The sequence below is a fragment of the Octopus bimaculoides genome, chromosome 15 (genome assembly GCF_046866305.1).
Source record: "Octopus bimaculoides isolate indiv1 chromosome 15, ASM4686630v1, whole genome shotgun sequence".
Taxonomy (NCBI): Eukaryota; Metazoa; Mollusca; class Cephalopoda; order Octopoda; family Octopodidae; genus Octopus; species Octopus bimaculoides.
The window spans coordinates 44,904,440-44,964,439 of record NC_142942.1 but is presented as its reverse complement, the minus strand read 5'-3'; the positions used below and the strand labels follow the sequence as shown (position 1 = coordinate 44,964,439).

Below are 60,000 nucleotides of genomic sequence, written 5' to 3'. Positions count from 1 at the left end.
CATAACTATATATATATATATAGATTTATATGACGGTATATGTCCAGTGAGACCATAACTAACTATTTAAAAAGATCAAACCTATAAAATTATGAAAGAGAAACATAAATTAGTGAAACAACGCAAACGGTTATGCGAAATATTAAATAAATAGATAAATGAATATGTAAATAAGTAAGTAAATAAACAAATAATAGGAAAATAGCTTTAAAGTATTTAATAGTCGTTGAAAATTTCCAAAAGCTGAAAGCTTATATGAGAAAGTACATTGGTTGTAACAAAATAACGGAATGATGGTTTAAATGACAAGACTCATTGGTAAAGCTTATGATACAACTGTGTGATAGTTTAAATGACTCAGCTCTGTGGTTTATCTGATACTGGTCAGTGGGTGGTGGTATAAATCACTCAACTCAGTGGTTGTGTAAATGACACATGATGTGAATGACACATTTTCGTGATGACTTACATCATACTGGTCAATAGTGGTTTAAATGACATAACTCAGTGATGGCTTAAAGGATACATCTCAGTGGTGCATTACATGACACTGCCCAGTGATTATTTAAATGACACTCCTCAGTAGTTGTTTAAACGTCATATGGTGGTTTACGCGACATTGCTCAGTGGTAGCTTGTAATGATCATGCTCAGTGGTATTTGCAATGTTATCTCAGAGATTACTATTATGACTCAGTGAACGGTACATATAACAAAGCTGGCTCAATGTTTGGTGTATCGAAAAATCTAAGAAGGGATTGTAACTACACGACTATTAGTGTTTATAACGAACCTCTTCCACCGTGTTCTCAAGGATTCAGATCAGTGATAGCTGTAACGAGACATCTCTCATAACACCAACCATCTCTGAAATGAAATCTCAATGACTGCTGTTGTGGCAGCAATGAAACAGCTCAATGCTGATCGTTATGAGGTCTGACAATTCTTGGTAATGACATGACTCCGTGATGGTTTTAATGACATGCATCAGTGGTGATTGAAAATATAAAGTCTAGTGGGTGGTTGTAAGGACAAGTCTGTGACTCACCGCGGTCAACTTTGCCTTTCGTTCTTTAGGTATCGATAAAATAAGTTCCAGATGAGTATTAGGGTCGATGTAAGACATTTGCCCAACGCACAACGTGCCGCGTTGTGGAACTTAACACAAGATCAAATGGTTGAGAAGCAAACTTCATTATGCATGAAAGCAATAACAAAAAAAAAGAAACAACTCATTAAATAGTCATTGAAGTTATCATGTGACTACTTTTCTGTGACATATTTTTCTGTACGTGAATTTGAAGTACACATCACAAAGAGTAGCAAAGATAATGGCGACGACGACGACAACAGAAAATTTTGTAAAGACGGCAGCGACCACGGCATCATGGAGTGTGCCAGTACATATCAACTGCAATGTAAAAACAGAACACTAACACAAATTTTTGTTAAGGCATCTCTACTTATAAATGTCTCAATTCTAGGAACTATTAATAACTGCCTGCGAGAGTTGCATTGACTTTCTTACATACAAAATACTTTGAAAGTGTCAATATTTAGAATGTTTTAACCGATTACGATGTTCTATGACTAATAAAACAATCACAGCTTGAGGCAAAAATCTTCCAGACTTTCTCACTAGAACTGCTTCAACTAAACAATTTAAAAGATAAGGTTTCTTTGAGTGCAATAAATCAAATTATTACATTTAATACAGCCATATTAAAGCATATCACAGAAAGACCTCAGGGCTAACCAACAAGAAGTTATTCACAAACACGCTCCAAGCTCTAATCTCATAGACGTGCTGTCTCTTCCCTCTTACTCTGTTGCTGCTACTGGAGTGGCCTATGCTCACTGGGACTGGTTGTTCTCGTACCTCCCACAATTAATCAGTTCCTACTCACTCGTCTCGCTTTATCTTGTTGGCCATATTGTGCCCCAGCTCCTGACCTCAAGCTAATCATTACGCCCAGTCCTTTGTGCCAGAATGTCTGCTTGTCATCAGGAAACCATCTAAAGAAAACATTAAATAGCTGTCTCGAAAGGATTGCCAGAGCCATGGACTCATCCTTCTACATCGGAGTGAGTCATAAAGAAATAAAGTAAAAAAAAACAAAAACGATACAAACTCGAACATGAAACTACAATAATAAATAAACTGAGAGTTATTAGAGAGTCGACAATATTTTGTGAAGGAACTATCGCTTTTCGTCAGGCTGATCATATTAGTAAGGAACTTTTCAAATCATGTATACACACTCACATACGTGTGTATATATGTATACATACGTACATACATACATACATACATACATACATATATATTTATGTATATGTATATGACGAAGGCAAGCAAGCTAAAACATTGATGTTACTGTCAACCCTAACCTTGTAAAATCTAATGAACATGAACTCAACTAAAAGGTAATGAGTTTTATGCCAAATTGCTTTTATATGAAACTTGATATAAACGCACGCGCACACATACACGTATATATATATATATATAACACATTTCTAAATCTCTCAGAGAGATTTAAGCAGTAGTGATGCGATAAAGTTGTTGTATATTGTCAACTTAATGTGGCAATCCCAATAAGGGAATATACTACTGCTGTTTAGCCCCAGGAAGCTGGACCGCTTCCTGTCGGCCTTATATATATATATATATATATATATATATATATATATATATATATATATATATATATGATTTTCCACCTTAGTCTTTTCTATGAAACTATATCGTATCTATCTTTAAATATCTATTTTATCATATTGCATAAATTTTGAATCGAATATGAAAAAAAGAAAAAGGAAAAAACAAAACAAACGAAATATATAGAACCAAGGATGAAAAAATCCTATACAAAAGAAATGGAACGAGGCGTTCCAGTTAGAATGAAGTGCTTTCACCTAGGATAAATCAAAGAACGGACACAAATCCAGGATTACTCCGACAACGAAGATTACTCTGACAAGTGCCTTGCCTCAAATAAATTCTCCGGCCTACGGTCGTCAATTGTCGCCGCTCTCACTTTTCAGTTAATCCATTGGAGGGCAACCCCTCTTCTTTCAGCCTTATATTACTCTCCAACTGGAACTTAGAAAAACTGATGAGGGTTTGGCCGGAAAAGGGATTGTCTTAATCGTTTCCTTTCCATCTTGTCCACCATACCCATGAAACAAGAAAACTTTTCGATCGAAGAGAAGTGATGGGCCTATAAATTCACCTGATAGTCAGATTCGTCTTACACGTGACAGCAACTACCCAACACAATTCCACAAGCCAGCATATTGAACTGTTTCTTCGTTTAGCGTACATTTTATACAGGGCCTGTTGAGGCCCTTACTGCACCTGTAGAGCTTGAATAAACTAGAAATATCTTGGTTGCACTGACAGGATACAGATTTCTGGAAATTATCCACATCTCTGGGCTGAAAGTTCTCCAAAATAAACTAATTTGCTGATCGTTATTCAATGTCACAATACCTTGTTGTAACCCTTGTGTTTCGCTGACCCATATGTTGTGAAATGTTCCTGTGTCATGCACTAACGCAGTTTTCGGCTCGTATTATTCTCAACCTTAAAGAGAAAGCATACAGTCTAATATATCCTTCCTCAACCGACAGAAGCCCTCAAGTATTCCACGTACCAGTCAGATTTCTTTCAGCTGCTCATTTGAGGGTAAGCTGAAAAGTCCCTCCGTCTTTTTTTTATATTAGAACTTTGTTACTTTTGTCTCCCCCCACCACTTCGTTGATGAAATCGTCATTCAAGAAGGGATAACATTTTGGAACATACTTGTTCTGCATCGTTTTTTCTTGTTTGAAGTTGGGGGTGGATGAACCATCGCATTTCAGAGTTACTTTTTGGCAGGTATCATTGCCAAAATGATTTATTGTTTTTGCTAACTTTTTCTCTGTATTTTGTTGTTTGTGAAGTTGCCATTTTTGTGTTGTATAAATGTCTGCGTTCGCGTGCTGAAGTGTAATTTTCCTTTTTGTTTGTTAGATGTGTTTTATAAATTAATGTTTGTTCGTATTATCAAATATTCGAACAGCTGTTCGAAGTTCTTCAAAACTTGTCAACCAGATAACGAAGACTTGTTGTACAACCAAGCGGATATACACAAACTAAAAAAAAAAAAAAAACAAAACAAAAAAAAAACGTTTAACGACAAATCATTTTTTTCTTAAGGCAAAGTAAAAATGATGAATGTTCAACTGATTCAAACCGTAATCCTCCCCACCAAACGATGTTTTTTTAAAATTAAATACAAACGCAGTAATTAGAACACGAAGTTCCTCAAAATATAACAACAAAAGCAAGGACGACGACGACGATGATAATGATGATGTCGACAACAACAACGAGAATAATAATAATAATAATAATAATAATAATTCTTTCTAATTTTGGCGCATGGCTATTTTATGGCTATTTTATGGCTATTTTATCGGCCGATAAAAGGACCGAAAGGATTAACACTGTCACTCTCCGATTCGATTGTCTACAGATTATACATTAGTTCGGTAAATATGCATTTTTGTTTTTTAACAATCTTTTAATACCAGAGCAACAACCACTGAGAAGTTGATGCCTGTCTCTGTACATACTTTGTTTTCTTTACACCCGATTATTCCTCTGGTATTTTCGCATATTACGGAAGCTTCAATGGAAGCTCTTGTATATTTTTCTATTTTCGCAATTGTTCTCATAGATGGCAAAATGTTTTGGTGACAACCTCATGCTTCATAGACAAATGTTATTGTGATGACATTTCTGGAGAAAGGATTACAACTGTGGTATTAACTGTAACAGAGTATGTATGTATGTATGTATGTATGTATGTATGTATGTATGTATGTATGTCTGTATGTATGTATGTATGTATGTATGTATGTATGTATGTATGCATGTATGTCTGTATGTATGTCTGTATGTATGTCTGTCTGTATGTATGTATGTCTGTCTGTATGTATGTATGTATGCATGTATGTCTGTATGTATGTATGTCTGTCTGTATGTATGTATGTATGTATGTATGTATGTCTGTATGTATGTATGTATGTCTGTATGTATGTCTGTATGTATGTATTATGTATGTATGTCTGTATGTATGTATGTATGTCTGTATGTATGTATATATGTCTGTATGTATGTCTGTCTGTCTGTATGTATGTATGTATGTATGTCTGTATGTATGTATGTATGTCTGTATGCATGTATGTATGTATGTCTGTATGTATGTATGTATGTATGTCTGTATGTATGTATGTGCAGATTTATATGTTTTATGTATGTATTCTCATGCATATAGTTGTATATCTACACAAGCTCGTATATATTTAAATGATAAACTTCTGGAAACTTTTACTGAGTTTTACAGTTCCAGTGATGGATTAAATCTGTAGCCTTCGAATTAGCTTTCTCTATTCTGGTCTTGAGAAGCTTAATTTCTCGAGATGGTTTTTAGGCAGTGTGTTACATACCCCAGGGCTCCAATAATTACAGGTATAAATCCGAACTTGTAATCTAGACAGAGTAACTGCAGATTTCTCAATAGTTCGGCGTAAGTGTTCTCATCTTCACTGATCTACAACTTTATGTTAACATCCGCTGGGCAGCTAATTTCCACAACCGTGCATAGTTTCTCTTCTCAATCCCAAATCATTATATCAGGTCTGTTGTGCTTACATTTTATTGAGGTTTTCACTGTTACATTCCACCAGTATTCTTTTTTATTATGAATGGCTATGGTTTCTACCATATTGTGGGTTCTTATATATTTGTCCTCGGGATTATCCTTCCTACAGATTTCATTATAGAATGCCCTAGCAACAACGTCATGTCTCATCGGTAGATAATTCTGTGATGACATTTTTGACACCTGCTTATGATGTGGGTGATATCTTCAGTGTGAACTCCACAAAGTCTGCATCGGTTGTCATATTTTACTGCTTTTCCTGCATCTCTATCCCTTTTGTGCATCAGGTACTTGGTTGATATTCCCTGTTCCTGGATTGCAAACGCATACCCTTCAAAGTGAGAGGTAGTAATCCGGTTATTGGTCCATGATAAACTGCTTTGATGGCCGATGTTACTATCACCTCGGAGCTTTCTACTAGCATATTTTCTATACATATAGGCTCATCCTTTTATCTAATGATACCTTGCAGTAGAGTCGTGCGACTTCTTTTGGCATGTATTTTAGGTTATCAGACAAAGAGTGTTGCTCAAGGAGCTGCGTTCCAAGTGTTATGATGTTATCAGCCTCATGTATGCAAACTTGGTCAAGGGATGAACTTCGGCAAGTGGTGGTTAAAAGATGTTGTCGAAGGTATATGATGCGACATTCAAAGGCATTATGGACCAATGTTAAACCTCTGGTGCCTTGTTTTTGTTTTATGCAGTGGTAGTCTACGTCACCGTTAATGTGGAAATTATGTGTGCTTGTTAGTGTTTTACGGGTTTTCACATCAATGGCTCGGATCTCATCAAGCGTCCAATCAAACAGGCCAAATCTTTGTATGACTACTGGCACGGCAAACGTATTGTGGTCCACCGTCTTATTGAATGCAGAGAGTTCTGAAGTCCAAATTTTCTTTATTCGGCTGTAATATTCTTTAGTGACACGTACTTTGCTACAGGTGCTACTGTAAGATATATTTTCATCCACCCCTAGATACCGGTAACATTCCTCGTCAGATACAGGGGAAACAGTCAAATCCTTGATGGAGATGCTACTAGTCTGGTTTATATTTTTCTCCCCTTTAACAACCATATAACAACATTTATCCCGACCAAACTCCAACTAGGTCAAGGCTTTTTTCATCTCATGCATATTCTTTGCATAAATTTTAAAGTCATCTACAAAGAAACAGTGTGTAATTTTGGCATTTCTGTTTCTTTGTGAACCAGTGAGATATCCATGAGACGTCTTTAACATGAATGACAAGGGCTTTATAGAAAGCTTTAGCTTCGTTACAACGGCAACAGTCCGGATACTTATTGATCAGACCACATATGTATGCACGTATGTATTTATGTATGTGTATATGTATGCACGTACGTATTTATGTATGTCTGAATGTACAGTGATGAAGCGTATGCAAATAAGTATATATTTATGTTTGCATCTACGCATGTGTTTGTTTATATGTAGTATGTATGTATGTATGTATGTATGTATGGATGGATGGATGGATGACTGTGTGTGTGTCTGCCTGTCTACATACGGGTTATTTATGAATGTCGGGGGAAGTGACAAGTGCAAGTAACTCATGTGTCATGCAAACAAATTTAAAGGATTAACGCAAAACAAAATAAGACAAAGAATAAAAATGTTGGAACCTTCACTCCAAAACAAACTTAAAAAAAAAAAAAATAAAATAAAATAAAAATAAAAGAAAAGTTTGGAATGAATAAAGAAAAAAGAATGAAAATCTGGTAGAAGGAAACATATGGAACAATAAAGTTAATTAAATGGAAAAATACAAACCAAAAATACGGATCGTAAGAGATGTAAAAGCTGGTTTCCTTTCAGACATTTCACAAATGCCGTTACCATAGTTACTGTTGTAGTTGTTGTTGTTTTTGCCATCGGTGTGTTGTTGCTGGTAGTTTTGCTAGTGGTGTTGATGTGGTTGGTAACACACGCATAGATATATAAAACCAAGCAGAGTATAATGTTTTAGACACGCACATTTCCGCGCGCGCACACACACACACACACACACACACACATAAACACCTAAACGAACAAATCGACCCCAGGACTTATTCTTTGTAAGCCTAATATTCTATCGGTCTCTTTTGCCGAATTACTAAGTTACCCGGGACCATGTGGTTGGTAAGCAAGCTACTTACCACACAGCCACTCCTACGCCTATATGTGCAGATTTTCTTTTATTTTTCAGAATATGTAGTTCTAGAGCGAAATAAACATTACTGATGAGCGGGCAATGACCAGGCGAAACCATTCATTTCTTTTTAGTTTTGTTGTGTAGAGGGAGTCTCGTAGCTTACCCACATGGTCTATTATGCATGTACACCTGTAAGCTTATTTTTAATTAACCACGCACGCTGTCTCTACTGAAACCTATGAAAGAATTCAACAGATGTCGGGGCGATAATATTTTGACTGCTACAGCCGGCTTGGAATATAAAATACCCTCAACTTCCAATGATGATTACCATATTTTTGTTATAGAAACGCTAATATTTAAAGTCACGTTATTAAATGGAAGAAGAATAAAGCGTCTCAGTTATTTTCCCAATGTCTGGATGACTCGAAACTAGAAGACGAAAAAAGAAAAAAAAATGTGACAGGAAAAAAAACGTCCACAGAAGGAATTCATCTAAACTTTCGATTAACTCCAGGCTTCATGTTACACGAAAATTAATTTCCAGAAAAATCTCATAATATTATGGAATAGAAAACTCATGAAATAAAATTAAATCTGGAAAAAGAATAAAGAAAAAAAAAGGTGTATGAAATTACGCAAGAAAATGAAAGAGAAATAAAAATGGAGAGAAGTTAAGGAAATTTGGAATGCGATTGCTCATTGAAGACAGGAGTTTTTCCAACATTTCTTGTTACATATCAGGAAATAGCACACGCACACACACACACACACACACACACACACACACACACACACACACACACACACACACACACACACACACACACACACACACACACACACTTGCAAGCACATCTACATACATTTCCTCTCAATGTCCCATATATGAACGAAAGGGCGCACGAAGTAACAGACAGACATATGTGTGAGTGTGTCTATCTATCTATCTATCTATCTATCTATCTATCTATCTATCTGTCTATCTGTCTATCTATCTATCTATCTATCTATCTAAGAAGAAGAAGAAGAAGAAGAAGAAGAAGAAGAAGAAGAAGAAGAAGAAGAAGAAGAAGAAGAAATGATGGTTTTGATGGTGTGTAAATGTTGGAGTGTCCAAGAATGATATTCTGGTTTAAAATGGTGTTTTCTCAAATATAGGCGCAGGAGTGGCTGTGTGGTAAGTAACTTGCTTACCAAGTAGCTTGCTCACCAAGTAGCTTGCTCACCAAGTAGCTTGCTCACCAAGTAGCTTGCTTACCAAGTAGCTTGCTCACCAAGTAGCTTGCTTACCAAGTAGCTTGCTTACCAAGTAGCTTGCTCACCAAGTAGCTTGCTCACCAAGTAGCTTGCTCACCAAGTAGCTTGCTCACCAAGTAGCTTGCTCACCAAGTAGCTTGCTTACCAAGTAGCTTGCTCACCAAGTAGCTTGCTTACCAAGTAGCTTGCTTACCAAGTAGCTTGCTTACCAAGTAGCTTGCTTACCAAGTAGATTGCTCACCAAGTAGCTTGCTCACCAAGTAGCTTGCTTACCAAGTAGCTTGCTTACCAAGTAGATTGCTCACCAGGTAGCTTGCTCACCAAGTAGCTTGCTCACCAAGTAGCTTGCTCACCAAGTAGCTTGCTTACCAAGTAGATTGCTCACCAAATAGCTTGCTCACCAAGTAGCTTGCTCACCAAGTAGCTTGCTTACCAAGTAGCTTGCTTACCAAGTAGCTTGCTTCCGGTCTCTTTGTTAGACGCGTTTTTGTTTGTCGGTGAGTCGGACGTTTTGTTGGAGCTTTGATTGTTTTTTGTTGGATTTATTAACTGTGTACCGTTGTTAAACATTGTTGAATTGTTGAGCTTTGAACATTTTTTGTGCTGTTTTCCGGTGCCGGGAGACAGGAATTGTTTGTGTGAAGCCAGTTTGGTAGTTGTTATTTGTTGTATGTTGAAAAACTGAACTTGTCAAAGCCGTTGTAGGCTTTATTGTTGCACCGCTCCCCCCAGTAGAGAATTTTGAAGTCTTTTTTGGTAGATTTTTAACTCTTAGCGAAAAAGGAGGACAAACCATATCGTTATCTTTTTCTAGATTTAGAGTGAGTTACCCCATCCGGTTGTTTGGGCATTGAGGGAGTATGTTTATTAAAATTTCTAGTATTGGGATTATAAAATTTAATAGGGTTAATGAAAGGTCTTCTGATAGGTTTATAATTTAAAGAAAGGGTTCTTTTAATCATCTCAAAGTTACTATGAGGTGTTAAATTAGTTAATTTAGCTTTGAGTTTGGTGTCAAGGATGTAGAAAATATGAATTTTTAAAAGAAATGTCTTTCTATATCTTATTATTTTTATCTATACTTCTTACCACTTTTTGTATATAGTTGTAGTAGCAGTAATGATTTTAAAGTGATGTTTAGATTAGCAGTCATGTCTTTACAAATGCACGGATATAATATTAATCGTATTTAAAGCAAGATCAAATTAGAACTAATCTTCTCTCTCTGTATTTATTCATCTTTATAATGACTCAACACAAGCTCTAATCTTAAATTTTCATGAACAAAATAGTGAGACGAATGTATCAAATCATTTCTTACACAAGCATAAAGTCTTAGTTTTATTTACAGAGGGTGGCAGTCAGTCGACGAAATCGACTCCAATGCTTGACTGGTAATATATTTTATCTGTCCTGAAAGGATGAATGACCTCTACGCTGACCTCTATGCTGACCTCTACGGGATTTGAACCTAGAATGTAAAGATCCATAAAGTACTGCAACGTATTTACCCGTCTCTCGATCTATCCTACCGGTTCGTTAACCTTAACTGAATAGTGTCGAGTGCGAAATATCTCTACCACACCAATTATGCATCGGTTCAGACATCCGGCTCCCTTCTCTTCTAATATTTCACATTTTTGGCATTGAAAACTGACCTTGATTTTTTTCCAGGAAACCTAATTTACTTCCAAAGAAAGAGCAGGGTGGGGTCGGGAGGAATTAACATATGTTATTGCCAAGAATATGACTCAAGTGAATCGAAACAGTTTGTTGATGCCACAAGAATAATAACGGTTTCTATTAAAGAAGCGAGGTGTCACATACCGGTTTCAAATTTTGGCACAAGACCGGCAATCTTGGGTGTGGAGCTAAGTCAATTACATCGATCCTAGTTCTCAACTGGTACTTACTTTATCGAAAAGATGGAAGATAAAGTCGACTTCATCGGAATTTAAATTCAGATCGTGAAGACGGACGAAATCCCGCTAAGCATTTTACCCGACGTGCTAATTATTTTGCCAGAGGAATTTTGGTCGAACTAATCAACTTCAGGACTTATTTTATATGGCACATATTCAATCGGTCTCTTTTTTCAAACAGCTAAGTTACGAGGATATAAACATACCAACACAGGTTGTCAAGCGGTGGAGGGGGACAGATACTCTATCTCTCTCTCACACACACACGACGGGCTTCTTTCAGTTTCCGTATACGAAACCCACTCACAAAGCTTTGGTCGACCCGAGTTTATAACAGAAAAATTGCCCAAGGTAGAACGCAGTGGGACTGAACCCAGAACCATATGGTTATATAACAGCTTACCACACAGCCTGGTTGCATATTTCTAACATAAGCACAATACTTCAAATACCTGGGGAGAATTAGTCAATAAAATTAACCCCAGTACTTGACTAGCATTTCACTTTTATCAACTCCGAACGAAAGGAAAGGTAAAGTCGGCGTGATCCGAATTTAGAACTTAATGAGAGTGTAACAAAGCATTTTCCCATCGCCCTAAGATTCTGGCAAATTAAAACAAATCGATCGTATTTAATGGCAGATACAAAGAATCCAATATTTGCAATATAATGTGCAGAACGGAAATTGTAGTGAGATATTTGCTTGGTGTATAAATAGTATTCCGATAATGTGATTATTATTTTAATTGTCTTACTAATTAATCATTTTATTTTAGGTTCTTAATCAAGTCATTTACTGATAAATTCGAAATTACATTTTGAAAATATTTACTCACTCAAGTCTCCTCAGAATCCATAGATGAAACATCTAAGATTGGAGATTCAAAATATCTCACAATTTCTACAGACAGCACTGTAAATTTAATGATCAATACACAAAGAGACTTGCCACTCTGTAGCTTTGATATTAGCTACGATCTTCCTCTTTGCCATTTTCTCCATATAGTTATGTGTACGAAAGCTTATTTAAAACGCCATGTAATGCTCTCAATAAAGCTATTGATTGGGACAGCACATACGCATACACACACGGGCGTGTGTGTATGTGTATGTACATGGTTTCAGTCTCGTTAGGGGACAATGGTGATCTCAAATTAGTGCTCATAATGTTTATCATTTAGTCTATTTAAGGTTTATAACACATTCTATTTTTTATGAGATATTTCTTTTATCTTTTACGTGTTCAGTCATTTGACTGCAGTCATGCTAGAGCACTACCTTGAATTTTTTAGTCGATTGAATATACTCCAGTACTTATTTTTTGAGTTTGGTACTTATTCCGGTGATATCTTTTACCGAACCGCTAGGTTACGGGGATAAACACCAACGCCAGTTCTCAAGCGGTGGTGGGGGTACAAACACAGACGCAAAGATACAGACACACACAAATACATACATACATACATACATACATACATACATACACACACTTGACGGGCTTCTTTCAGTTTCCATCTACGAGATCTATTCACAAGGCTTTGGTCGACCCGAGGGTATAAGCAGAAAAAATTGTCCAAGGTACCATGCGGTGGGACTGAACCCGGAACCATGTACCTGGGAAACAAGCTTCTTATCACACAGTCACGCCAATGCCTATATGTATGCGTATGAATCCATAACTATATGCTTATCTCTCTCTATCTATCTATTTGTGTTTACGGTCTGTATTCCAGTTGATATCTAAATATGCGAGATATTTTATTGTGTAGTTTGTTTATTCCAAATATTTTGTTGTTCAATTTTAGAATCGGGTGTTCTTTCCGACATTATTGTGCGAAAAAGCGACTGTTTCCATAACAATGTGTGTTTATGACAAATTGAAGTTACGTTCGTCTTTGATCTGTCGATGTTAGGGGTGGTGGTGATGACTTGGCAGCTTCATTATAAATAATTTGAAAAGTTATACACACACGATTTCTCACACACAAACACACTGAAATACACACATCTATATGCACACACACTCACATCTGTATACACACACATATCTTTATTCTTTGTTTACTTGTAAATATTATAATTTGTATAAACATGTGCACAGTTCTTTGAAATAAGTTTTATTTAAAGATTTCAAGGACATAGTTTCCAATAGACATTCATTAGGATTCAAAGATGAGGAAAAGAGGACAAGGATAAATGAGAGAGAAATGGTGAAGCGTTTTTGAAACAAAAGGACAATGAAGTAACAGAAAGTGTGGGTGTTAATGAGAATGATGCAAAAAGTTTATAATATGACATCAAAATTATCAAACAACGGTCTATCATTCATTTATTTTTCCTCTCCATTGTTTTTGAAGTGTTAATTGTAATTTCTGTATAAAATATTTTCATTTTCCCTGATTTAAAGAAAAATTCTCAAAACCAACATCAACCGCTTGTTTGGTCTTTTGGTCTTTTGATGAATTAATTCTTGATATTTTATATAGTGATTGCTAACATAGTACCCTACCATCTTAATTCTTTACTCTTTTGTAAATTCTCACTGTTCTGAATTCAAAAGACTCTAGTGGTGACTGACATCTATGTTTAGTTCTTTTTTTTTATCGTAAAAATCATTATAGAACTACATTAAACTTGACTGAATCGATTGTATCCCTCCTCTGAATAACTGACTTAACGTGTTGCCAATGTTTATTATCTTCCCACGATATATATTTTTCAATCCACTAAGACAGAGAAAACTCAAGTTTCTATATTTTACATTGATGTAAGAACCGACAGTCTTGGTAGTAGAGACCATCATTTCTCAGGCAGAAAAATTATTGCTGATGATCTGTCACACCCAGAAGGAAATTTCACGATTGCCTGATCCAATCTGACAGAGTAATTGAGGTAAAACTAACGTAGATGGAATCTATGATGTTTCAAATCATTGTAATATGTAGCTTCACAAGATAAAGATGCTGTTTTGCATTTGGCAAGAATCGAGATTCTTATAGAAAGGTTGAGAATCAATGTTGGAATTTATATATCTCTTCAACCATTTATTTCCCACGAATCAATAATATACATGTGTGGGAATATTGTTTTTCAGTATAGAGGATAATGAGAGATCAAGTGGTTTATTCTTCGCTTAGATGGTCGTGGTTGGAACTCATGGGAATATACATGAAGATTAAAAATTAGATACTATGAAAGGAAACGAAACGTGTCTATGTGTCAATGTATGTATGTGCATGTATATTTATGTGCATGCATATTTATGTGCGTGTATATGTATGTGCATGTATATATATGTGCGTGTATATTCTTTCTTGTGACACAAAATTTTCCATAATGAACTCTTTTTTAAGTGCTTTGTTTTTAGTTCTGTCGGGAAAGTATTCAATTACAGCTGCAGTGTACTCAGCCGAGGTTAATACTGGAAGTTTTATAGCAGGAAACTTACTGAACAGATTTGCTGTAGAACACACGAGAATATCTCATACTAATTATTGTCGTAACCTGTTTCAACGTAGGTCGTTGTTATTCGTGCGTAACGGTACTATAACATTATTCGATCTATTAGACACATCATCATATGTCGAATTCCTGTTTTGGTTATACGGACAAATGCTTTAGAAATTGCTCTGCTGATTGCACAACAAATGCTTTAGAAAATTACATAAAAGATGCAAGATTGCAACTTCTTCAACTGCAGGCATCGTGTATGAATATTCGTAATTATTATATTGATAAAGAAATATAACGATTTAGCTTCAGGTCATACCGAAAGTTTCCATTTCTGTTCTAAGTGTTAAAAACACATGCAATGGGCTGTTTCACTTACGCCTATCAAATTTCACTCATAAAAGTTAGGTCAAGCCGAAGCTATAGTAGAAGTTACAAGGAGTTATTCATTAAAGATTTTCCCTGTTATTGCAGAAAATGGAACTTGTACAGGTATAATCATACATGTTTCTACATGTCACATTGTAAATTTCAGCTTTCCACTAGTATTTGTTTTTTCTTTTACGGCTGCTGAAGTGGACTAAGGTGTTCTAATGGAGGCAGCTGAATGCAGATCATGTTCTTATACTTGAAAGGTCGTACACCAAAAGAAACTTTCGATGAGATGAAGAAAGTTTATGGACACGATGCACCATCACACGACGTAGTTAAGCACTGGCATGGCCAGTTCAAATGTGGTCGGACATCGGTGGAAACTGCTCTCATTCCTGGACGACCACATTCCGCCATTGATGACGACACCATCCATAAAGTGGAAGCCGCCATTTTGGAAGATCACCGCATAAGTATTCGGCAACTAGCCCAAGAAATGAAGATAAGTGTAGGATCCGTGAAAAAAAAAACAAAAAAACATTCACGATCATTTTCACATGCGGAAGTTATCTGCATGATGGATTTCCCGGATGCTCACACCTTTCCAGAAGCAGAAACGATCAATTGCACCCAAGCTCTTTTGGCAATGTGCCAAGAAAATGAGGAGGACTTTTTCGGTAGACTTATCACACAGGACAAAACATGAGTCCATCACTATGGTCTTGAGACTAAAGTCCAGTCGAAGCAATGGAAGCATGTTAATTCACCACCTTCAAAGAAGGTCGCGTCCAGCCCTCAACAGGCAAGGTAATGCTCACAGTTTGTTGGAACCAGCGCGGAGTATTGACGATGGATTTTCTGGCAAAAGGCACCATAATTAACGGGGCATATTTTGCTTCTCTGCTGCAGAAAATGCGGGACGCCATCAAAGCAAAGAGGCGTGGGATGCTGATCAAAGGAGTCCGCCTCCTCCAAGACAACGCCCCAGTTCACAATGCGCATGTTGTCCAGATGGAAACACCCTCTTGCGGCTATGAAATCCTTCGTCATCCTGTTTACTATTCCGACCTCGTACCATCTGACCTCCACCTCATTCCAACCATGAAGTCTTTTTTGAAGGGGAAGCACATTTCGGATGATGAACTTATTTCTGAGGTTCCAGACGCAACCCACCGACTTCTAGAGATGAGGTCTTCACAGCTGCATAAATCGATGGGAGAAGTATGTCACCATTGGTGGTGGCAATGTAGAGAAGGACTAACAATTATGCCAAGTATAGTTTATCTCAGTCCTTGGGAAGTAGGTCAGGGGAAATCTTTAATGAACACCTTCTGTACTTGCTTAAATGTATCAAACTCGGTTAGAAAGCAAATTTCTTAATCACATGGTCATTATATCACAAAATTCTAAGTTAATGATTCTTCATTCGTTGTTCTCTTGGTTTTCCTTTGGTATTCGACAACAATATAATTTAATATTCAGTTGTTACTGTTTAGCACTAGGTATTTCTCATAAAACAGACCAATAACAAAAAGCTTTCTCCTTGTAGTTCTCACGACTATATTTTACTAATAAAAAAATAAGTGCATCTAGGATTACTTTATCAAATGTATAGTTTCTTTGTTAAGACGGTAGGGTTAGGGTTGGTTTTGACTCATTTCTGATAAGAGATCAGTAACGAAAAGCGTTCTCGTAATAATCTTCACGACTATATATTACATCACATTGTGCGTATGTGTATCTCGAACTACATTATCAGATGTGTAGTTTCTTTCTTAAGACTGTAGGGTATGGTTTGAGGGCGAATTAGCTTCTATCTCTAGCACTCAAACGGATATAAACGGATAAAAAGCAATTTTTCATTTGTTCTAATTTATAAATATTTAATTTAGTATTAAGTCACTTTCATCGTGTCTGCGTAATTGTATCTGCATGTGTGTATAAGTGTATGTTTGTATGCATGCGTGTATCTATAGATTGCCTCTATGTGCTTGAGTCTGTGAGTAAATACATTTTCTGAATGCATTTACAAGCAGTTGCGCGTGTATTTGTGTGTATATAAATGCAATGCATATATACATACCTACATACATATATACATAGTACATACATACAGATGTATGTATGTATATGTATGTATGTATGTATGTATGTATGTATCTATCTATCTATCTATCTATCTATCTATCTATCTATCTATCTAGATAGATAGATAGATAGATAGACAGATAAATAGATAGATAGATACATTTCTTTTATTAGCCACACAGGGCTCAACGAAGATGGGACTACATTGTATTTGTCCCATCTTCGTTGAGCCCTGTGTGGCTAATAAAAGAAATGTATCTATCTATCTATTTATCTGTCTATCTATAACTACATAACTACGCAATTGTGTGTATATGCCATTATGCCAATATAATTAAAACACACACACTGGTTCAATTCCACTCGTTTATTAAATATCCGTTTTTTATTGCTTTTTTGCACAGATTTTTATATATATACATATATATGTGTGTGTATGTATATCTATCAATAGATATATACGTACAATTTAGATAGATATTTATGATACAGATATGTTTGTATATATGTATATATACATACATAAGTATAATAGCGCATGCGTATGTACGTATGTTAAGATACATATATATCAAAACAGAAGCTATTTGAATTAGACGCTGCTCGCGGCATTCCATAAACTCGAAATCTCCGCCATTGCTAAATACGCTAATTCGTTAATTATAGTGTTGTGTAAATTTGTCCAAGATAATTTGACAAATATATTCTGCAGCTGATGTTGCTATGGGAAAACTCCAGCATTATGCTTGGTTTCAAGCTGTGTTGAGTTTAGGCGCCAAATAACGGTAACGACAATACGCACGATGTGTTGATGATAAGGATGATGATGCTGATAAGGATGAAGAAGATGGTGCCTATGATGATGATGATGATGATGATGAAGGTCGTGATGATGATGAAGGTCGTGATGATGAAAAGGATGATGCTGATAAGGATGAAGAAGATAGTGCCTATGATGATGATGATGATGATGAAGGTCGTGATGATGAAAAGGATGATGATGCTGATAAGGATGAAGAAGATAGTGCCTATGATGATGATGATGATGATGAAGGTCGTGATGATGGAAAGGATGATGATGCTGATAAGGATGAAGAAGATAGTGCCCATGATGATGATGATGATGAAGGTCGTGATGATGAAAAGGATGCTGATGCTGATAAGGATGAAGAAGATAGTGCCTATGATGATGATGATGATGAAGGTCGTGATGATGGAAAGGATGATGATGCTGATAAGGATGAAGAAGATAGTGCCCATGATGATGATGATGATGAAAAGGATGATGATGCTGATAAGGATGAAGAAGATAGTGCCTATGATGATGATGATGATGAAGGTCGTGATGATGAAAAGGATGATGATGCTGATAAGGATGAAGAAGATAGTGCCTATGATGATGATGATGATGATGAAGGTCGTGATGATGATGAAGGTCGTGATGATGATGAAGGTCGTGATGATGAAAAGGATGATGGTAGTGATAGTAGTACTGGTGAAATTAATGATAAATGCTGCTGCTGATGGTGGTGGTGGTGGTGATGATGGTGATGATGGTGATAGGCAAAATGATATCAGTGGAGAAATTTTAAAGGCGACGTGTTATTCTCTATATATTCGAATAAAATATTTTTATTGCGTTGAGTCAAAAGTTTTGCAATATTTCGGTGACTTATTCGCTTTATTCGTCAAGTTACAACAAAAGCAGCGTGTCATTCATTGTAGAGGCCATCGTGTTGTATCGTCTGAAGTCACGTTTTTGTCAGTTCTTTGGTCCCACGCTGATATCAGTTCCTGTCCTTCGAGCCGAAGAACTCCATCTCTGCAGCTTCCACCTGCTCTTGGGGAGGGGATAAGTCGATTATATCCATGCTGGACAAGCGAGTCTGAAGCTCTTTCCTCAACACAGGCTTTATATATCTATACCCTGGATATTAGTTTATCCAGTGTATAGACATATCTATGTGAATCTGTGTCTGCATATCAGAGAAAGAAATTGAATAATACTGAACACTATTTAACCATTTGTTGTTACATAACCCTCATATTTGAGAGACACAGTGAGTTTAAAGAATTATTTAGGATAAACTTATTAAAATTTTTCTTCTTCAAAATCGTTTTTATTTTCAGTTAGTCGTCCATCTCGATATTTTTCTTGAAATTCATAATGGTTATCATTAATCAGCATCGAATTAAACCAAATCCTTCTAGCTACTTTGTTTTACGTGAATCATATACATTAGTTATTTTGAAAATCTTAAATATTTTATTTGTGTGGCGGTTATTGTAACAATCGTAATGAATGATTTACCAGTTTTTATTTCAGCGGCTGATTAGTTATTCCAATTTCATTTTATATCTGTAGGAGTTATGACAAACTTAAAGGATTCACAGATTCTAGTTTCTGTTAACTGATTTCTACAGATAGTAGCCTGCAAATTTATCTACATATTATAGATATGATACGAAGGGGTATCAAAACGTTGACGGACTAGTTCTGATGGCAGCACACGGTTGCGTGTGCAGTGAGAGCTAGCAATGTCCTTCATGAGGCAGTGTGCCAAGTGACCTCGCTGTGTTTACTTCGCAAGTTGTGAAATTGGTGTTTTTGTGATCACATGTATGCTGTAGTCTGTGATTTTGTCAGGGACAGGAACAAAGCGCCAAGGTGAAATTTTGCGTTAAACTTGGAAGTCTGCTACAGAGATATTGAGCCTGCTTCGGCAAGCTTACGGCGACGAGACAGTGGGTCGTACGCAATGTTTCGAGTGGCACGGCGCTTCAAAAGTAGAAGAACGTCCCTGAAAGACGACGAACGACCTGGAAGACCTGCCACGAGCGTCAGTCATACCCGGAAATGTGGAATTGTGCATTGAGAATTTTATCCCCCAGGGCTAGACCGTCAATCAAGAGTTCTGCTGCAACGTTTTGAAGTGTTTGAAGGAGGACATTCGGCGAAAGCGACCGGATCTGTGGAGCGCAAAGGATTAGATTCTTCACGACAATAATGCACCTTGTCACCGAACTCTCTTCACTCATGAGTTTCTCACCAAAAACAACATGGTGTCGTTTCCGCACCAACCCTATTCGCCAGATTTAACACTTATGAACTTCCATCTTTTCCCCAAGATGAAAATGCAGCTCAAAGGTCACCGTTTTAACACCGCTGTCAAGATCCAGAGCGAATCGCAGAAAGTCCTCGACTCGCGTACATAAAACGATTTCCAAGAACGATTCCAAAATTGGCAGGAACACTGGGACCACTGTATTGTTGTGCAAGGTGACTATTTTGAAGGAGATGAAGTTAAAATTTAGGTAAATAAATTATTTACCGGGAGCAAACGGTGTAAGTTTTGTTTGGCTGAAAAGGCAAGAATCCTAAAAGACTCTCTCGATCCGGGGACCTGTTTAAACTCCAAGAAAGAAACGGTTCCTACTTCAGGCTTAGAATTCCCAATTCGTTGAATAGTCCCGCTACAGCTCCTTCGAATATCACCATGCCGGAGCCGATGTAAAGGAGATAACTTCGTCCTCGCCGCAGCGCAGACAATTATTTATTTTGTTTACAAAAGTAGCTAACCGTTATGTATTTCTTCCTCCAGTTGTAGAGAGGTTATACGCTTTCAGCCATTTGAGTCTGACGAGTCCCCAATACTGCTAAGCGCTTTATAAGTGCGAAACCAATGGTCACTCTATAATCGGCCATAACTTTTAACTTCTTAACACACACACACACACACACACACACACACACACACACACACACACACACACACACACACACACACACACACACACGCATACTTATATATCCGCATGTCTCCTCCCAGTAAATTTCTAACAATTTCTACGCCTAACTAAAATATAAGAGATGCTACTTCATTCAAAACATTTACACCACACTAAAGTGAAATATTACAGTTATATTCTTTTATTTTTCTTAAATTATTTTAAATGAACTGCAGTATATTTAATATCTTAATCTCGATTCTTTATATTAATCCTTCTTATTTACTACTTTCCTAAATATATTTCCAGGCTTATACATACATTTAGTTGCTTCGACTTAGAAATTAACGAAAATTTATCTACATAATTCAGTATATATTTATATTTATTTACTTATTTTCTAACCCATTTATGAGCGAATATATCCATTAAAAATTCATTCGCTTCAAATAGTCCTCTTGTATTCTTCAGTTTATCACCAGAAGTTAATAACCATGGACATTAACTTTTTAGCTTCAATAAGAACGAAATAAAATTGGTTTTATAGCAGCGAGCGTGGGAGCCGAAAAGACATCATCGGCTCGTGCGCTTGCAACCATAGAAATTTAGCAGCCAAAAATATCAGCTGTTAGGTGAAAACCAAGCATTTCAAAGAAAAAAATGTATATCCATTGAAAAAAAAAAACTACACTGCAGAGATAAATAAGCATGTTTTGAAAAAAAAGAAAATATGAAATATAGGCAAGCGACAACCGGTGAGTGTGTTTATAGGCTTTATTAATTATTACTCTTCCCAAATATAACAATAAATTGCTCTCCATATTCTTTTAAATCACTGTATTTAACTAAATAAAGTCATTCTACTAATGATATCTAGCGATTATATAAAACTACGTTAATGTTCACAATTTTTACATTTACTAGTTTACTAAATACACATCAATAACAAGTTAAACATTAATACCAAATTTTTTCATCTTGGATAAGAAACTTTAATGCAATTATTTTCAATGTTTTTACATCTTCATACATAAGCAAACAAAACCATTTCACTTATGAATTATATCACTTTTTCCTATCTTAGACAATTACTTTTACTTTTACACATATTTCAATTTTCAATTATGAAACCAACTGTTCACTTTATTGCTTCTCTTACACTTTTTCCATATGTAAAATTGTATATACCACGGCTTCAAAAGTCTTGAAATGTTGTCTACTATTCTAAAATTCCCAGGGTTCTCCCAACTGTAGTTTCTTATCTTCAGCATCTTTATAAAATCGACATCTCTGTTCATTTCAAATTTGTTCTGCATTTGTACTCAACCTAGTCCCTTAGCCTTACCAAACCCCTAAATCCACATGCATATTTATATAATGTCACTGCATAATATTGTGAATATTGTTTTGCTTTGGGTCCTCAACTCTTTATTGAGTCATATGGGAGCTGTGGTTACATGGGGCGAGCCTTGAGTATTTTTATACCAGCAGAGCCTACCACTCTCAAGGTCTCACCACAACCAATTTCTTCCAGAAAGAGAAAGACAAACGAACAGAAGTACGAGAGAGAGAAGTCTCGACAGCAGAGGACTGGTACTTTATTTTATCAACTCTGAAAGAATGAATGACAAAGATGATCTTGATGGAATTTGAACTCGAAGAATAGAGAGTAGGAACGCTTACTACAAGGCAATCTATCTGACGTTATGACTCTACCAACACTGTGGCTAGTCAATAAACGAAACTTAAGTCAGTGTTCAGAAATTTCAACGAAAGCTTGATGAAAAAACTCCATAATTATTTGAGTGAGTATTGTTTCAATTTCCGAAATGCCAGGTAAATTATCTTGATAAATGTGTAAAAATATATGTCTACCTTGGTCTTCTAACATTAGCTGAATAAGGGACAACAATAATTAAATATCTAAATGTTTTCTGTAAGCACAAAATATTTTCTCTGTTTTATATGCAAATTTTCTTGCATATTTGAATAAAGAATAGAACAATTTCCATTTTTATGCTCTTACAAATTTAATAGTGTTTAATTTTGAAAAACATGCCACGCACGTGTTTTAGGAATAAGTTAACTTTAATTAAGCATACTTAACAGATGTAATATATTTAACTCTGTACAACGACAACAAGGAGGCTGAACTATATTCAACAATCATGATGGTTGCCAAAAAGAAAAGAACACACCGTAGTGACTTGTTGGTGGGAAGTTTACTAAAATTGCTCAAATGATACCATCTAATGACATTGGCATCAATCTTATTCTTAAGCTGCACTGGAAATTAGGCAGGTAGACAGAGAGATAACCTCTGGAAATAATGCATAATTATTGTTTGATTGAAAAACCCAGATAATTACCATATCTGCTTCTACTAACACAATTCCTCCAATACAGTAAAAATAGTAACGGACTTTACTAACACTGTTCTAGTCACGCTGACATAGGATAGAATTCTAAAGCGGAAGAAATCGAAGATGGTTCACGTCGTCATCAACAATTGGTCCAGTCAATTCGTAGAATAGTTTTCAGGGCTTCCGTGGCTGGTTGAAGAGAAGGAAAAAATGAAAGATGATATCTCCAATCCAGAGATCTGGAAGAATGTTTCCTACAGTTTGGGCTGTGCTAAAGATAACCGAGATAGTGACGGACTGAGTCCGCCATTCACGTAGACAACGGCGCGATTTCATCTCAAAATACAAAGAACTGAAAGAAATGAGATTCCATTGTATAACTTTGCTTATCGATCTCAGTAGGCTAAAGGCGCGTACATGTAGGGATTGAAGGAGTAATGTGGGAGCTGTAGAGGGACAGAGGTCTTAGTATGTGTGTGTGGGATGGGGGTGAGAGAGAGGGAGAAAGAGGAGAAAGACACGGCCAAGTAAACTTAGAGAGTGGGGAGGGAGAAAACTAGAATTGGCGGGGTAGGTAGAAAGGTCAATACCTCAACCCTAACAAAAGAGGAAATATAACCAAGGCTTAGATGTGGTTAAATGGGACAAAATTACATATTCAAAGCTCAGGAAAATTTTTAGCTTTTTTTGATGGAGAGGAGTATGTGCGAGGGCAAGACTTCAGATTACGATGTCTGATTGTAGGGAACTGGGGTGGGTATGGTATACTGAGGTGACTGAGTCGCAGTATGCATAGTGAGAGCAGATGAGTAAGTAATTACAGTGAGATTGTCCGACTGATGGCTCAGACTCGACGAAGAGCAGGGTCCAATTTCGCCTTACAACTCCCTCGCATAGACTGACTCCTCTTGGTAGTTAACCTTTGCAGTAGTCCTTTTGAAGTTATTTGACAATGCGTTCGAGTAAATCAAACGACACGTTAGTTATCCTGCTCCTCATTTATTTACACTCTCTTTTCTGTCCTTTTATTATATCATTCCTTTAAATCATTGACAAAACTTATTTTGCTGTCCCTTATTTTGTTGTCCCTTATTTTGTTGCCGTATTTTGTTGTCCCTTCTCTCCACCCTTTACTTATTAGTTGAAAGGTACGTACCCTTTCTATTTCCTTTGCTTAGACGGAGTGTCCAGTCTTTTGTAACACGAGGACTCATGACAATAAGTGGAAAAAATGTTACTTCAAATACAAGCATTATCAATGTTTATGAAGTTGAAAGAAATGATGTGATTGTGTTTCAATGATGATTGACTGCCAAAAGCGACGTGATATTGCTTCAATGCTGATCGGTTATTGAGTGTGAAGTAACAAAATTTGTATTTAGTCTCACTAAGCTAAGTTTTATTTGTTGCTTGTTAGTTAATCATCTGTTTTAATGTCTTGAGGTAACATAGGTCAAAGAACAATAAAATATTTGAAGATGACATTAAAAATAACTATAAACAGAAAAATGGCATAAAGCCAACAAAACAACAACTGTGTAAGAAAGTGTCTAGAATTTTGTCGTCTTAGCATATAAGACGGGAAATGAAAAAAGCCGAAGTTGTAGAAATGTATATGATAGAGAAATAGGCATGGGTGAAGAAAAAGAATCATACGAAGAGGTAGTAATTGAAGATGGTATTAGCTTGGTTATTGTAAAAACATTCGTTACCTTAAGGGAGCAGATACAGTAGTGTAATGTGGAAAGTGTACATTTAAAAGAGAAGGATAATAATTGTAAATAAAAAAAATGTAAGGTGTATGAATATGTAAGTAACGAACCAAGTGGAGAGAGAAAATATAGTAGGGAAATGAGACAGTGGAAAGAGAGATAATTGTGTAAACGTTTGCATGTGAGTTGAAGAAAAAGGGAAAGAAAAAGAGACCGACAATGACAGAAGACTATAAAATGGTTGATTAAGTATATAAAGTTAACGTGAAATTTCTTCTAATGAAAAGTAGATAAATATAGATTGGTATAATCAAAAGATAAGAGGGTTCAGAGAGGATATTTCAAGTAGCCTGTCTGACGTTTCTTTATACGATCTTGCTGTGATAAAATATACTGCAGCTGCAGGAGGGGCAATATCAAATCGAGAAAAATTGGAGGGGCAATATAAAATCGAGAAAAATTACACAGATCGGATTTTGTTTCAAGATGAGACGACATTTGATTCATAAATCGAGTGAGCTGAGGTTGAATGGCGAGTTAAATCTTGACATTGAACGGAGCGGATCTGGCTATTAGAACATATGAAATCCAAAATGTTGTCATTGACTAAACACCAGCAGTTTGGTAGCAACTTACGGAACTGAAGCTAGCCTGAAGCTAGCCTGAAGCTATTAAGATCGTAATTATCACATTTTTTTTGTCGATTGATAAGACAGAAGCAGGCTTCCATTCTGCAGGAATTATACATTGATTAATTGATTGGCAGAATAATAAAAGTAGCAACGTAAGAAACCACGTGGAATAGAGTTTTGAATTCTACCTGCCTTAGTTAACTGCGAGCAGTCAAGCGAGAATAAAATTTCATCATTATCCTGAACGAAAATGTTTATCAGTACGGCTTCCAAGAAACGCATGCTACTACTAATCTGGGAGAGTTCTTAAAAGAAAATTAATTATTACGGAGATTAACCTTTATACATATATGGATCTATGTTGCCAATGCCTTCAAGACTAACTAAAGAATATGTGCAGAAGACTCTCACAAAAGTACAGTTATTTGGATAACGTGCGCTAATTTTTAGAGTTTATTTCATTGTGACGGATAGAATGTATCAACGAGAAGAAATTAGTAAATCTATTGAGTCTAACATAGTCATGCAGTTAATTTCTAGCTTTAGCAAAGGCAAGGTAGAAATTATTCAGTTTGTTAGATACATATTGTTTCCAAGCTCTTCTCTTTCTGGATTTTAGTTTAGCAAGAGAATTCATAGTTAAGTGATTATCAGGTTATCTTCGTTTACATATTGACCGACAACGACACATGTGCGTATCAAAATAAAGAGCTTTGACCTTATGTCAGTTAAGTCGCACATTATTCCGAGAAAGAATTAAAATCAAATCAAACCGGAGGAAGACATTTTGGGTAATCCAATCATTCACTATTAGGAAATTGGTGTCAGAGGACAAGAAATAATTAATCGATTTATGTCGACCGGTTCTGCGAAAATAGCAACGGTGTGAACAGAGATGTCGATTGGCGGATCAGCTGAGTTTAGTACAATAAAGTTCAGCTGTGTTGATAAGAACGAAACCACAGCATGAAATAGTATTTCCATTCACTCGCGCGTTAGTTATATCATTTTCACGTTATTTAAATAAAACATTGGAAGCAGCGGCATTGAGCAAGATCAAGTTATCAGGAATCCTGTACGAAAGATACAGAGTCTTACAGAGACCTTAAAACAAACTTGTCAAATTCCCTAACATGTTTCTGTTGAAATTGAATCCGCTGAAACCAGGCAGTGGAACCAGAACGAAAGAAACCTGTCAGTGATTTCAGTCAACATTTCGACCTTAATGGTTTCAGTTTGATTGATATTCGCTCGCCAGTCCACAGTTGACAGCATACTTGAATCAGTTGGGAACAGTATCTATTATATGTTGCATAACTACATCCTTATAATTCCAGTTTTGAATTTTCATCTCTATCTTCACTAGGAATGTTCTTATTTGTTTCTTTCTTCTTCTATGTAGTCAGTTGCTTACATATTCGTACACCATACCTCATACCTTCTTTTTTTATTTTTACCCTCCTCCCTCATGAATATGTCTATTGTCATCTATTGTTATCTTAAGTCAGTAAACGTTTTACAATTCCTAAACTAAAAATCATCCACTTATTTTTCTGTCCTCTTGTGACTCTAGCTTCTGTTTTTTTTTGTCTATCCTTCTCTTTTTCTTTCGTCTGTCTTTACATTTCTTTATTCTTCACTGTCTCTTCCGCATTTGCTTTCGTGTTTGTCTCTTTTCTCTTTCTCCCCATCTACTTCCATGTATGGCTCCCAGACTTCTTTCTTCATCCTTTGAATTTTTCTATTCTTATCAACTCGCTGTGAAACTTGGGATCATCTCACTGACCGGGCAACACATTGTATCCTTTAGTAAAGAATTCCATTTCACGAAAATACGCACATACATACACACTTATGTATGTATGTATGTATGTATGTATAGTGAAAGATGGAAAAAGAAAGAAGCCAGAAGCCAAGAGGGGTTGAAAATAAACAGTGTATTGTAAAACGTTCACTGTCTTAGAATAACAATAGATACAGTAGCATATATAGATGGAATAGCATATATAGATGGAATAGCATATATAGATGGAATAGCATATATAGATGGAATAGTAAATAAGAAATATATATATATATATGTGTGTATATACATACATATATCTATATATATTAAATATATATATGTATACACACACACACACACACACACACACACATATATATATATATATATATATATATATATTTAAAATTTATTAATGAGGGTAGAAATTGATATTGATCAATTAAAACCAGTGGTCTAGCATATTAAAAAAATCCGAAAATTAAAATTATATTACATACAAGAATAAGAGGAATGACCAGCAAATGTGGATTCCTGAATGCTAGAAATAGATGCCGAATCATCCAACCACGAAAAAGTATGTTCTCAGTAGAAAAATCAGCGACACAACAGACTGTAAACGAGTAAGACAAATGAAAAAATACCAAATTAAAAAACGATTAATTTACGTACCATGGTTTCACCTGCTAAAATTTACATAAGTAAATATCTGCAGGATCATCAGCGTAAATCTGTCTCTTTTAGAATGTAACACACCGAGCTAGACACAAGCCATCCACCCGTAGGTGAACACGTGTAGAGCTCCGTGAATTACACTCAGTGTATCCTTTCAAATGTCTTCAAATGTCTAGCTCGGTGTGTTACATTCTAAAAGAGACAGATTTACGGTGATGATCCTGCAGATATTTACTTATGTAAATTTTAGCAGGTGAAACCATGGTACGTAAATTAATCGTTTTTTAATTTAGTATTTTTTCATTTGTCTTACTCGTTTACAGTCTGTTGTGTCGCTGATTTTTCTACTGAGAACATACTTTTTCGTGGTTGGATGATTCGGCATCTATTTCTAGCATTCAGGAATCCACATTTGCTGGTCATTCCTCTTATATATATATATATATATATATATATATACATATATTTATGTATATATTAATATTATCTTGGTTGGAAAACTTCGATAATGCAAATATGTTAATAGTTACCAGGGTAGCAAAATTCACACAAAAACTGGGATATTATACCTGGTTAAGGAGTAGAAATTCCATGTTAAAGTGATGTATTTTGAGTTGATATGAAGAATAATAATAAATGGAGCAAAACGCATATAATCAATAAGTTCCTTTAATTTCAAGTTAAGGAATTAAAGGAACCTATTGATTATATGCGTTTTGCTCCATTTATTATTATTCTATATATATATATATATATATATATATATATATATATATGTATATATATATATATATATATATATATATATATATATATATATATATATATATATATATATATATATATATATATATATATATATATATATATATGTATATATATATATGTATATATATATATATATATATACTCTACTCTTTGACTGCGGCCATGCTGGAGCACCGCCTTAATATATATATATATATATATATATATATATATTAAAGCGACGAGCTGTCACAATCCTTAGCACGTCGGGTATTTCGTCTGTTTTTACGTTCTGAGTTCTGATTCCGCCGAGGTCGAATTTGCCCTTCGTTCTTTCGGGGTCGATAAAATAAGTACCAGTTCAGCACTGTGGTCGATGTAATCGACTTACCCCTACCCCTGAGCGTGCTAGCCTTGTGCCAAAATTTGAAATCGATATAAATATATGTATTACATATACATATAAACATACATACATACATATTTATATATATTTGTGTATATATATATATATATATATATATATATATATATATATATATATATATATATATATATATATATACGTACATTTATACACACACATATCAATGTTTGCTTGATATAAAATGTACCAGACCAGCTGCATGCATACTAATAATGTCTATTACGTCATCAGCTGTCAATGAATAAAATAGCTTCCGTTTAATGCACGAGAGGTCTCTTAAGTATTTAATTAACCGTCCGAATATAACAACCAACATCATATGAAAAATACACGATATATATATGTATATATACAGTGGGTAGCAAAAGCATTTAACACATTGTTTTTTTTTTTATAAATTTCACAATAAAAAATTCTTCAATTTGAATCATACTTCATATATTTTAATGAACATTGTCTAACTCAACATAGAAGAAAATCGAGGAAGATTGTTTTTATGTACTTTTATTACCAATTTTCGAATTTGACTGTGTGTAAAAGTATTTAACACGATTTGTTAATATTTAGTAGTATATCCTCTGTTCTGCCTTACAGCCTCTAGTCGTTTTCTGTAGTTTTCAACGAGCTTCTTGCATGAAGATTTTGGCAGTTCCACCCGTTCTTCTTCACAGACTTTCTTCAGTTCTTTGATATTTTTGAATCTCTTGGGTGTACTCTCAACTTCAACATTTTCCATAAATTTTCTACTGGACTGAGATCCGGTGACTGGCTAGGCCATTCCAGAACATCAATTCCATTTTCATTGAACCAGTGTTAAGTTGTTTTAGCCTTGTGCTTTGGGTCGTTGACTTGCTGGAATACAAAATCTCGGTCAAGCCCCAAAGCTGTTGCACTTTTTAATAGATGGGTTGATAAGATTTGCTTGTATTTTGCTACAATCATTCGATGACTTCTATTTCTCCAACTCCATTATAAGACAAACAACCCCAAATCATTACACTTCCACCCCACCATATTTGACTGTTGAGATGGTGTTTACTGGGTTGTATTGAGTTCCTTTTTCCCTCCATACTTGGATGCACATGTTTCTCCCGAAAAGCTCAATTTTTGTTTCATCTGACCAAATAATTTTCTTCTTGAATTCATCTGATTCCTGTTCATACTTTTTAACAAACTTCAAACGGTTTGCACATGTTTACGTTTTAATAGTGGAGTCTTTCTTGGTGATCTAGAATACAGGCCTGTACGATTCAGTGATCTCTTAATTGTATCTTTACTTACTTCAACTCCGGCATGTTTTCAGATCGTTCTGGATTTCTCTTCGAGTCAAAAAATGTTGTTTCTACACATTCCGGGCTATATACCGTTCAGTAGCCTCGTTTAATTTCCGCGGACGAATATTTTTAGTAGTATCATATTTTTTCCACTTTCGAACAAAAGCACCAACTGTTCACACAAGCAAATTTAAATCTTGAGCAATTTTTCGAGACCCCTTACCATCTTTGTGCAGCCTTATGATCTTCTGTCGCATATCATTTGACAATTCTTTTGTTTTAACCATTTTTATAAGTTTAGATCGTGGGACATTCTGTAGTTTATCAGACCTGTTATCACTATGTGCCGATTGAGCGATGTGCTTGGTTAAAACATATATCGAAGACAACTTGTGATTGGTTGAAGTACAAACCATATCAAAATAACTGAAAATAGTTTTAAAATACCCTTTTTTCCCGTATTTGTATAGGTGTTAAATACTTTTGTACGCAGGCAAATTCGAAAATTGGTAATAAAAGTACATAAAAACAATGTTTCTCAATTTTCTTCTATGTTTAGTTAGACAATGTTCATTAAAATATTTGAAGTATCATTCAAATTGAACGATTTTTTAATTGGGAAATTTATAAAAAAACCAATGTGTTAAATACTTTTGCTACCCATGGTAAATGTTTTTATTTTTCATTCCTTTTCGAAATTATCCCTAATTTTTGTGGTGTAGAGCCTTGACTGCTCTTTCTAGCGGGTTAGATGTCCTTTTATGGGCATCTCTAATGTGTATTAAATGTACACTGTATTTTATATATATATATACATACACATATATATATATATATATATATATATATATATATATATATATATATATATGTTTTGCAAGATTCCTGATGTGACATTGTGTGTTGAAACAGATATTGCTATAGTTCGGGATAGTCAGTATACACACGCACGCGCACACAGACACACACACACACACACACACACACACACACACATGTCTGTGCATTTATATATATATGCATATATATATGTATGCAGACGCATGCACACACACATATATACATAAATACGTACACATATAAATATGTGTATATATACTTACATATATACAGACATGTATGTATGTATGTATGAACGTAGGTATGTATGTATGGATGGATGGATTTGGTTCATAAATAGCTGCTACAATTCCCCTGTAGTTTCAGTTTTCATGTCTGAGAGTCGCAGAATGTCATTCAGTATATAAAATTCATGAAAATTCTTCTCCGATTCAAATTAAAGGACACTCTTGAACGCTTCTGGTGCCAAATTCTGATTGCTATGATTAAGAGAATTTGTCGACTGTCACATCATAGATCATGAAGGTAATAGTTAGATACATTCGTAGTGAATTGCTCTGAAACCATTCTGTAGCATACACATCCAAACCTCACGTACAGATCTGCACAGGTTTTCATATACGTTGAAAGATGTAACATACAGAGACGACTAACAGAAGTAGCGTAATAAGGTAAGACGTGACCGATAGCTGAATTGAATTGCATAGTAAATATATATATATATATATATATATATATATATATATATATATATATATATATATATATATATATATATATATATATATACATATATATATATATATATATGCCTGCATGCATACCGTACGCATATACATACACACATACACTCCCACACACATATATAAATATATATATATATGCATATATGTATATACATTCATAAACACACACACATATATATATACATGTATATGTACACAGACATACACACACACACACATATATATATGCCTGCATGCCTGCATGCATACCGTACGCATATACATACACACATACACTCCCACACACATATATAAATATATATATATGCATATATGTATATACATTCATAAACACACACACACACATATATATATATGCATGTATATGTACACAGACATACACACACACACACACGCACACACACACACGCACACACACACACACACATATATTTATATCTAAACATACATGCATGCACATATACATACATGTACATACACTCTTACATACATACATCTATAAATATTTATATATATGCGTACATTATGGAAGTCGACTCGAAAGTATGATCATTGTTAATGAACTGCACTGCGAAGATGACTTTTTCACCTTGGCAAATGATTTGTAGCTTTTACCGACTGTTACATAACTGTTGTTTCTCATTTGAAACACACGCATCTATGAAGACTTATATAATATATACATATATACATTCATGCAGAGACACACATATATGCACATAGAAATGTATCTGTTTATGTATATATATATATATATATATATATATATATATATATATATATATATATATATATATATATATATATATATATATATATATCTTATACATAAATGGCAATTTCTGTCTGTTTCTTACCATCATGGTGCCTAAACCAGCGAACCAATAATCACGAAACTTTGCATACATGTTACACTAACACCCAGTTCAATAATAGACAAATAGGATGTTAATAAAAATCTATAATGTGCCCCCAAGGAGGGGGTTGGGCGAATTATATGATAAAATGAGAAGGGTGCAAAAAGTTTAATCCTGAAGGAAACGCAGTAGCAGACTGAAGGTGACTTATATCAGAGAAAGCAAAAACAGTGTTATGTAAGCGACAAATATTGAGTGGCAATGGGATGTTAACGTTTAAACAGCTGTCATATACATGCGACGCTGCATACATACTTTCGTAAATACATAGATACAACACGCACACACAGAAAGAAAGGTGGGTGTGAGGAATACCTAGGTTTAAAGAGAGGGAGAAGGTGGTCTTTCCGATGTCCATCGCAAAGAAACACCTACACACAGGCACATACATACAGAGCCCGCTTAATGATTAAGTTTAGCTCGGTGTGACGAGTGAAGCGACCAGCATTTAGGCGGCAAGACAGACCGTGAAGACCTGTGGGGTCGAGCGGCCTACCACAACGGCATCTCAGTCCCATACTGACATCAGCTCCCACTCTGAATGCGATTACACCATAGTGAGTTTGGAAGGATACATTATCCGGATGGATACAGTATTAGCTTTTACTCAAGTTCCAGTTAACGGCTAACCCCGACGATTAGTTATACACACAAATACACGCGCGAGCACACACACATATAGTTATGGTGCATTCTGTTAAGAACGTAGTAGAGTACAGTATAAAGCTCATCCATCTTCAGATTTACCCTGTACTATACTATCCAGTATTAGTACTATACGTACTTTCAGGTTTGCATTTGGGCATCTGTCATGTGTGAATATATAATTGAAAAAACTGGAGTCAACAAGAAGGGGTACGGTTGGGCATTTATTTATTTTTTGTCCAATCGTACCCCTTCTTGTTGACTCCAATCTCTCTCTCTCCAGCGTGTGTGAGGGAATCGTTAAAGTAATCGTTTGAGCGTGTGAGAACTCGTAGCGACTTTGTTTTTTTTTTTACCTCGTTTGTATTCGCGTAGTTATGTCTGGATAGGGTTGAATAAAAGTGCATGTGTGGACTGATGATAAGCTTTTGTGCGACGATGTTATATATACACGCGCACACACGCACACACACACACACAAACACATACACCCCCCCCCCCCACACACACACATACACCAAGAAACAAACGCATGCACACATGCATGCAAATATTCGGGCACATGTATATGCATATGCCATCGAGTATTTATGGGTATTTAGTGATTATATGCAAATTTGTAAAGATATTATTACGGTTGTGGGAACAAGGAAGCTATATAAGATCTGTTTCTGTGCAAAAAGATATTGAATGCCATGCGGATATAAATATGTATGTAAGTAGCTGTAAACTGGAAAATAAGAATGGGATGCGGTTATGCAAGACGTATAATAATTCAGGAGTAAAAATAACGTAGAATCGAAACATGTATAAAGATGTATGTAAAGATAGATGCAAAAATAATGATGTACATAAAGATAAATGCAAATCATTATTAAGAAATGAAATGGTAATCCATACATACATGTATTTATATGTTTTTATAAATTAAATTTTAACAGAAGGAAATTGCAAACTACCGGTATCATTGCATGAGATGAATTAAAAGGGAAAATAACGGTGGGGTGGTGAGGAAAGTACTATAGTGATAAATGTATGTTGCATAACGTTTTTAACACCGGATTTTTATATCCTTTCTTGTTTTGAAGCCCATGGGATCATGACTACCGAATAATTGTCACATATTATTTACAGATAAATTCCTCTATTTACATAATATTGAGGTCCCTTTCTTTTGCTGTTTTACTTTTTCTATCAATATATATATATATATATATATATATATATATATATATATATAAAGGAAAATAGGACAATATAGAAAATGCTAAAATTATTTTAGCATTTTCTACCTTGTCCTATTTTTCTTATACATATCCTCTAGTGTGTTATCTTTCAACCTTCTACACACACACACACACACACACACACACACACACTCACACACACACACACACACTCACACACACACACACACACACAAAAGCACACATTAAGGAAGTGGTTTTACTCAGAAGCGAGTTTCTGTATTACATATATATGTGTGAATGTATGTGTGTGTATGTGGAAGTGTATGTGTGCATATGCATATGCGTGCGCCTATGTGAGTGCGAGTGTTTGAAGTCCAGAGGCTTATGTCAGTGTATCCATCAAGAAAAGTTATAAGCCAATTTCATAAACCTTATTTAACCATATCTTGTTATAGTACAGCATTATTTCCCATGGAGGGACACCGAATTATCATTGGCTCAGTCTCTAGAGCTGTTGAGAGGCACCAAACAGAGGCACAAAACTCACAACATCAATAGTTGTATACGAAGTGTTATGTCCGATTACTGTATTGAGCAGAAATCCTCTGATGGGTGTAGAAAAGGCAACTGGAGAATGCTACGTTCTGTTACACCCTCAATGACGACAATTCTTGAGAAATTCTTCGTTATACAATAATACAGTACATTACTGTACTTTATATATTATGGTGGAGTTGTTATAAAACAAGTAGCGTTTTAAAGATTGTTGTTCTTGTCTCAATACTTTGGAATCAATTCAGACACAACAGTTTCATTTTCCACCCTACGGGCGTCCGTAAAGGAAGTACCAGTTATATATAACGGTCCAATCTATAGAGATTATGTTCTCCAACTTTTACAGTATCACCTAAATAAACGAAATGATTTTATTTAAGTAGTACAAATTGCCTCAACAGTTGTTGAAGTAGCAGACGATAACTGAAAGAAATAGAAGGACGCAGAGGAGAAGAAGAGGGAGGTGGACGACTAAAAGAAAGAGAGAGGTAGTGTCAGAGAAGGCTAAATTGTTTACATTACAAAACCCTATCAGAGAGTTATTTATAAACTGCGCATCGATTTATTCCTGCATTCATGTTGGGAATAATAAAGACATCTGATGGTTTTATTTATCTAGAAAACGTTGACTTGTACTTCAATGAATAACAAATTGTATTAATAGCTGCATGTTATATACCAACTTTCATCAATGTTCCGAGTTCAATTCTGCTAAACAACCGATAACATATATGGCTAATTCAAATTGTTACGCTGGAGCTCATTATGGAAGAATTTGTGTCACAAGAAAAATATCATACATATACACACACAAACATACATTTACGCATAGACACGTTTCGTTTCGTTTTATAGTATCTAGTTTTTAATCCCCGCTGCATGGTTCTATGAGTTCCAGCCACGACCATCCAGCTGAAGAATGAACCACTCTCATTATCCTCTATACTTAAAAACAATATTCCCACACATGTATATTATTGATTCGTGGGAAATAAATGGTTGAAGCGATGTATAAATTCCAACATTGATTCTCAACCTTTCTATAAGAATCTCGATTCTTGCCAAATGCAAAACAGCATCTTTATCTTGTGAAGCTACATATTACAATGATTTGAAACATCATAGATTCCATCTACGTTAGTTTTACCTCAATTACTCTGTCAGATTGGATCAGGCAATCGTGAAATTTCCTTCTGGGTGTGACAGATCATCAGCAATAATTTTTCTGCCTGAGAAATGATGGTCTCTACTACCAAGACTGTCGGTTCTTACATCAATGTAAAATATAGAAACTTGAGTTTTCTCTGTCTTAGTGGATTGAAAAATATATATCGTGGGAAGATAATAAACATTGGCAACACGTTAAGTCAGTTATTCAGAGGAGGGATACAATCGATTCAGTCAAGTTTAATGTAGTTCTATAATGATTTTTACGATAAAAAAAAAGAACTAAACATAGATGTCAGTCACCACTAGAGTCTTTTGAATTCAGAACAGTGAGAATTTACAAAAGAGTAAATAATTAAGATGGTAGGGTACTATGTTAGCAATCACTATATAAAATATCAAGAATTAATTCATAAAAATATCAAAAGACCAAACAAGCGGTTGATGTTGGTTTTGAGAATTTTTCTTTAAATCAGGGAAAATGAAAATATTTTATACAGAAATTCAATTAACAATTCATAAACAATGGAGAGGAAAAATAAATGAATGATAGACCGTTGTTTGATAATTTTGATGTCATATTATAAACTATTTGCATCATTCTCATTAACACCCACACTTTCTGTTACTTCATTGTCCTTTTGTTTCACAAACACTTCGCCATTTCTCTCTCATTTATCCTTGTCCTCTTTTCTTCTTCATTGAATCCTAATGAATGTCTATTGGAAACTATGTCCTTGAAATATTTAGATAAAACTTATTTCAAAGAGCTGTACATATGTTTATGCAAATTATAATATTTATATATTTATAAGTAAACAAAGGATAAATATATGTGTGTGTATATAGATGTGAGGGTGTGAGTATTTCAGTGTGTATGTGTGTGAGAGTCTGTGTGTATTTGCCATGAGTGAGTTTGTGTATTACTTTTGTGCACAAATTATTTATATGACAAATTGCAGCCCCTACTCTAGCCCCATCTTCACTAAATAGTTTAGTACAATATCCGTATTTAGAGAATTTCATTCTGGGGACTAGTGGTCTCTATCGCCATCTTCGCAGCCCGGCTGTATAGATGGATTAGGAAATTCCCGATCACAGTTGTGTTGCTTTGTGTTAAAATTCTACAATAGCCTATTGACAATCACAAACAGCCGCATTTCATCGATTTTTAATAGTGGAAGGTGAAACCGGGGCTATAGTAGGAACTATATTCTCTACCTATACATTCGGACTGTGAAGCTGTAGGAAAATTTATGAAAAAAAAGCATAGGCAGCAGGCGTAGCTGTGCGGTAAGAAATTTGCTTCCTAACCACATAGTTATGGGTTCAGTCCCACCGCGTGGAATCTTGTGCAAGTGTCCTCTACTATAGCCACCGGCCGACGAAAGCCTAATGAGTGGATTTGGGAGATGGAAACTGAAAGAAGTCCGTCGTGTGTATATAAATCCATAAATGCCTAACACAAAGCACAAAGTGCATAAAATAAAGAGGTAATCATTGCTTCCAGAATCCAATTGAACAAACTTGCCTCACGGTAAAAAAAAAACAAATATTTAACTCACAAAAAACTGAGTGTACAATTATCTCTGCTTATAAAGGTTTGCTAAGGTCTATACAATTTGTTAGAGTTTCACAGTTTGGCTATTTACACCTAACGTCCCTCATTTTGACAATGGACTTCATCCTGACCTTACAGTGCAGCATGCAAAACTGTCTGTTTACTTGTCGAAGATAAGTAAGATTTGACTACAGTCGGATTTGAACTTGGATCGCAAACAAGCGGAATGAACACTCCGGCATTCCAAATTATAGTATAATGTGATCTTCCGTATATGGCGTCCACACTAAAATCATAACAATCAATGGTATTTAATATAGTTTTATTTTTGAACGCTCGATTATATTGATAATTACTTTTGGTTCTAAAGATTTTATATTAAATCTCAAATTATAGGCGAGTAAACACGATATATGTATGTATGTATATGCATATACATGCAAACTACTCACATACACACATATACACACACAAGCACACACACATACACAGATATACGTACATGTATTCATGCATGCATATACATAGATAAATACATACTTGCATACGTATAATTCCAATTTCTCTGGAAACTGGAATTATATATAGGTTTTGGAAAACTTGAAACGTCTAAGAATTTTAAGGATACAAACAGCCAATCAAATTACTGAAAAACGCAGAGGCAAATATGTGAATTATTATGAATATTCATTTGTAACTATTGATTATGTTAGATGTTTAATAATAAAATATTGAAAATTAATTTACATAACCATGTGATATAAAACTTTGTATAATGTTTTATATTTTTTTTCTGAAACTAGAATTAATGACTCTAAATTGCCAAAGAATTTCTATAAAAGTTTTCTCCGAAATCATTAATTCAAACAGATGTGATAAATTATTAATTTTTTTTTTGTTCGTAATCACCGATAATCTTTCTCTTCGTCAGTCCCAACTCATATCTTAATGCTATATACTTACGCATTAACCGGTTTTAAATTTGATGTTTTAGAATAAATTATATGAGAAGAAAGTAAACACGATAGATTATTTATTAAGAAATAAGAGTAGTTATTGATTAGTTGGGGATACAATAAACTTTAAGGAGGTGTTTAAAATTTCTTAGTAGGGTATCTGCCAAGTGATATATTTGATTCTGATTGGTGGTTAAGAAAAGAAGGTACATATTTGAATTTCACGAATGTATGTATGTATGTATGTATGTATGTATGTATGTATGTATGTATGCATGCATGCATGCATGCATGTATGTATGTATATATGTACATATGTATGCATGTATCTATGTATGTATCTATGTATCTATATATGTATGTATATGTGTATGTATGTACATGTGTATGTATGTTGCTTCCCAACCTCATGGTTCTGGGTTCAGTCCCACTGCGTGATGCCTTGGGCAAGTGTCTTCTACTCAAACCACGAGCCAACTAAAGCGTTGTAAGTGGATTTGGTAGACGGAAACTAAAAGAAGCCTGTCGTATATATATATATATATATATATATATATATATATATATATATATATATATATATATATATATATAAATATATATGCATAATATATGTGTATGTATGTATGCGTGTATATATGTATGTATCTGTGTTTGTCCCCACAACCGCTTGACAACAGGTGTTGGTGTGTTTACGTCTCCATAACTTAGCTATTCGGCAAAATAGAACGATAGAATAAGTGTCAAGCTTAAAAAGTACTGGAGTCAATTCATTCGATTGCAAATTTTTCAAGATGTTGCCCCAGCATGGTCGCAGTCTAATGACTGAAACAAGATGAAAGATACGTTTATGCGTATGCATGTATATGCGTATGCATGTATATGTGCATGTATGTATATATGCGTGTAAGTATATATGTATGTATATCTGTATATATGTAGATATATGTGCATGCATGTATATATGTATGTATGTATGTATGTATGTATGTATGTATGTATGTATGTATGTACGTATGTATATCTATACATGTACACGTTTATGTTTTATTAAAAGCTAAAATAAATTGTATTTTCGCTTCCCCTTGATTAAAAAAAAATCTTCTTGTCAGGAAGGAAGGCAGTACCATGGGGATAGTTGGAGGGAGAGAAATAAGTATCCTCGAACCGGAATCCCGGCCCGAATGCTTGGACTCGGCCAAAGGAGCATATGTACAACGATAGTGTCATACCGGCCAACAGATTAAACCTACCACGCAAATAGGCTATAATAGGATTTGAATGCAGAACACAAGGAACCGGAACAAATACTGCAAAGCAACTGGTCCGATGTTCTCAGAGTTCCGCCTGCCCACCGCATTGGTTAAGGACTTTATTTTATCTGACCCCAAAACTCCTGGTGAGGATAATATAATTTCGCCTCACGGATCTATAAAAATTCGTGTATTCCATACAGCTACAATATTATGGGTTACTATTACATAATAGATATGGTTGTGGCATAAGTCATGCTAGATCCGAAACAGGTGTCAAGATAAGATTATTACATCATCCCTGTTGTATATTTGTACACCATACATACATACATGCATACATACATACATACATACGTACATACATACATCACAACACTCCTCTACACATCACGCGAGCTGGCAGAAACGTTAGCACGCCGGGCGAAATGCTTAGCGGTATTTCGTCTGCCGCTACGTTCTGAGTTCAAATTCCGCCGAGGTCGACTTTGCCTTTCATCCTTTCGGGGTCGATTAAATAAGTACCAGTTACGCACTGGGGTCGATATAATCGACTTAATCCGTTTGTCTGTCCTTGTTTGTCTGTCCTTGTTTGTCCCCTCTGTGTGTAGCCCCTTGTGGGTAGTAAAGAAATAACACATCACGCCTCCATCTCATTTACCTCTGTACATATTTTTTCGTCCACGCCTGTAACGTCCACCACTTTCTCCAAACTATAACCCGTTTGTCACAGCCACTCTACGTCTCTAAGAACATCGCTGTAATGTGTTACGTAATTTAAATAGTTTATTTGCTGTCAGACGTTGAATTGTGAACATGTACCTACTGAGTCAAGACCAACAGTAAAACTTAGCTATATCAAAAAGTTATAGCAATGTAAAACTAATTCTACTAAGACGTTATTATCTTAACAACTGTCCAGTTTCTAAATCTACATCACGAGGGTGGTAATGGTGGTAGTAGGAAAGTATTGGAATGAACTTAATCGTCCATATTATATTATTAATTCCTAGTTGAATCAACAGGGTAGGCGTTACAGCAATGTTTCTCAATTTTTATTCTGTTCAACACCGCTTTTCGATTTGAAAAAACAAAAATGGCATACCACCACAGTCGGATAGAGTTAGTATATGGCACACACATACGCACGCACGCAAGTACGCACACACACACACACACACATGTGTGTGTGTGTGTGTATATACATACATATGTATGTACGTATGTATGTATATATGTATGTATGTATGTATGTATGTATGTATGTATCTATCTATCTATACTACCAAAGTAGCTCGTTAAGAAATTTTTTTTGGAGATGAAAGCAGTATTTATATTATGAAGTAAAGTTACCTAAACGTAGGTGTCCAACAGACGATATTGCTATTTTAACTCCAGGAGGACACCTCCTCCAGCTGGTTATTCAGTGCACTTCGCACTCGATATATATTGCATCGTATTGACTAGAATATTGGATATTATATATAGGGGCAGGCGTGTGCGTAAGTTTGTGCGTGCACGCGCATGCGTGTGTGTGTTAATGTTATGTGTGCTACTGTTTAAAAAAGAAGTTTTAGTTAAGACTTTATTGTAAGGTATATCAACGTGCTATTATTTACGCCCTGTTATGAGATACTTATTTACGCCCACGTCACATGTGATACTGCTACGCCCCACTTTGATAAAAAAAAAAATGCTCGATATGGTCTGGCCATATGTGTTTGTGCATGTATCAAACCTAGAAATAATTATATTGTTACTATCTCTGCAGATTTTGACATGGTGGCGACGAGGACGACGACGACGACGATGATGATGATGATTATAATTTATTCGTTCTTGTAAACACATCTCTCCTCTTCCTTCAGGTATTTTTATCCTGGTGCTTTACCGGTTGTTTGCGCGTTAAGCGCTGGCATAAACATTTGGCTAAGAAGATTCAGGTTTGATTTCATTGAACAACAGCACTCTGGTCACGTTTCTTTTTATTCAAACCTCGAGACGAGACTAATATCTTTCGAGTAGAATTCGTAAGACAGACGGCTGCTGCATATATATATATATATATATATATATATATATATTATTAGGGATAAAAATCCAAATTTACAGGTAAAAACTCAATTAAATTCAATTTACTAAAAATTAAAATTAAATTATGTTTCACAGTATAAAATATAAATATATAGTATTAGGGAAAAGAACCAAGGTTCATGAACTCATCGATGAAAATCCACTGTCACATATAGAAAAATTAAATATGAGAAGGAATGTGTTGAATAAATTAACTGATTGTCTTGTATTTCCTTTTACCCAAAGCCAGGAACTTTTCAACATTCACACGTCTCTCTTTCTCTCTCTCTCTGTATATATATATATATATATATATATATATATATATATATAGAGAGAGAGAGATATGTATTCATATATGTATATATATATATATATATATATATATATATATATATATATATATATATATATATATATATATATATATATATATGTATACATATATATATATATGTATATATATATATATATATATATATATATATATATATATATATATATATATATATATATATATATATATATATATATATATCTTGGTTTCGTCAATCTGACGAAATCGATCACCAGCGAAACTGCGCAGTTTCGAGATTACTATCAACCTGCCCTTTGTATATCTAATAATCTCCTTAAATGCATGGAACATTCGTTCAAATATTATTTCACACACACACACACACACACACACACACACACACACACACACACACACACACACACAATACACAGAGACGCAAATATCCGATGGTTTCCGCACAGTTTCTTTTCATCAAATTTCCGCCACACGGCAATAGATCCAGCCCTAGGCTAATGTTTAACGCACTTGCTTGAGGTGCCAGGCTCTAGGCTTTAACTACGAATCACGTTCTTACGAGTCAATCTTCTGAACGAAACACTGTTACTTGTTGGCATTACCTGGTTAGCTACGGCTCTGGCTGGTTATAAAGGCTGAGCTTGCAGAGAATTAGTCGTTAATGTAGGAGGAGAAAATAAAACCAGAAGAAATTACGACCAACTTTTAACTCTATGTATAAATCATGCAAATCAATTGCAGCACAATAAAATTGATTTCTCTCTCTCGGGGGAAATAAATCATACATTTATTCTAATAACTAAGTTCCAAGTAAAAAAAAAAAAAAAAAGAAAAGGAAAAAAAAAAAGGAAGAATATATAAAAAAATGTCTAAAATCTTTGATTATTGGACTCACCTTATAAAGGAAACAGAAAGAACGTGAAATGCAGTGCTACAAATGTGACTTTTCTAATTATATATAAAATGGTAAGCCATTAGCGGCTGCTAATCCGGCTTTTTATAGTTTCCTTTCCAGAAAGTGATGGCGATATATATATATATATATATATATATATATACATACACACACACACATATCTATCTATCTATCTATCTATCTATCTATCTATCTATCTATCTATCTATCTATCTATCTATCTATCTATCTATATATATATATATATATATATATATGTATATATATACATGTATATATATACATGTATATATATACATGTATATATATACATACATATATACATATATATATATACACAGACACAAATATGTATATGCATAAATATATATATATTTATTTGTATATACGTAAATATACATACATTTAAACGCACACACAGACATACACATACATATAGGCATGCAATCTTAATACTCCGGTCACTTCGTTTTGCTATGTTTTTCTTGAATGGGTGAAGTAAACTTCCATACATGATTTCGTGTTCTGGCAAACTTGTTCATAATTGATTATATAAATGAAACAAAAGAACAGGCAAACTTTCGTTCAACCAATAATACAATATCCTATTATTATTATTATTATTATTATTATTATTATTATTATTATTATTATTATTATTATTATTGTTACTTCATATACACACAGCGTATTAGACTGTTGGAAAAAAAGTCTAATCTGTAGTGCGTATATGAAATAATAATAATAATGATAATAATAATAGCTCATGGGAACTGCCCACATTTATGTAATCACAAATTTTAAAACAAACCAATAATTTTCTCATGTTTTCTTAAACATTTTCTAGAACAATTCTATGTGCAAAACCAAATATATGACACCCTAAGCATAATACTTTGGCCGGGAGGGGCAGGCAATTTTTATTTGTCTGGTGCATAAGAGGTTGTATGGTGGATTCGTCTGAAAGGGCTAAAGTCAGACACTTTCCTCTTTGGCCAAGCCCTCATCAACTTCTTCAAGTTTCGCTTGAAGAGGAGGTTGAGGGTGGAGAGGGAAGTATTGCTTTGTAGCAAGTTGGTTGAAAGGTGAGTGAATGCTGGAAGAATGGCCAGTGTGAAAGGACCAGTTCTGAGCATACACCCGTAAAAAATTAAAGGAGAAGGGCTCTTGCCTTGTTGATCGGGCACCCATGGCTTTTGTGGGTTTTCCCACGAGGACCTTAAAGCGCCTTCCCTACTAATAGTTTTAATTTGTTTAATTTTTTATTGTTATATTTTGTTTACACGCTGAAAACACGTTACCTCGTCGTGTGTTGTCTTTTGCGTCTGTGCCATGTCATTTAATGTTGTTGCATTTGAGCCCTTGTGGCTAAAAAAGATTTTATCATCATCATCATCATCATCATCATCATTATTATTATTATTATTATTATTATTATCCGGTCTTATGGATGTTTTACGATATTTCACTTCACGTACGTCAGTAATAAAACCAGTGATGACTGTGATACACTATGAAGGCTATTTTCTACATTGTCTTGTATTTCTGTCTAGTAAAAATATCTACCATGATTTATTAGACAGCCAGAGTGGCCCGTTAGACAAATTGGTCTCTGGGAATCGGTCCATGGGAGAGATGAACGGTGGGGGTCATTACAAAGTTAAGGTCAATGCTCTGACGGTGATAACTTTTGGACTCAGGGTGGGAGACTTGGTGAGTGTGTTAAGGGTGGCCAACGTAAGTATATTTTGTTGTTGATAAATGATGATGATGATGATGATGATGATGACGATGATGATGATGATGATGATTATGATGGTGATGATGATGGTTGTGGTGGCGGCGGTGGTGGTGGCGGTGGTGATGGTTTTAGTAGTGGTGATGATGGTGATAGTCGTACTGGTGGCAGTGGTGGTGATGATGTTGCTGCTATTGCTATCGGTGATGATGATGATGATTATAATGATGATGATGTTGTTGGTGTTGATGATAATGATGATGATGGTGATAATGTTGTTGATGATGATGATGAAGATAATGATGGTGATGGTGATAAAAGAAGAAAAAGACGATGATGATGGTGATGATGATGATGATGATGATAATGATGATGATGATGATGATGATGATGATGATGATGATGATGATGATGTAGAGGCTGATGTTTATGATGATGTAATTTGACAGTCATAATAATGGTGGAAGTTGTGGTGGTAGTGGTGATGATTATGATGATGATGAAATTAGTGGCTGTGTTGATGATGATGATGATGATGACGATGGTGATGACGATAATGATGATGATGACGAGGACGATGATGATAACGATAATGATGATGATGTCGGTGATAATAACGATGAGGATGACGACGACGATGATGTCTTTATTTTAAAATGTTTCAGCAACTTTACTTTGTGGTCGATATGGGCGAAAGTACAACAAGGAATATCAAGAAATAAATCTGAAATGAAAAGTCTTTTAATAGAATTAGAAAAGAAAAACCAAAATAAACAAAACAAAACAAAATCAAAAGCTAAAACAGTCTTCAACAAAGCACGCAACAATAAGACAATGCCAAGTTCTTCCTCACTTAAAACTGACCAAAATGTTTACCAGTCAGAAAACCACATGAAAGCTCGTGTAATACAGAGCCGTTAATATTTGATTTTTCTCATTAGTCGCTCGAAGGGACATCTAACGAGGAACTTGGAATGGTGACAAGTTGCAACTCAGACCTTTCTGTAAATAAGTAAATAAGTAAATAAATAAATACTGTAACGTCTACACAATGTTCTGTTCTTTTATTGTCTATACACTTCGATATATCTACGCGAACCACATACATAATTTCATTTTCACTTTCAAATATACTTTCACACGCAAATATACTTGAAAATATATTCCCGAAAGTTCCAGCTTGTTAAAGGGGGATGAGGATGACCTTGTACTTTCACTCGTTTCAGTCATTGGACTGCAGCTATTCTGGAGCACAATTTCTATCAGTTTTTGTTTTGGACGGTTCGGTTCGTATCTTACGAGAAGCGTAAGAATATGTTTTATTCTTTATAACAAGCACTCAGGCTCAAACAGAGAGGAGACAATACAAGGACAGACAACACCACAGTGTGGGGACAAAAACATAAAACGGATGACATGAAATGTATAAAATGTATAAAGTTAATGATAATGAAACGTCTGCATTGAGCCCCACTCAAGCAGTACCATTTAAAATGTATTTAAATGTTTTTACTTACAGTTTTTGAATTCCTCCAGATATACTAGGCGTATAAAATGGCGTCTAATAAAATATTATACGGATAATAATAATATTTGACTTTCGCATTTGAATTTGACTTTCCCACTGAAAAGCAGGCATCATTTTGTATAATATTCATTGTTCATTTATCGCCTTTACATTTTTCGACCGTAACTTTCTCCTAGCGTATAGAAATTACTTGTTACACTATTTTAAATTGAATAGTATGTCATCTATTGACTTTTTATACATGCTAGGCCACTGGTAGTGAACTTTGTAAAAGTTTGATACCCTATATATATGTCTAAGTATTGATATTAGCTTTTCAAAATTTTTTTCGGCATTTTTCATTTTCTGCCGACTGAAACTGCGCTTGCGTGGTGGATTTTGAAAAAAAAATATAACTTACAAGGATGGAACACGTGCTATAGGTTTCATAATTACTTTGTTCGTCTGCATATGGATTAGCATCATTGTATTTTGTCATATATCTGTGAGATGTTCCATCCTTTTCTACTCCTCTGTATTTATATCTATTAATTTATCCAATAAAAGATTTCAAATTTTATTTGCCATTTTCTCTTTTGTTAAGTTTTGGTTTAATATTCTTTAAGCATGTAAGCTAAATATGTAGTTTCGAAAAGCTATGAATGACAGGCTGAGAGTTTTTCATGATAAAATATCATTTTGACATTATATCTCGAAAATGTTTTCTGAAATGTAACTCAAATAAAACCAATACGTGCGGTGCTGCTGCTACGACTGGTGATAGAGATGAACGAATGAATGTGTGCGTATATATATAATCATACATACACACATATATGCGTATATATATATATATATATATATATATATATATATATATATATATATATATATATATATATATATATGTATATCTATCGTTTTGTCTGTCTGTCTCTCTCTATATGTGTGTATGTATATGTATGTATTTATGTATGTATGTGTTTAATGAGGAAATTAAAAAGAGACGTTTTAGGCGAAAGGTGGTATTTACAATGAACATTTCATATTACCTTTCCAAAATAATTTCAGTGAAAATTCTCTTTCAAGTAAAGTTCACAATATGTACCTTTCATGAGCTGTGCTGTAGAAGAAGAAACGAGAAATCTTTCTCATAAAGGGTTTCACATCTGATTTAGGCTTGGAACCGTTTCGCTTCCGTCATACTGCCAATAAGAAGTATATAAATGTCATGACATCTCTTGTACTTAATGAAACGGAAGTAGTATTCAAAGCTTACATGTACTTGTAAAAATATCTATTTCCGTCCATATGTTCCAAATATGCATAGAGCTGGAGAAATTAATTCCTAAAATGTTGAATATTGAAGCGACAGGATACATACCAGTTCATCTGGAGCAAAGAATGGTTGACCTTTGAATCTTAGGGAAAGAATTCAAATCCTTAATTCATATGATCACGATATCTAGGACTATAAACATATGTAAGACCTTAAGATTTGAAAGATTATGGTTAAAAAAAAATGCTTTCTTTCACAACTTTGCAGCCAGCTAAGTGTTCGGTCAAAATTTCCTCTAAAATTAAAATTATAAAGAGAACATAAACACATACATAGATACATAGCTCAAAAGATATTGTTGTTTTGTTAGCAAGTGGGCTAAACTTCCACAAGAATTTAAATAAAATTTAAAGGAAAACCATACATACATAAATGCATACCTTAAAATACCATCTGTAAGTGGAAGAATAAATATATGCAAGTTTTATCTCAAGTTTAAAATGTGACATTGTTTACGTTATCTACGTTCTCATGATGGTGCTTAGAAACCAGCTCCTCCTTCAGAGTAAGAATTTAAATAATTAAAAATAGAAGGGAACATACATATATACATACATGCATACATACATACATAATATATGCATACATACATTCATACAAACGTACATACATATATATTAGTATATACAATGTGCCATGTAATATGCACTCTGTAGGAAATTTCCAGTTCTGCTCTACATGAGTATATTTACTTATTGACACTAAGACATAGATGTATTATTGATAGTAGCAGGCAGTTTCAGTTAGAAACCGAATATTGACAGAATGCTCGTTTTAGAACACGTTAATATTCGGTTGTTTATATATGTTCATACTGGAGTCATTAATTCACAGAAGAATGATTAAATGAGCCATATATTGTTCAACTGAAACAGTAAGTAGTGGGACAGGACACGTAAACGAGTTCCTCGTGACAATCATGAGTTTCTCTTCTAATGAATGAATTAATTCACACGCCACAGCCAATGAGAAAGAAAGATAGTGATAAAATCCATACGTTTCTAAATGATATTGCGTTGGTATTTAAAGACAGCTTAATTTGACGTGACAAATGGACACTCGAGTTATTCGCAGACTTTGTAGTTAGTGCCATTTATACATTATTGAAATAAATATAACGACTTACTCGATATCATGCGACTGAAGATAAAAATAACTGTTCTATTGCAATATTAATGTAATTTTGAACGTTAGTAGAATAAGCGAATGTAATATAATTTATAAAAGCTTCAAATTACAGGCTCCGTTTGTCGGAAAGATGGCGGTTGGGGGACAGTTTGCGAATGGTATGTAACTGCAGTCAAATATAACCGACAAAGAGTTTATTAAACAAATTAAATACGCATTTACTTGAGAGATTTTAAAGCTTGCAATTTGTTGTAGAATAGAAATAAAGGTTGCTATACATAGCTCTGGTTATAATTCTTTTTGCAAGCGACAAATTCCTTTCAAGTCAACAGCTGCTCGCATTACCGCTTAATATATACTACTTAGAACATATAACAGCATCCTTAATGCTTGCTAATTAAAACTGATTTAACTATGATTCATGTCAATAATTTTACTTTCCCATATTCTACAGCCGTTGGGAGCATCTGTAATATTTAATACTACATGTAACTATTCAAAGTATACATAATAATTAATCAGATAAAAACTTATTCTTATTTTTAAATATTGGTTAAGTATATAATTTCAAATTTAGAGATTCTTCTATAATTGAAAAGAGTTAATATTCATGCAGTGAATAAACGCTTTTAAGAATATTATATGTTAGCAGCACACGTTATACGATATATATTACACACCATGTCAGCTGTAAATCCAGTTGTCACGAAGTCAAGTTAATTTTAAAAAACAAGGCTTGTTGATAGTTAAATTCATAATTTTATAATCATTTCATATAAGTATAATAACCACCACATTTTAAAAATAACACCTGGCATGCATATACTATAACTAAGAATTTGACAATTTTGTCTTCTTGAACAAACTTTATACTTTACAGACTTCACACGTGAAACTTGTAATCGTTGCAAACAAAAATATTAGTCTGTCTTTTATCGCCAACTTCGGCCCAGTGACTGTTTCTGGAGTTGATGCTCATGTTGACGGTCTACGTCCTAAATTATTATCAAATTGTTAGATTCGGTAAATTCAACTGATACAAGGTTTAGTTAAAATCGCCATCTGTGCATCATACTAACTGTAAACACACCGTTTGAAGGTATAATTCTGTGGAATTGTCTGACATGTTATAATGGTATTGCAGTTGAAGTATCTGTTAAGATCGGACGTTGCTGCCAAAAAGATCAAAGTGCGGCAATATCTTTTTTTGATCACTGAAGAACAATGCTTACCTATATAACCATATCTTGGGTCTGTCATGATCCTTAGGATTTAGAAAGCAGGACCTTAACCCGGATTCCACGGGTGACTGAGATTACAATACCACTCCCAACTGAACAGGACGATGGTCTCACGCAGGGTTGACTTCCCAGCTATTGTTAGAATTCATTTACAGCTGGATGGACTAGAGTAACAAGTGCTTTGCTCAATGACACAATGCATCACCCGGTCCGAAAATCGAAGTCAGCATTATGAGTGCAGTACCCTAACCATTAGGCCAGACGCCCTCACTATACCCTTATAGTTAGTGGTAAAAGAAGGGTCACTCGGGGTTGACTGAAGTAATATGGTTCTGACAGCTCACCTAAAGGTACTGTGCTTAAGGACGTAACTGCAAAACTACTCACACTAAACTGAATACAGGTAAAAGAGTAGGTGCAATGACAATTTTAAACAGTTGGAGCCGTTTGAAATGACATAGGGGTATGATTCAGAGATGAACTGACTGCAATACACTAGATACATAACAAGAAGGGGTAAGCATCAATAGTACTCTTTCGACATCAGCAATTAAGGAACTCATTAATTTATCAATACACCAATAATAACGCACACCAGATGCTGGTTGCTAGTGACGTGAAATGATTCTGGTGCGGAAACCCAGCTTCTACAAATGCTTCATTATTCTTTACGGCGCTCCATAATTAATAAGGCAAATTCTTTTCAGAAACCTCACATTGTTATGAAGCCGGTTAAGATGGCTGCCGCATATAATTTCTTTTCATTAGATTTCTATGTGAACGAAATCGTAACAAAGTTATTGAAATAACAAAGAAAACCAAACATTCACACATTTTGCGACGTACAACTCAGACTTTTGCGCACACGCCACCACATATGTGCAAACACGTGTAAACGCATGTAAACACAAACATGCGCGTGTGTGTATATGTATATCTGTATATGTATATATATATATATATATATATATATATATATATAAATATAATACACATACACACACATATATATAGATAAAAGGATGTTTACCTACACAAATGTGTACACATATAAACCTCACAAACATTCCAAGATAAATATAAACAGAACCAACTGCATACTTTCACATACACACGCGTGCACGATCACACATACATATACTTATACATACATACAGAATCTACATAACACACATATATATATATACACATATACATACATATATACATATATATACATATACATATATATATATACATACATACATACATATATATATATATATATATGAATAAATTTATATATATATATATATATACATATATATATATGAATAAATTTATATATATATATATATATGCATATATATATACGTACGTAAATAAATATATATATATAATCACACACACACACACACACACACACACACACGCGCGCGCGCCACACAGAGCTGAAGATGAGTGCTGACGAACAAGATGGTTACCTTCATGATTACTACGAACAATAACAGCTTTATAATTCAGTTAAGCCTCTGCAATTTAGAACATATCAAAGGCCATACATTAAAACTAAAATCGATACCTAATTTAGTCGTTTAATGCAACTAATTTGCTATAATTTGAATGAGTCTCGATAATACAATATAACACTTAATTTCGCGAGCAGCGAATGTTCGCAGAAATGATTTCCGTAAGGCAATGTATGACAATAAGAAAATTATATAACGAAGAATGGAAGGAATATTTCATAAGTATGTGTGAATCGTAGAACAGGAGATTGTTTTAACTAGAGTATGTAATGTTATAATTGCTGTCGCTTCTTTCAAGTTAATCTTAATACAAATAACAGTAAACTGTTATTCAGAGACTTATTTTTTTTATGCACATACATAAATATATATACATATATACATATACATACGTTCACAAACACACACACACACACATGTACAGACACACACACACACACACACAAACACACACACATAAACGCATGCGTACATACACACACACGCGTGGCTGTGTGGTAAGATGTTTGCTTCCGAACCGCATGGTACAAGGTTCAGTTTCAATGCGTGGTACCCTGGGCAAATGTCTTGTACTATAGCCTCAGCCTGACCAAATTGTTGTGAATGAATTTGGTTGACAGAAACTGAAAGAAGCCCACCGTATATCTTTTATCCTTAATCTATTATCTTTTACTTGATTCAGGCGTTAGACTACGGCCATGCCTCCGGTATCACCTTCAAGAATTTTTGCCGAAGAATCGGCCCCAGTACTTATTTGTTAAAACCTGGTACTTCATATATCGGGGACGTGAGCACACCAACACCCGATGTCAAGCATTGGTGGGGACTAATACAGGCACAAATACATACACACACATACACTCACGTATACTCACTCGCCCACACGTGCACACACACATACACGACAGGCTTCTTTCAGTTTCTATCTACCAAATCCACTCGCAAGGTTTTAGTTGGCTTGAAGCTACAGTGGATAGGTGTCACAGAGTGGGATTGAACCTGGAGCCATGTGGTTGGGAAGCAAACTTCTTAGAACACTCACGCGCGCGCACATACACACACTCGTGCGTACCTATTAATAAATTAAGATGTAAATGACTTTGTAAAAGCAAATGCCCTGGGAAATAAACCAGATATGTATCGGGGTTGTGATAACAGCGACATGATTCTGTCTGAAATAATTATTCTTGTCTTACTACATTTAGTTTTTTAACACTCATTAATATTTTATGCAGCAACCTTTGTTGGGTATTTTGTCCCAGTTGTTCTCTTAACGTAACATATCTACATCCTGTATCTACCCACACAAATCTCATATGCTTCTTTAGCCATCTAAGTGATTTGACTATACTTAGCTAATTAGGTCTTATACGACTGAAACACGCACAATATTGTCACCGCTGTGCTGAAAGTCAGACTCATTGCATTCTATTTTTAATTAATTTAAAATCTGGAGCTTGTTTCTTCTATCTTTCCTGATAAAGTTTTGTCATTAGCATAATAATTGTTTCTCATCACAAAAGGATGTAATTAAGTAACATTCCTTGGATAATTACATTACGATACTGCCAAATTTGTCTTTATTTTGTCGATCGTGATATCAAGAAATATTCTCTCATAAATTCTATAAATTTCCTGAGCAGGGATCACCTTCTGACCCCTGCACTCAACCGTTATTTAATCGTCATACATATTACATTCGATCTGCAATTTTTATACCGACTTATAAACCTAGCTTTCTAATACAACCAATTTTTCCCTCACTCTATACATTATATTTCATTCCTTCTTTTTCGTCTGGTATCTCTCTACAACATCTATTTAAATAATCTTCCCCTTTCCTTTTCTTACTCCTCCCCCTCCCTCTCTTACACCTTCTCGACTACCTTTTCATACTCTCATTCCCTTCGCTCATATTTTTCTCTTATTTCTCTTGTTTCCTTGAGTTATTTTTCTCTCTCACTCTTCTCCTTCCGGTAGTCTTGTACATTGCTAATGACCTGACCAAAGGTGGAACTATGGCGTGTAAGGCACACTTTTATGGTCAATTTATTTTACGTTTGCTAGAATCTTCTGAATCTGGAGACAATCATGTCATTTATGGCTTGCAGAGATATATTAATTCTATATTTATCGATCGAACGATCGATCTATCCATTCATCCTCTCCACCAATCTCAACATACGAAAAGTTTGCAAGACTTTATAACTTTAGCGATGAGTGTTTGCACAAAGAAATAACGAAGAGAACACGAACAAAACCCCCTTTCACTCGTTTCTACCGCATAGATGGCAAATGAAAATAACCGCCAAAACTCCAGTTAGGAATACACGCACACATACACACACATGCACACGCGTACGCACACATTTATATATACATGCACATATATGTTAAGAAAAATTTAAATCTCATATAATCTGCTTTCTATGGTCTGACGAAGTTCTAAATATATTTCCAAGAAAATACAAATTTGGAACTGTCAGTTGTCGCTTTTGTTAAAAGAAATTAATAAATATTTTTTGAATCGTTAATAATTCATCACTATATAACAGTATATAACTGTGTTGTTTACTTTTGCCTTTTCAACTTATGATCACACGCACACATACACACACAGACACACACACACACGCATACGCTCACACACGCACACACAGATACACACACGCACACATACGCACGCACACATACGCACGCACACAGATATATATGCACATGTTTATTGATATATATATATATCTTTATCGTACCTTGAAATTAGTGTTTTCAATACTGGAAACAGATATGACTGCGTGGTTATGAAATTTACATAGAAATCACATGGTTATGAAATTTACTTGGAAATCGCGTGGTTATAGGTTAGATTCTTCTGTACACCATTGGGTTTGATTTAATCCACTCCGAAGGGATGAAAGGCAAAGTAGACCTCGGAGGAATTTGGACTCAGAACGTAACAGCAGACGAAATACCATTAAGCATTTTGCTCGAGGTGCTAACGATTCTGCCTGCTCGCCGCCCTATAAATATAAATATATTCTTTTCTACTCTGGGCACAAGGCCTGAAATTTATGGGGAAAGGGCCAGTCGATTAGATCGACCTCAGTACACAACTGGTATGAGATTTATCGACTTCGAAAGGATGAAAGGCAAAGACAATCTCGCCGGAATTTGAACTCAGAACGTAAAGACAGACAAAATACTGCTAAGCATTTCGTCCGGCGTGCTAACGTTTCTGCCAGCTCGCTGCCCTATAAATATAGATATATTAACATTAAAATGTGCTCTCCTTCGTTAAGAAAGGGCTACATATTAAACGAACTCTTACATGATATATTTGATATATGAATATATTAGTATATGGGAATAATTCAGGTGAGCTGAAATATGTTTGTCACATATTTCAACGAAACATATTTTCAACTTCTAAAGGCAAGTGCACTTCACTTACTGTGGTGAAAAAATCTCTCTTTTGACCATAAGAGATTTTTCCTTCACGGTACCTGCAGTGTATTTGCCTTTAGTAGTTGAAATATGTGACAAACATATTTCAACTAACCTAAATTCTCCTAATACCTAAACACTGCTTTGAGCCTATGCTCCGTTAATTGGTATATGAATTTTGTATGTTATGTAAATTATAAATTATATTTTTTCCAATATTAAATTATAATTATAATTTATTTATAAATATTAATATTAATATTAATGCTAAGATAACACTCGACAACATGTGATGAAGTTGATGTAAATACACGCAGGATTAAACTAAATATAAATATAATTCATTAACATATCAAGCATTATTGTCATATTCATATACCAGAAAGATATACCATAATTTGCATTACAAGATTAAATACATTATACACACAAATATTTATATATGTGCATATGCATGTATATATGCACACACACGCACACACACATACACTCAAACACACACGCACGCACGCGCGCGCGGATGCACATAATAATAAACTGTATTAGCTTAAAGTTGTTTCTGCTAAATGCAGTAAACTAAGAGATTAGTGCATTGCATCTTACAACAGAAACAGCTGTAAGGTAATAAAGTATCGTACGTGATTTCTATTCCCTTGTCGTTCATTTAATTTCATGTTATGCTCTGTACTCTCCTAGCGCTTTGGACAAAAGAATCTGTATAGTATGTCATAACACCTGGCTATTTGTATCGTTATGCCCAAGCAAAATCTTAAGAGCTTTGTGAGTGGATTTGGTTGGCGGAAACTGAACGAAGGCCATATATATATATATATATATATATATATATATATATATATATATATATATATATATATATATATATATATATATATATGTATATGTATACATAGCAGTTGCCATGATTGATCGCTAAATCCACAAGTTTTTTATTATTCTCTGTGTGTTTTTTTCCTCATATTCCTTTCTATTGATGAGTGTAGGCCTGAAAAGTAAAAGACTTTCTCACTTTCCCGAGCGTCAAACTAACACACCTGCTTGTTGCTCATACACCTTTCTTCGTCTTTTGTTTTTCTGTAAATTTCAACTATATATATATATATATATATATATATATATATATATATACAAACATGCAAACACACACTCATGTATGTATAATATGTATGGTTCATTTTTCAAACACTGCGCAATTCGTTCTTTAGACTGTATGCAAACTGACGCCAATGTATATACGAACATGTACACACACATATATACACAGACAACACATGTACACGCATACACACATATGTATGTGATTATATATATATATATATATAGATAGATAAATATAAATATAAGTATAGATGTAGAAATAGATATATAGATGATATTTCGCAAAGTAACAAAATTGACTGTATTCACTTATTCAATATCCATGTCGATTTCCTAATTGCTTTTGAGAAAACATTGACTAGAATCGTGTCCTTGCGTTGCTTTTTCTGTTACCAAATGGAATATCGCAAATACTGTATACTTATCTAATTTTCCACTGATACATTGCATTAAGCACAACTTTCATTCAGACTTGTGAAGTACAACTGATACATAATGCATTTTCAGACATTAATTATCTTACAATGTTCCGTCTCCTTGCAGTTTGCAGAGAAAATAGTAAAAGATCTATACAAGAGTTCTGTTAAGAAATATGAAATTGTGTAACATCTCTTAAGTCACAAATGAAGTGATATCAAACACATCTATTTATCTATCTATCTATCTATCTATCTATCTATCTATCTATCTATCTATCTATCTATCTATCTATCTATCTATCTATCTATCTACATGTATGTGTATGTGTGTGCGTGTGTATGTGTGTGCGTGTGTATTTGCGTATGTATGTGTATAAATTCAGAACGTCGGAATATATTAATTGAATTAAGAAACTCTGTTTGTGAACACTAGCGAATATGAAAAGTAATAAGAATAGTTACATCATCAGTTAAATGATGTTAATATCTGACTGCAATGCTGGTCGATATGACATGGAGGAAATATTGTCAGCAACCAATTTTAATCTTATGATTGTAATTTTCAAACTACATTTCTATGAACTCGAAACGCAATACAGTCAGTTCCACGGATTTGAAGTCATTCTATCTATCTGCCTGTCTGTCTGTATAAATGTCACAAGAAATATCACAAAGCATTTCTTCTGATGCCCCAACGCATGAATATAATGAAGACAATGGTGATGAAGATGATGATGATGACGACGATGACGACGATAATGATGTTAGGATCTGAAGAGAGCGAAAGATCAATCCATCAATATTGAACACTTAGAAACGTAAATGCATTACCGAAGAATTATCCAAGTTTACAACCTGGAATATTTCTCCATTAGTATTCGTAATAATTCACACAAGAAAGTTATTGCATACGTAATGGGGGGCATTTGTTTATTAATCCTTCGAGTCGGTAATCAAGTAATCGTATCTGGAAATTAGTGTTTTCAATACTGGAAACAGATATGACTGCGTGGTTATGAAATTTACATAGAGATCACGTGGTTATGAAATTTACCTGGAAATCACGTGGTTATAGGTTAGATTCTTCTGTACACCTTTGTTTAGCGAAATATGTCAATACCAATGAAAATTATCTCCAATGCCCCCAATAGATCGATGCATTATAGCAAAAATTCTCTGATGGATGAGCGTTACTTTGGATAAAATGTCTCCAGGAGACACATCCCGAAGCATGAGTTGTTTATACGACAAAAATTCCACCAATCGTTTCTTGACACCAAACACGTTAAAGCTCCTCTTCCTGCAGAAATGTTTTACTTCCTTGAAGAATTTCGTTCATAGAGTCGCTATTCTCAAACACCTCATTCAGACCTCTGTATGAAACCACAATATTTCGCTGAGAAAAAAATGGACAACAAAAGAAGAAAAGAAAATTGAACAAAAATGACTCTATCAGGATAGATCGTTTAAACTCGACTTTCTTTGAAAGACAGATTCATTGGTTCAAATCTTCGCAAACTCTTGTGACTGATGTATCAACAACATTTACAGAAACTGCTTTACATATTCACAGCAAACAATCTATAACATCTTGGAGCATAACTCCAAGAATATATCACAAAATCTGCGAGATATATCCCATGGCCAAAAAGATTTGCCCGAATTTTTTTATCATATGCATAGTCACACACGCATAACAAAAATTCTTTTTCTTGTCTTCCGTTTTCTCGTCACACTCAAAGACATTTTTTCCCACTGTGACGTTTTGGACTTTCGGTTACTGCCTCCTGTCTTATGAGAAGGTAGTGTAGCAACCGATGTTTGCTCTTTATAATTACGTGACTGGCTTTTTATTTAGTGGGCTTATTTTGGGGTGACAAGACGTACGAAATTGTTTTTCCTCGTTCAAAATGTTTATGATTTTTTTTTGTTTGAATAACTTTCCATTATACTAGAATCACTTGTAAGCCATTTTGATTAAGAGAAAAAATATTGTGAACGCTAAACTAATTTTTTTGTAGCATTTCTAATACTTTTGATGTGAGTCAGCAGACATTTTGAAAATCACATTGTTAGTTCTTTTCATCGTTTGAATCATGTTTAGATATGCTTTTCTCTCTTACATAAAAATATTTTGTAATATTAATTTTTCCCTTATGACCTTACATAAACTGATTTTATCTAGTCATTACGTCTGTGAACAACCTTATTCTGGTGGACTAAATTTGAATAAACTGAGTCCTGGCGACTATTCCTACTTGTAAAATGACATTGTCACGTTATCGATGACTTATTTCTATATTGCTATTTTTCATTTGCTTAATTTATGATTTGAATTTATTTCCTGCTCACATTTAGTAATGTATAAGCGCAGGCGTTGCTGTATGGTAAGAAGTTTGCTTCTCAACCACATGGCTCTGCAACACTGCGTGGCATTTTGGGTAAGTGTGTTCTATAACTCGGTCCAACCAAAGCCTTGTGAGTGGATTTGGTAGACGGAAACTAAAAGACATGTCGTATATATATATATATATATATATATATATATACTCTTTTACTCTTTTACTTGTTTCAGTCATTTGACTGTGGCCATGCTGGAGCACCGCCTTTAGTCGAGCAAATCGACCCCAGGACTTATTTTTAGTAAGCCTAGTACTTATTCTATCGGTCTATTTTGCCGAACCGCTAAGTTACGGGGACGTAAACACACAAGCATCGGTTGTCAAGCGATGTTGGGGGGGGGGGACAAACATAGACACACAAACATATACACACACATACATATATATATATATATATATGTACATATATACGACGGGCTTCTTTCAGTTTCCGTCTACCAAATCCACTCACAAGGCTTTGGTGGGCCCGAGGCTATAGTAGAAGACACTTGCCCAAGGTGCCACGCAGTGGGACTGAACCCGGAACCATGTGGTTGGTAAGCAAGCTACTTACCACACAGCCACTCCTACGCCTATATATATATTTATATAATTTGAATATATATGAGGATATTATTGTTTATAATAATATCAGTGGCTTATCATGCGTAAAAATTCCATCACGGTATTTTTATACATTTGCCCGCTTTCACCTTTCTGTTTAAGTGAAAGTTTG

At 34.7% G+C, this 60,000-nt stretch overlaps 1 long non-coding RNA gene across 1 annotated transcript; it reads left to right on the top strand.

Annotated features, from left to right (window-relative positions):
* Positions 1–21,184: 21,184 nt before the first annotated feature.
* On the top strand, positions 21,185–42,217 carry LOC149132511 (uncharacterized). Its single transcript, XR_016244519.1, has 3 exons — positions 21,185–21,447; positions 22,227–22,497; positions 41,910–42,217. It is a non-coding gene; the product is annotated as an uncharacterized LOC149132511 (long non-coding RNA).
* Positions 42,218–60,000: the final 17,783 nt, after the last annotated feature.